This window comes from Monodon monoceros, unplaced genomic scaffold (assembly GCF_005190385.1).
Source record: "Monodon monoceros isolate NGI ecotype Baffin Bay Population unplaced genomic scaffold, NGI_Narwhal_1 Super_Scaffold_19, whole genome shotgun sequence".
Lineage (NCBI taxonomy): Eukaryota > Metazoa > Chordata > Mammalia > Artiodactyla > Monodontidae > Monodon > Monodon monoceros.
Genome location: NW_021703775.1, coordinates 4330862 through 4402786, shown reverse-complemented (window position 1 = coordinate 4402786; position 71925 = coordinate 4330862). Strand labels below are relative to the sequence as shown.

The following is a 71925-nucleotide window of genomic DNA, read 5'->3' as shown; positions in this document are numbered from 1 at the left end:
TCAGGGCACCCTAAGGAGTGGCTGCAGTCTGATGGCTGCTGGACGGTAGGTATTCTTTCCTTCCTGAGTTTCCTCAGGGCTCACCAGCTCCCTTGGAGGGCTGCAATCGCTGATGACTGTGACATCCTTTGTTTACTGATATGGCGGGAAATGTTCCATTTATCACCATTAACTTCTCCCGCCTGGAGGGGGTTTCAGTACCTGCAAAACAGCTCAAAGATATTGTTGTGTGCATCCCTTGAGGGGAACCAGGACCTGCCCCAAGTCTGCACTGTTGTGTCCTGACTGCTCCTCCCTTGTCTCTGCATCCCCTCCCTTCCCTGATTAGCATCTGTTTGAACCTGTCAATGGAACTCCGGGAAGGTCCTGGAGGCTGAATGAAGCCTATGTCCTGTAATCCAGAAACGGAGGACACAGAAAGGCTTTTGTGCCCAGGAGCCCCACAGGGCCCTGCTCAGTATCGAGGTGATAAGCCACATAGAAGCACCGTAGAATATGAAATTGGAGTCATCTGTGAGGTGCTAAGGGTGCAGAGAGTCCAGAGGTAGAATAGATGTCGGAGGCTCTGTTTGAGCTGGTTCTCAGAGGCTGCGTGTGATGGACGGGCAGAAGGACGTGCTGGGGTTGGGCTGGAATAAGAACGTATAAGGAGCACAGGCGTGGCTGTAGAAAAGGGCTGTATATTTTGGGATGATGGCTACTAGTCTGGTTTATCATGAACCCAGACCATATATAATGGAAAAACTGAAGCCTGGAATTTTAGGGTGACAGAGACCCTGGAAGTAAATTAATTAAACCCTATCCAGTGAAGATATCCTTCATATGACTCAGCCAATAATAGATCATTCAGGAACTACCGTGGAAATTACCAAATCACACAGCAGATGGGTCCAGACTTTTAAAAATTAATTAATTAATTCACTTTTGGCCGCGTTGGGTCTTCGTTGCTATGCGTGGGCTTTCTCTAGTTGCGGCGAGCAAGGGCTACTCTTCATCACGGTGCACGGGCTTCTCATTGTGGTGGCTTCTCTTGTTGCGGAGCACGGGCTCTAGGCACGCGGACTTCAGTAGTTGCAGCACGCAGGCTCAGTAGTTGTGGCTCGCGGGCTCTAGAGCACAGGCTCAGTAGTTGTGGTGCACGGGTTTAATTGCTCCGCAGCATGTGGGATCTTCCCGGACCGGGGCTTGAACCCGTGTCCCCTGCATTGGCAGGCGGATTCTTAACCACTGCGCCACCAGGGAAGCCCTGGGTCCAGATTTTAATGATTGATTGTAGAGAAGTCTTTTTGTCTTATTGAGTCCAATTACTCCTTCTTGTAGCTTCCACTCACTGTTTGTGTTTGCCTTGAGTAACCCCACAGATTGTCTGGTCCCTTCTGAAAATGACAGCTCCTTTGAGTGTCTGAAGACAGGTGGCTTACCCACCCTTCACGTTCTATCCCATCATCTAGGAAGCTGTAAACTCCTGGGATGACTCATTCAACAACGTTGTGGGTTCACAGTTACCAGAGCTCGTCGACTTTAGCAGCGTTTTCCCTCTTCTCTCCAGCCATCCACTTATATAGCTGTACTCCAGGCATTGCGAATGGACAGAGTACCACAAACTTCCTGTCTTCAAACTGCACAAATGTGTTAGCTTACAGAAATCTGAACCGGGTTCACTGGGCTGAAATCAAGGTTTTGGTAGGATTGCATTCCTCCTGGAGGTTCTGGAGGAGAATCGATTCCTTGCCTTCTGCAGCTTCTAGAGGCGCCTCGCATCCTTGGTGCACGCCACGTCCTTCATCCTCAGAGCCCGCAGCGCAGCGTCTTCAGATCTCTTTCACCTCTTCCTTCATCTCATCGTCTCCTTTTCTGACTCTGACTCTCTGCCTCCTGCTTATGAGCATGCTTGTGATTGCACCTGGCTAACCCGGAACAGCCTCTTCGGGAACAGCCCGAAAATCCTACATTAACTCATATTGCAAAGCCCCTTTTGCCGCGTAAGGGCCGCGTAAGGTATAATATTCAGGATCTGGGGGTTAGGATGTGAACATCCTTGGTGGGGGGACATTATCCTGCTTGTCACGCCCCATAACCTGGGTATCCCATAACTAAATTCTTAAACTCAATAAGTTCTATTTGTCTACCTTAAATTCTTCAGTTCGACTTTCTTTAATATCGTATAAATCCTACATCTCTGGTCCCTTGACACTTCCACCGCCAATTCCCTCCCTTCATCCATCTCTGCTTTCTGCCCATCAGCTCCTCTTTCCTTCCTTCTTGGAAGGAGCAGTAAGAACATCCATTATTGGGCTTCCCTGGTGGCGCAGTGGTTGAGAGTCCGCCTGCCGATGCAGCGGACATGGGTTCGTGCCCCGGTCCGGGAAGATCCCACATGCTGCGGAGCAGCTGGGCCCGTGAGCCATGGCCGCTGAGCCTGTGCGTCCGGAGCCTGTGCTCTGCAATGGGAGAGGCCACAGCAGTGAGAGGCCCGCGTACCGCAAAAAAACAAACAAACAAAAAAGAATATCCATTATCCAAAGAGCATGTGCACAAGACCAGGAATTGTGCCAGATCCTTTCATTGAACACTGTGAGCTTGTGACCTTGGCTGAGTTAAATGACTGAGTTTTTCTCTGCCTCTCATTCCTCACTAGTGACATGGGACAGTAATGAGTTGAGTCATCCCTCAGAGGGTTGCCTTGAGGACCGAGTGAGTGAGGTTGTAGAGCCTTGATAGTGGTGCCAGGGACATGGAAAGCTCTGTTATTACCATCTTAGTATTACCGTCTCCCATCTCCTCACTCCCATATCCCCACACTGCCCCACGTGCTATTCTTCTGTCTTAACCACCCATCTTGTTTTCCTCGTCTTCTTGGAGAACGCCACCTGTGTCTTTCAGGACTCAGCTAAGTGTCCGTCCTCCTCCGTGCTCCCACGGCCTCTTGTTCTTATTTCTGGTTGCTGTCAGAATCAGATGACATGTCTGTTTCTGTCACTAGAATGAGAGCTCCTGGAAAGAAGGGATTAACCTGTGTTCTATTCCTCATGTTGGTCTCTCCTGTACTTACGGCTGGACCTTTGTACATGTGCTCATTACATGTCTGTTGAGTGAATTACAGGCATACCTCATTTTATTGCGTTTTGCAGATACTGCATTTTTTTTTTTTTTTTTTTTTGCAAATTGAAGGTTTGCGGAAACCCAGCATTGAGCCAGTGTATCAGCGCCATTTTTCCAACAGCATTATTTTTAAATTAAAATATGTACATTGTTTTTTAGACATAATGCTATTGCACACTTAATAGACTGTAATACAGTGTAAACATAACTTTTATATGTGCTGGGAAACCAAAAGAGTTGTATGACTCGCTTTGTTGTCACATTCATTTTATTGTGGTGGTCTGGACAGAACCCGCAATACCTCCAAGGTCGCTCTGTACTGAGATAGGAACCGTTTCTTCAGTCGTGCCTCATTCAACAGGAAGTCAGGACTCTTCACCATCCTGGCCCTTTTCCTTTGGATTTGGTGAAGTTTGCCACCATTCTTCTAACATGTGGAGCTTAGAGTTAAAGCTGATGATCAGGAGGTATCATGGCCTCTGCTGAGGGCAGCGGGACTGAGCGCCTACCTTGTCTGTGCTCACCTGTGGTCACGGATGTAGATCTCTGCACTGTCACGTGGGGAGCATCACTGCTGTGGATCACAGGCCACTCAGCCCACCTGGCCTCTGCCTTTTGTCTTCATCTCACTCTCTGGCTGATCTGCTGATGTCTCTCCTCCTGCAGCTGACCGTCTCTGTGCCATTTTGTTCCAGGGATAGTAACTTCAGAGGTAGACTAGCCATGCCAGGGGCACACACTGAAGTGTTCCCTTCCTTCTGTTACCTTCAGTAGGATTGTACCCTTCACTTTACACCAGTTTTACAAACCCAGTACTGCTCTGGGTTCTCCATGATCTGCTTCGAGTTCTAGTAGATGGCATCCTTTCTCAAAGATGTCCTTCCATAAAGATGTCCTTTACACCTCCTCTTCCCGGGACTCCCACCAAATTCCTGAGAAAAGGAGATCGATGAAGAGAAAAATAATCAGTAGCAATTTTCTCCAATACTCAAAACCACCTCCTGCCCCTGCGTGCTTGAAGCAACCTCTGTTCCTCTGTGCTCAGACCTGAGGGTCAGCTCCTTGTCTGGCAGCGGCTCCTCCAGCTCTTCCTGCCGACGTGAATTCTAGTCTTGCCCGGAGTCTGAATTCCAGAAGAGATTCTTACCCTGGGTTTTTTGTTTTTTGTTTTTAATTATCTATGATCTACCTCTCAGCTCATTACAAAGATAGTTGAAGATCACCATATTTTAACTATTTTATTTTAAATTTTTATTTATCTATTTATTTTTGGCTGCACTGCACAGCTTGCGGGATCTTACTTCCCCGACCAGGGATTGAACCCGTGCCCCCTGCAGTGGAAGCACGGAGTCTTATTAACCACTGGACCTCCAGGGAAGTCCTTTACCCTGGGGTTTTGCTACGCTAGTTTCTTTCTGTATCCTTGCCCACATTACTTCTCCTTTCCCTTCTTTGCTCTTCACTCTGTAGCACGTGCTTCCTGGGAGAGCCTAGGAGGGCGTGGGTGCTGCAGGAGAGTACCTGAGCCCCCTTTAGTCCTCGTGAGCAAGCACATCTGCTGGGCGCCTGGGAGCCCCCATGAGGGAGGCACTGGACATTACTTGTAAATGCCCCAGAAGCACCGGAAGCACTTAGAAGGGGGAGTCCAGGTCATGAAGAAAGCTGCCGATGCTGATAATGGGAGCAGCAGGGACTGGACTACATAGCCATGTGAATGCGGGACCACGGGGCTGTCCGTGTTCTGCAGTTATTAGCATCCTAGGTTGTGGGGTAGTCCTCAGTGGGAGGTTGCTGGGGGATTGCTTCCTTCCTAAGTGTTACTCAATGGGGCTGAGGTAGAGCATATCTGTGTACCTCCAGTCTGGGTCAGAGGTCACTAAGGAACAGAAGTAGAACTGAGTTTACAGGGGTGGACACCCCAGCAGGACTGGGACTGAGGTGAGGCAAGTGAGGCATCCAGGGGCACTCCTCTCACTGTCCTGCCAGGGGAGGGTCTCAGGAGGCTTCTGAGAGTAAGTGCTTTGCCTACCCTACCTGAGTCTTGACCTTGCACCCAGTAAATCTATCTTGAGGAGTTGAGAGCAGATGGAAGGAGGAAAGGCAGAGCAGAAAGACATATCCCAGTGACTTTGCATCTTCTAAGTCCTAAAAGTTTCATTGTCTCCCTGGATGAGCATCTTCTTCTGGCTTTTATCTGAAGTGGCAGAAGGCAGAGGCTGGAATTGAGGGGAGACCAAATTCAGTGTGCTTTCTCCAGTGAGGTGAGCTTTGAGTTGATGGAAAGTGAAACAACAACCAGTATTCCCTGCAACCCTTATTTGATGAAAATACATTAAATAATAAATGTATAATGATGACTGTTAGAATCTTGGTTACCCGGAATAATAAGTGTATTACAACAAACGTCTGTCTTAGCAAAACTCCTTGTAACACTAATGCATTTTTCTTTTCTTTTTTCACTTTCAGACAACAGTAATATAATTCCAGCTCTTCTTGGACCAAAGCTTACGCATGTTAAAGTGGAATTAGGTATATTTTGACATACGTATATTTTGGATTTGTGAATGGGGGTCATAATAGTCTTCCAAGGCTAAATCTGGTTCCTTATTGATCAACATTTGTGTTCATAACACATACCATGTTTACTGAAGAATATTGAAAAAGCAGGAAAACCTTGTCATTGTTTGAATGTTGCCCTTTTTAGTAATAATGACAGTTAACAGTCTGTTCAAAAGATTATGGAAGTGCCTGTGGTTTGCAGACCTGTGGTTTTAGTCACTTTGTATGTGGCTTTTCTCTAATAGTATCTATGATCATTTTTAAATATGCAAACTCAGTGAGAATACTCTAGAGAAATGATTCAAACTTATTGTGTGGTTTGAATATTTGATTAATGGGTTCACTTTGAATCAATGGACTCGACTCTACATTTAGGGTTTGTTTAGACAGGTCTTGACGAATCGATATGTCCAGTTGAGTAATTTCTTTCAAAGGAGAAAGGAAGGAAGGAGAAGAATAAATTCACATATGCTAAACTGAGTATTGGATTAGGTAACTGAAATATGTTATTGTATTAAATCCTCAAAGCAACTCTGAGGGGTATTGTTCCCATTTAAGTTTCGGATTAAATGACCAAAGCTCAGAAAGGTTAAGTAATTTGTCTGAAGTTAAACCCCAGGAAAGGGGCAGAGCTGGGATTCATGTTTCTTACATTGTTTGTTTGTTGTTGATTGTCATTTGATCCTGTTGATTGTTTCCAAAGCACACACCCTTTGACTACAGATGGCCACAGTCATGTATAAATGACCACATATGCCCAGTGGAGCTCAGATACTTTGCCATTTGTGTTTGTGGCTTGCCTGGTTTCTAGTTTTATTGATTTCTGAACTTTATTATTTTTTCTTCTCATTTTAGGCTTAATTTGCGCCTCATTTTTCCTTTGTACACATGGAGAGTTAGAGAATTAATTTAAATTCTCCTCTCCTGTAGTATGTGTATTTTAAGTTCTACATTTCCCTCTAATCACTGGTTAGCTGTTTCCAACAATGTTGATATGCCATATTTTCATAACTATTCAGTTCAAAGTTTTAACTATTTAAAAAATTTTTCCTTGTGATATTTCTTTCATCTATGGATTACTTAATGTTTCTTAATTTCCAAATATGTGGAGGATTTTCCAGTTATTTTTCTGTTATTGATGTCCAGTTTAGTTCCATTATGGTCCAAGAGTATACATTGTATCATTTAAATCTTAAAATTTGTAGTAACTTACTTGGACCAAAATGTTCTAAGTGCATTTGAAACAAATGTGTATTCTGCAGATTTTTGTTTAGTCCTTCTATAAATATCAATTAGGTGAAGTTGGTTAATGGTACTCTTCAAATCATCAATATCCTTACTAATTGCCAAGAGAGATGTTAATATCTCCAGCTATGATGGTCAAGTTGTCTACATATCCTTTAGTTCCGTCTATTTTTGCTTTATGTATGTTGAGGTTATCTTATGGGCACATTCAAATTGATGCCTCTTGAATTATGACATTATGAAATTTCTCTTGACATTATGAAATTTCTCTCTTTATCTATCATACTATCTTTTTCCAATCCCTACTCTCTCTCATGTTAGATAGACACACCAGTTTTCCTTTGTTTGGGACTGGCATGTTTTTTTTTCACATCCTTTCACTTTTAGCATTTCATTGTCTTTATACACAAAATATGTCTCCCATAAACTGCATATATTTGGATCTTTGTTGAAATCCAGTCTGTATGCTGTTTAGTACATTTACGTTTAATGACTTACTAATACAGTCAGTTTGAGACCTCTCATGTTGCTGTTTACCAGTTGTCCTATGTCTTATTTCTTCCTTTTATTCTCCTTTCCTTTCAGATTAATATTTTTTTTTATTTAATCTGTTTTGTTTTCCTCTTAGTTATGCCATTTTGTATTCTTCATTACTAGTTCTCCTAGAGATTACAATATATATCCTCTTACTACAATAAGGCAAATGCACATCTTAGTATGCTGACAATTTCACAGACACGTGAGAACCTCACAACAGTTAATTTCATTCATCCTCTTATCTCACTTTAAGCTACTATTTATGTATTTCTCTCCTGCATATGTTATAAAACTCACAATAATTTGGCATTATTATTCCTTGAAACACAAAAATTATTTTGTATTTACCCAAATGTCTGTCCTTTATTGCACTGTTCATTTCTTAATGTATGTCCTTGCTTTCATCTGGGATAATTTTTCTTTGAGAGTGAAAAATTTCCTTTGGTATTTCTTATAGTGTGGTTATGCTGGCAATAAATCCTTTTGGCTATTATTTACTTGAAAATATCTCTATTTACCTCCAATTTTGGAGATTTTTTTCAATAATTTCAATAATTCTAGGTTGGCAGTTTTTTCCTGCATTTTAAAGATGCCCTTCTGTTGTTCACTGGTTTCCATAGTTTCTGCTGAAAGACTGGCCTTTAGTGTCATTGTTGGTACTTTGATGTGTCTTCTTCTGGCTGCTTTCAGAATTTTCTCTTTCTCTTTGATTTTGATGCATCCGGGTGTGGTGTTCTTTGCATTTATCCTGCTTTGGGTTCCTCTGAGCTTCTTGAGTCTGCAAAGGTTGTATTTAATTAATTTGGGAGAAATCCTCTGCCATTATGTCTGAATATTTCTTCTGCCCCTTTCTTCTCTCCCCTCCTTCTGGGCCTCCAATTACATGTATTATGCTCTTGTTCTGTTATTTTTATTTTTTTCCCTTCTGTACTTTAGTTTTGATCTTGGCCTGTATTCAGCCTTAGCAATCCTGATTTCTTTTATGCTCAGACTCTGTTAAAACCATTGAGTTCTTAAATTCATGTTTTTTTCAGTTATCAGTTGCTCATTTGATTCTTTTAAAATAGGTTGCTCTTCTTTGTTGAAAACATCCATCTTTTCATCTACCTGTCCATCTTTTCCTCTGTTTTCTTTAACCTATTTATATTAGTTATTTCATACACTTTATCTGCCAAGTCAGGCATTTGGATCATCTTTGGGTCGACTTCTATTACCTATTTTTTCTATTGATTATTGTCCCCTTTTTTTGCCCTTTGTATGTCTCTCTTTGTTGTTGTTGTTTGTTGTTGTTGATATTTCTGTATGTAAAACAACTAAGGTGAATGAAGTTTGTATTACTTTTCCCTAAGAGTGTTTGCCTTTTCTTTGTTAGGCAGATAATGTGAGGGTTTGATCATCTCAGTCCAGTCAGGAATTGAGCTGCGCAGTAGCTAGGATGCAGGTTTGTTGGATTTAACCTGCTTTTCATCTCTTATGGCTGGGGGGAGACTCCAGTCACGTGTGTGTTGTCCTCCAGTGGGACTTACTCTGCTAAGTACCATGAGACTGCAGGAGAAATCATTAGGCCTTTCCAGCCTCCTATGCTGCCCAAGCCCTTAGCAATAATCCTGTGAGCCCATGTGGCTGTCAGCATCTCCACTGGACTCTCTTTTCTCCATGAGATTCCCTCTATTTTGTACAAACCAAAGCAAATTCCTTCAAGGAATAAAATGGTGGCTATCTCAGCTCACCCTGGAAGGACTTTATTCCTGACTGTAGTTTCAGTTCATCTGTTTCTCTTTGTTTTCCCTGCACTTTGATGTCTTTAATTTTTAGCTAATTTAATTTTTTTTGTTGTTTTGTATCCATTTTGTTTTTCCAGAAGTTGCAGTGGGTATGTAGGCCTGACACTACCTATTAGACTATAGGTTGAAAAGAAAGTCCACTGGCCATCCTAAGTTTTAATAATTGATTTAGACATAAACATTTGAAGAGAAGCCAGTTCATAGTTTGGTGATGACTTGTAGTTGCAACCTAATTTCTCTGATCTATAATTTTTTTTAACTGCAAAACAAGGCATTTTTTCCTTAGATGCTGCTCTATATTATCGTTGTATATTAGGTTAATATACATTGGCTGTATTAACTTCAACCTTTGAGAAACCTGAGTTTCTAAAATCTGAACATCGGTTGTCAACTTTTACCTAGGAAAAGATGTACAGCTCAACTGCTCTGCCTTGCTGAATGAAAAGGATGTGATTTACTGGAACATCTGGAAAAAAAGTGGAAAGGATCCTAATGTACACGAAGAGGAAGGGACAAGAATTAGGTATGAATATGTGATATATATAATACATATCATGATATACAAAAATCATATAGTATCATATATATATGAGATAAAAACACCAGACTCCTGAATGGCTGACAGGATGCTTGAGATGAGTTTAACTTATAACTTACATATTTTATAATTTGCATACTCTAGGCTGACGCATTATGCAGAAATTTATTGCTGAGACCTAAATTAGAAAAAGAAGGTCAGGGCTTCCCTGGTGGCGCAGTGGTTGGGAGTCCGCCTGCCGATGCAGGGGACACGGGTTCGTGCCCCGGTCCGGGAAGATCCCACATGCCGCGGAGCGGCTGGGCCCGTGAGCCATGGCCGCTGAGACTGCGCGTCTGGAGCCTGTGCTCCGCAACGGGAGAGGCCACAACGGTGAGAGGCCCACGTACCGCCAAAAAAAAAAAAAAAAAAAGAAAGAAAAAGAAGGTCAATGAGGCTTTTTAGCATCGCCTTACAGAAGTAGCTTTTGGTCAGTCAGGATCTGATGGGGGTGGGGACTTTACCTAAGCATCTTATAAAAGAGCGATTACCTAGGCCACTGTCATTTGAATTTTGAAAATTGTGTTAAATGCTTTGTTTTTACTAGTGTACCAGAGAAAAGACCAGGTCAGGAGCCTGGGACATGTACAAGTTATGCCAGGCCCCTTGTGTGCAGTAGGCGTGCCTAGTTGTGTTGCCCACGTGTCACCGTGGGGCCTGATGGGTATCCATAGGTGACAAAGCACGTCATCAGTGCCTTTCCCTGAGGACCCTGGGGGCAGCCCTGGACACAGGCAGGCCATCCATCTGTGGCTACCTGTCCAGATCTATGCCCTGTACTTGGCTTACACACACAGCTTTCTTTGTTCTGATTGTTGAAAATAATTCATTATAAGATACTTGAGAATTACCAGAAATCACAAAGAGAGAAATAGCCCTCTGAAGACATCTTTGTGTGTGTGGCAGGAGGAGTGGGGTGGGTGGATTTCTTTGCTGGGCGTGAGATATGCTGGCACAGACACTGCTTCCTGCTCTTTAGAGATAGTTCAGAGCTTCTTTTTAGAACATTCCTTACAGGGATTATCTTTCTTAAAGGTGAGAAGTGAGGAATTTTCTCGAGTCCAGAAGGGTCCCCAAAGATTGTCAGATGCAAGTGATGACCCAAGAAAATACTAATTTAAATGACTGGTCTCCTGCCCTGTGACATCGTTGTTGGTCCATTGCCACTGATCATAATTATGGCAGCACTCTCCTGTCAGAGTCCATTAATGGAAACTAGAAACACACTAGGAACAGCTAGAAAACGCACACAGGGCAATGGTTAGATATAAATATCTAGGAGGCAGAGTTGGTGCAAAAATTTCCAAATGCCGTCTAGTTTAAATAGCCTATATTAAGGAACGATTATACTTATTAAAACAAAACATGCTAAGCCTATGGCCATTACAATGTTTCTGAATGGCTTTGGGTCATTACTGTCATTATTAAGGTAACTATACACTCAGGTTCTAGTGAGTAGTGGTCCTAAGGTGTCTGTCACCTTAGCTGCACTTGTGAGGTTTTTTTTATACCCTCGCCCAGAACCGGGTGCGTGATTAGTGCTCATTGAGTGTTGGCTCAGCTGGATTGCGTGGCTATCCTGCCACTTCATCTTGTCCTCAGTGTCTGTTCCCCACCAGATTCCTGCATTTCCTCCTTCTCATGATCCATTGTTAATCTCTGGAGGCATAGAAGACCAATTGACCAAGCTTATTAGAAACAGAGCTTCAGCTAAACTGAGGGCTTAAGCGAGGCTAAATCTTTCTTTATACTGGGTGCATGAACTTATGTCATCTATTTTGGCTTCTCAGTGGGTTTTTTTGGTGCTTTCTTTGTGGATTTTACATTGATGTTAGATGGTTGATATTTCTGGGTGGGTGACTTCTGTACAGATTTATGACTTCTCTTCTAAAATGCATTTGAGACAGTTAGAGGCTACAGTGGGTACCACATCCCAGCTGCGGGGGCGGCCTGGCGGGTGAGCGACTACACCTGGGAGTGCTGGCTGACCGCGCACCTTCAGAGCCTGCCACTAGCGGGAGGCAGATGCCAAGAGCATGTGCCCTGCATCGGGGACAGGGTGGCTTGAGTCCTTTTAGTAGAGAAAGAGAGCTGGCCGCTCCTGGTGGCCTCCGGTCATTTTCTGACACTCACTGAGCAGCTTAATTGGCATTTCTCATGTGCTTGGGGGTGTCTGAGAATAGTGGTTTTAATTTATTTTAAATGCTGAACAAAAGAAGAGTGGTCGTTAGGACTGCTAGGACAAACTTGATATGAATCTGCGTCTGTATTAACGATCCACGGCATTGTCACAGCTGGTGGAGACTTCACAGTGGGAGGAATGCTGAGTAGTCAGGGCAGGAGGAACGGGGGAAAACGCAGACACACCTGGGAGATATTGAGGGCTCAGTTCCAGACCACCACAGTAAAGCAAATATCACAATAAAGCAAGTCACGTGAATGTTCTGATTTCCCAATGCATATAAAAGTTATGTTTACAATAGCATTGCATCTTAAAAGATGATGTACATACCTTAATTAAAAATACTTTATTGCTAAAATAAATGTCCAACCATTATGATAGTCACATCAAAGATCACTGATCACAGATCCCCTTAACAAATATAATATTAATGAAAAAATGTGAAAGTTTGAGAATTACCAAAATGTGACACAGAAACATAAAGTGAGCAAATGCTGTTGGGAAAATGGCACCAAAAGACTTGCGTGATACCCTGTTGCCACACACATTCAGTTTGTAAAAAGTGCAGTATCTGCGAAGCATAATAAAGCAAAACTCAGTAAAATGAAGTGTGCCTGTAATTGAGAGAGAGAATATTTTCTTGTGTTTTCAACTGAGCATCGTTACCTCCCAGGCATTTTAATTTTAGGCAGTTTACAGCGCCGTCCCCAGATGGTCTCAGGAGGGCTGAGACCCCCGGGGAGCAGGAGGCTCACACTTGAAGAGAACTCACCAGGAGGGGACTATTCCCTGGAGTCCACAGAGCCGTGTCTTTGTGCAGATGTATTTGCACATACAAATTCCTCTTTCATGGGTAACGTGTTGGCAATGACACAAAGCCTATTGCTAAACCATTTTCCTCTCTTACAGGACTTCAGAAGGCAAACGGCTTGCTTCAAAAATACTGAGAATTGAGACTGTTAATGAAAACAATCTAAACTTTTCATATAATTGCACTGCAGCCAGCGAGGGAGGCATAGACACCAAAAGCTTCATCTTATTGAAAAAAGGTGTGAGAAATTTTATCTTTGGCAGTTTGTGGAAACCTAGAATGTAGCAGCTGAGAGACCTGTCGTCGCTCATCACTTCCTCATCTTACACACCAGGAACCAAGCTCCTGAGAGGTGAAGGGTTTGCCCTGTGTCACAGGCGTTCAGTGGCAGAGCTGGTGCTCAGCCCTTGCTGCAATCCCCTGTGCCCTGATTCCAAGCAGAGAATGAAAACCTCAAGCATATTCTTTTGCTCTCAAACATATTCCAATCCTGTGTAGCAACCAGGGGCCCAGAGCAGGGAGGTAGGTAGAGCTCAGGGTTGGAGATGCTGGTGGGTGAGTCACAGGGGGGGTGGCCTGGGCAGCTCTAGCACACTCTGAACAACAGGAGGAAAGTTTGCTGCTCGGTGTAGGATGAGGCCAGTGGTCCAGGAGTAATTGCCGCCTCCACCCTACCTTAGCTGGGCCCTGGGCACAGGGGCCCTTGGGTGTGGTCTTTTCGTTCAACAAAGACTAACTTAGGCTTCCCTCTCTTGGGATAGTCCCTGGACTTGGCAAGTGGACAGTTAGTTGATGGCTCTGATCACTGGACTCAGAGTTTTTCAGTGCCCGCCTGATGGAGGGCATCATCCACCAAAACAGTCCAACCGAGGGCCACAGACTCAGGAGCTGCTCAGAAGTAGTTCTGTAAACTGTCCTAGATCGATGCGTGGCTGTGCTATCTCTGCCATAGGTGTTTCTACCCTGATCATTTTTTCCTTCTGCTGGGCTCACAAATGTTGTGTGGGGAATAGGGTCTTTGACTCCACCATTATCCCTGGAGGAGTGTGTGGGCCAACGTGAGAGTGTGTGTATTTGTGCGGCACAGTCATAGATACGTAAGCCTTTCAGAGATGCAGGAACCCCAGGGGCTGGCTTTATTCAGAGTTCACTTACTAAGCAACGATGATTGCTTACTTACATCCTAATAATTAATTTTACTGGAAAGATAATCCCTAAAATTGTGTCACGATGGCAAGCGTTTTATGTATGCTTACTCTTTTTGACCTAGAAACCCCACCTCCATTAGAATCTACTCTAGGAAAATAATCAGAAACATAGATAAGGGTTTATGCCTGTGTTCATTGCAGCATTCTGTATATTTATGAAAAATTGCAGTCAATCTAAATACTGAGATAGTATGAATTATAATTTTAAAGACCTAGAGAAATGCTCCTAATATAATGTTAAGAAATAAAGAGTGATCACCAGATGGTTCCAACTAAGTAAATGTTTTCAGGGAAAAAACAAAACCTGGAAGGAAATGTACTAGCCTGTTGGCGGTGGCTGTTGCCACACTGTGGGATGGTTATTAAATAATTATTCTATCCTTTATACTCCTCTGTGTTATCTCATGTTGTCCACAATGAGCATAAACTGAATCAATCTAGGAAACGTAATCTTTTTCTCAAAGGACACTTTCATATAAAAATATACAAAAATTCTCAGAGCTGAGTGCCAGGCACTGTGTCAGCTACTTATGTGTAATGTTTAACCCTCCTCCAAAACAGCAACCCTGTAAGTGAAGGAGAAAATATTACTAGCTTGATAGCTGTATTATGTGTACAGATGAAATTCTAAGAGTTAGGGCATCAGTGACTTTCCCTAGGATACAAAGTAGATGGTGGAGCCAGGCTGGAGCCCACACAGACTCTGCTCAGTGCTTGCTCTCTCAAGGTTTTGCGCCTCCATATATGTTCCCAAGCCGCTAGCTGAGGTTTCGGTGTGGGTCCCTCTGAATCTCATCCTAGTGTCTTATCATCCTAGAGATCCAACTTCCAAAAGTGTGGACAGACTACATCGTAGTGCTTTCAGTTCACGTCTCTGAATACCCTTGTACACATTTTTATGGAGCAGAGAAGTCACCACTGGAGACTAAAGGCAGGACTGCAGAGTAACTCAATGGAATGTGTTGGGTAGACAAGTAGGTTTGTGTTAAAGGTAAAAGCTGACCACCACAGAGTGATGGCGAAAGATGCTGGTGAAATTTCTCTAGTTTTTCCGATTTTCTTTTTCTTTCTAGAAGACCCAGTTGACATCCCCGGCCACATCTTCACTAGAGGAATGATTGTAGCTGTTTTGATCTCAGTGGTCATTGTGTGCCTAGTGACCGTGGGTGCCATTTACAGAGTTGACTTGGTTCTATTTTATAGACATTTCTTGGGAAGAGATGAAACCTTAACAGGTAATGAATGTCATCATGCTGGGATTTCTTATTTTACAGTTTTATTAAGAAGCTATATGAATAAACATTAATCTTCACCTCATTTTGATTATGTTGTAGACATATTGGCGGTAGAAGTTTTCCATAAGAAAAATTGATCTGAACGAAGCGTCCGTTACGAATGTTGTCTGGGCCACTTTTTCTTGTGCTTACTTATCTGTTGCCAAAAGTTGTTCTCTAATTGTTTCATGCATGTGTGTCGTGTCCTTCTAAATGCCCTGTGAGATGGTTAGGCCCAGGGACTGTGTGTCTGAATGTCATTGCTCACACGCCATCTGGTGCCTTTACAAAGTTCACACTCAATAAAGGTCATTTAAATTGAATTGAATTGGGAATGCCCTGGCTGTCCAGTGCTTAAGACTCTTGTGCTTCCAGTGCAGGGGCACGGGTTCAATCCCTGGTCAGGGAACAAAGATCCCATGTGCCACGCGGCAAGGCCAAAAAAAAAAAAAAAAAATTGTATTATGGTTCGTTATTTTAACCTGGCAAAGGAGGCTGCATGATGTACTTGTAAGAACCTTGAAGTGCACACCAAATGACCTGAGTTCCAGTCCCCTAGATCTGCCACTTTTCATCTACTCCAGCTTCTATCTGGTGACTGTCTCAGTTTCTCTATTTTTGCAGGTGACTAGAAGTCCTCAAGATTCAAAATAGCTACCAAATTTTAAAAAATAAATCTAATCCATTGCACTTGCTTTTGTTTCCGTGTGTGTGTGTGTGTGTGTGTGTGTGTGTGTGTGTGTGTGTAGGACATACGTAGTTCAAACACCAAAAGTCTTAGAAATTATACATGTATACTTGTCCCGTGCCTGTTTCCCACCCCATCCCACATTGATAGTATATCCAAATGAATATGAATAGAGAATCTTATTTCACTCCTGTTTAAAAGACAAATCTTGGCATGCTATGTGCCCTATTCTGAACTTTGCTGTACTATACCTTGGATACCCTTCCATATTAGTTTATAAAATCTCTCATTTTTTAGGGTTGCACAGTGTTTTATTTCTGTGGAAGTATTATTGTTTATTTAGTCACCGTGTGATGGACATTTGGGTTGCTTAAGACCTTTTGTTACTGCAGAAATGACGTGGTGGATAACTTTTGTCCAGTTATTGTTTCACATGTGTGCAGTGTAACTGAAGGAAAAATTCCCTAAAGTGGAATTACTAGAAGTGCAGAGGTGGATATAGTTGTTATTTTGATTGATATTACCAATTTGCGCTCCATATTTCTCTACTGCCTACCACCTTCAGAGGACAGGAGTACATTTTGTTCTCATAGCCTTACCCACAACCTTTTGGATATTTTCCAATCTGATAGATAAAATCTGAGGGGTTATCGAAGTGTAGTTTTCACTTGCGTTTTGCTTACTGTGCAAAAGTATGAGCAACTTCTCATGTGTTTAAGACCCATTTGTATTTCCTTTTTCTCAAAGTACCCATTCATATTCTTTGCCCATGCTTCTACTGGGTTGTTGACTTTTTTTTTTTTTTTTGCGTGCTTATTTTTAGTAGCTATTTACATTTTAGGGAGTTAGCCTATTGTCTATAATATAAAATGCAAATGTTATTCCCAGGTTGTTGATAGTGGTGTGCTTTTGACTTTCTTGATAGTGGTGTGCTACATGGAAGACTTTTTAATGTGCAGGCATACCTTGTAGATACTGCGGGTTCAGTTTCAGACCACTGCGTAAAGCTAATATTGCAATAAAGTCAGTAACACGAATTTTTTGGTTTCCCAGCGCATATAAAAAATATGTTTACGCCATAGGGTAGTGTATCAAGTGTAAAATAGGATTATGCCTAAAAAACAATGTGTATACCATAACTTAAAAATACTTTGTTGCTAAAAATGCTAGACATTATTTGAACCTTCAGGAAGTCATAATCTTTTTGTTGGGTCTTTTTTCGAGGGTCTGGCCTCGATGTTGATGGCTGCTGACTGATCAGGGTGGTGGCCTCTGAAGGTGGGAGTGGCTGTGGGAATTTTTAAAAGTAAGACAACAGTGAAATTTGCTGCATTGATTGCCTCTTCCTTTCACAAATGATTTCTCTGTAGCATGGTTTGCTGTTTGATAGCATTTTTCCCATGGTAGACCTTCTTCCAAAACTGGAGTCAGTCCTCTCAAACCCTGCTGCTGCTTTATCAACTAACTTTATGTAATATTCTGAGTCCTTTGTTGTCAGGTCAACACTCTTCACTGTATCTTCACCAGGAGTAGATTCCATCTCAGGAAAACATTTTCTTTGCTCATCCGTTGAAAGTTTCATCGTGCAATTAAGTCACATCTTCAGGCTCCACTTCTAATTCTAGTTCTCTTGCTGTTTCCATCATAGCTACAGTTACCTCTCCCATGAAGTCTTGAACCCCTCAAAGTCATAAAATAATTTTCATATTTTTCCTTTGAGTTTTTATAGATTTATTATTCACATTTACAACTTCTAATTTACTAATATAAAAATAATGAAGTTAATTCACTTTGCTTTGAGCTAAATTTGTCATTAAGTTATAGAATTATTTGTTTTCTATGAAAAATATATTACTTTTATTTAAGAGCTTCATTGAGGTACGATCAATATACAAAGAACTGCACATATTTAACGCACACTGTTTGATGCATTTAGAGGTGAGGATGCTATATTTAACTCTTCTTTTTTAATGATTCTGTTCCCATTTTTCAGAACTTTCGCTCAAATTTGTACTTAAATAAACCCTTATTTTCACACTAATTAAAAGAGTCAACCTTATCTCCTAGATGGGAAAACGTACGATGCTTTTGTGTCTTACCTAAAAGAATGTCGGCCCGAGAACGGAGAGGAGCACACCTTTGCTGTGGAGATTTTGCCCAGGGTGTTGGAGAAGCATTTTGGGTATAAGTTATGCATATTTGAACGGGATGTGGTGCCTGGAAGAGGTAAGAAAGGAAATATCAGATAGAAAACTAGTGGAGTTTTCATCTTTAACTTCATCTTTGCTTTTAGAATATAAAGAGCTTAGCCTTACAGAAGGCTATTCTGCTTGCTTAAAAACAAACAAATGAAGTAGTCCTCTAAACCAGAAATAACCAGCTAAATCAATACAAGCGGTAGTGAGAAGATGAGAAGATTGCACTGTTTCCAAAAATGGCCTCTTGGGGACCTGGTCTCTTCACTTGGCTTCACAGTTCTCTGAGTCTTTGGAGAAAGGAAGTGGGCATTCCATTCTCAGAAGCAGGTCCAGAATCATTGTCATGAGGCATTTATCTAGAAATACCCCACAGTAAGAACACCTCTTTTCATGATATTTTGTACAGCAGAACCAGTTCTTAATTTAATATGTGATCCTTTGGACTATAAAACAGGTTAACTCTTACCAGAAAATGTTTCTTCTTTATCGCGTTAACATTGGTGAGAAAATTGAAGTAGAAATTAGGACTGATGGCAAAGGATGAATAAAAGGAGATTGGTGGTTCCTAGAATAATTCAGTTGTGAAATTTTATTTTTTAATTAATATGTGAATACAAATGGCTATAACACATATATTGAAGTATATTACAGTCAAAATCAAAGAAATTTAGTAACATTTCCATGTTTTCTCTGAAAGTCCTCCAGAGCTTTGAAATCTTCCAGAGATTTGGAATCTGGTGTCAAATTATGTTGGATGCTGACGCATCACAGATGATGCAATACAGACGTCTTCATAGTTACCATCACTCATTCATTCATCCAACATTTACTGAGCACTATCCTTGTGCCAAATTCTAAGCTGGGCATTTAGGACAGAGTAGGAAATAAGAAGCAGTTGTGTTTGTTTGTTTTTTTTTCCCTCCTGGGTTACAAATTAAGAAGGGAAAATATTACAAATCAGAAATAGAGAATACTTTTTAGTAATAGATAACTTCTCAAAAGGAATAATATGCCAAATTGTCAGATGCATTCAACACTGTGATATTTTTGTGCGTCACTCTTTGTATCTAAGAAGACATTCTGTCACGTACAAAGTATTTCTGCTTGACTTTACATCGATTACATCAATTTTATTATATTGGGGTTGGCCCAAAAGTTCATTTGGGTTTCTCCATAAGATGTTACAGAAAAAGCCAAAAGAACTTTTGGGCCAACCCAACATTTCCATTATTTTTCTAGGAGCCATTTTAAAAACAGATTTCTTCTTAGTTTTTAAATAAAAATAAAGAATGTTTGTATATTCGATATGATTAGTTTTGGCTAAGAACTCTATCTGAGGAGGGCTAGAGGTCTAGAACAGAGGTTGGCAGTCTTCCACCCACAGGTCAGGTCCTGCCTGCCACTCTTATTGAAACATCTCTACACATATGTTCATGTGTGGTCTGTGGCTGCTTTTGAGTTACAACAGCAGAGTTGAGTAGCTGTGACAAAGACTGTATGACCCACAAAGGCTAAAATATTTACCACCTGGCCCCTTTACAGGAAAAAATTTATCAACCTGTGGTCTAGAATAATGGCAGGATTTTGTAAGAAAAAATTTTAATTCAAATTTTACCATGTTCCACCATCCATGTAAAGAGGCAAGATAGTGGAATGTTTAGGAACATATACTCCAGAACCAGACCACTTGGGTTCAGATTCTGGTTCTGCCATTTACTAGCCACGTGACTCTGGGCAAGTTACTGAACCACTCTGCTTTGGCTTCTTCATCTGTAAAATGGGGGTGATCACAATACTTTCTTCATAGGGTCATTATGATGATTAAATGAGTTAATATACATAAAATATTTAGAAGAAGGTATGGCACAGAGAAAGTGCCAAGTAGGTATTCATTATATCATTGTGTAGATGATTGCTTTTTTAATAGGCATACAAAGTTGAGAATTAATGGTTTATCTCAAAGAAAAACTTACTAGTGAATTTGAGTTAATACAAAATAGGACTGTGCAAAATGATTTTTTTGTTTTGTTTTTTTTGCGGTACGCGGGCCTCTCACTGCTGTGGCCTGTCCCGTTGCGGAGCACAGGCTCCGGACGCGCAGGCTCAGCGGCCATGGCTCACGGGACCAGCCGCTCCGTGGCACGTGGGATCTTCCCGGACCGGGACATGAACCCGCATCCCCTGCATCGGCAGGCGGACTCTCAACCACTGCGCCACCAGGGAAGCCCTGTGCAAAATGATTTTAATCTCATGCCCACCCTTTCAGTTTTCTTAATCTGCCACTTCTCGTATTTTCAGCTGTTGTTGATGAAATCCATTCATTGATAGAGAAAAGCCGAAGACTGATAATTGTCCTGAGTAAAAGTTATATGTCTAATGAAGTCAGGTATGAACTTGAAAGTGGACTCCATGAAGCACTAGTGGAAAGGAAAATTAAAATCATCTTAATTGAATTTACACCAGTCGGTGACTTCACATTCTTGCCTCAATCACTGAAGCTTTTGAAATCCCACAGAGTTCTGAAGTGGCAGGCCGATAAATCTCTGTCTTATAACTCAAGGTTCTGGAAGAATCTTCTTTATCTGATGCCCGCAAAAGCAGTCAAACCATATAGAGACGAAGCAGAAGTCTTGCCTGTTTTCTCGCAGCCCTGATCTTCAGAAAAGCTGAGCAGAAGAAAGAACTCTTGACACTCTGGGGACTGAGTGTATGAGCCTGTTGATAATGAAGGGCATTATTCAAATACTTTACTCTGTGAATGTCCTAGTCACAGTCTGAAGATGAAACTTGTCATTAGGTTGCCGGGGATAAGACTAAACATTGAGCTATAGTCGTGGGCTCTCAGAAGACCCTGGAATTCAACAGAAATGGGTCTCCTGTTTCTCCCTCTTCCATAACTGGATGCAGGCACTCTGCTCAATCCCATTCAGCAACTGTGAGACTGCACACGATGCAGAATAACTAATGCCTTAAAATAAGGGCACGTCTTTAAGAGATTTTTAATGCTAACAATTGAACTGAAGGATTTTAAGTTCACAAAGTGGCATTTCTCTATGAGCCAGTAGGTGACACAGGAACTGGAATGGTGCCTTCACGAACCCACAATAGCTCCCTACCTCTGAACACCTCTGACGGTGCCTGGGATGCGGGGTGCAGGGCAGGGGTCTGGGAGAACTTACAGGGCTGCAAGCAGAGCAGGGAGCGAGGTGTGAGCTGCTGTAACAGGGCCTCAGCCTCAGAGCACGTGCATTAATGTATCCTGGCTACAGCTGCAGGCCTACAGTTCTTGAAACCCTACTAAGATGCTGCAGAGGGCTTGCTTAATTGGACCTATTTGTGGGAACTTCTTAAAAGGAACTCAAAACAACTTTTTAATCTTTCATGCCAGACACAAATTTTAATTCAAATAATTTTCTGGGTCTTTCCAAAAAATGGTCTAAAACATTTGTTGATTCTGCATAAAGGTTTAGACACAGGATGGGTGCCAGATCAGATGAGTTATTCAACAGCCAAAAAAGGATGGTTACTTGCTTGATTTTTAAAAGACGACAGATTTTAAATGCCCTTTGGGTGGAGGCAGCATGGCAGCCAAGACACTTGAGCTCAAATCCCGGGTTTACCGCTTCCTGTGTGATCTCTGGAAAATCTTCTCACTCATCTGTGATGCGGTCTCCTCATCTGTAACATTAGAATTTATAAGAACTGTACAGGGAGACTAAGTGAATAAATACAAATGAAGCTCTTACAACAGTTCTTGACACAAACTTAACACTCAATAAGTGTTGGTATTGCTACGTTTGTTATTGTTATTAGTTATCACCTAGGTCAGTTGTTTAGCGGTGGAAAGAGAGCAAGATCTGGAAAGGAAGGCAGTTTTGACTTGAGGCGATTCATTCTTACAGAGAAGCATAGAGGAGCAGCACATCAGCTTATCTGCATTGGACGTCTGCAACTTTTCACATTGGAAGACATATATCTGTCTCCTTAGTACTGGGCCTTGATGGCCTCAGAGGTCTGTTCATGAAAATCACTGAGTGAGTGGTAAATAGCAGCCTTACAGAGAAAGGAAAGAGCTGGGTAAGTTTGGAAGGCTGGTTAGAAGATATGGGTGTGGCATGAATGTTCCAGAAAAATTTAAAGCAGAGAGTGTTTAAAACAGCTGTGGTACTACTATATATAAAGTAGATAATCAACAAGGACCTACCGTATAGCACAGGGAACTCTACTGAATGTTCTGTAATAACCTATATGGGAAAAGGGTCGAAAAAAAGCATGGATCAGGTGAATCACTTTGCTGTACACCTGAAACTAACACAACATTGTAAATCAACTACACTCCAATATAAAATAAAAAAAAATAAAATCAGACAACTTAAATAATAAAACAGCTGTGGTAGATACTACTGAAAATCAAAGAAAAATGAGATTTTCATCAGATTTTCAGTATAAGAAAGTGGTCTAATTTTTGTAGCACTTAAAATTTTGCGTGCTAGTTGGATGGCTAAAAAAAGTAAAGGAATTTAATTACTAAGAAGATTTATATGTGAAAATATATGGTAGTGAGAAATTTTATTGCTATCATCGTAGTCTCTAATAGAATGATCTGCTTTTCTTTTTTATTATGTATGATTTAAATACATTAAATGTATTTTGTATTAAATGTGTTAAATGTATACGGTAAATATATGCTTTAAAATACATTAATGAACCGTTGGTCTCGTGCCTTTATTTTTGAAAAATCTCGACATCTTTTTCACTTAGTTTAAAATTTCAGGGGCTTCCCTGGTGGCACAGTGGTTGGGAGTCCGCCTGCCGATGCAGGGGACACGGGTTCGTGCCCCAGTCCGGGAAGATCCCACATGCTGCGGAGTGGCTGGGCCCATGAGCCATGGCCGCTGGGCCTGCGCGTCTGGAGCCTGTGCTCCGCAAAGCGAGAGGCCACAGCGGTGAGAGGCCTGCGTACCGCAAAAAAAAAAAAAAAAAAAAAAATTTCAATCCCTCAGTCTCAACATAGATTCCCACCTTTTAAAATGAGATATGTGTCATTCAAAATGAATGCTTAGATCTATCTTTTCTTATGTCAAATTACTTTGTACCTACCTTCTTTAAAATACATCCAGGAGCAAAAGAAGAATTCCATTCCCTCTCACAAGGCCACGCAATATCCAGCACAAATATTAGGTCTTCACGTGCCGGTTAACTCATGTGCATATTTTAAAATTTAAATGCCAAGCATTTCCAATCAGGACCAGTACCTAACTTTTATTGATAGAATAATGTCGTTCTCTTCTATGACTTCAAATGTCCTTACACTGTGGAGTACATTTCAGAGAATCAGTGAATAACCAGCTGTCTAAGATGTATAAAGAAACAACCCATGTATGTCTATTATATGCTGGAAACATTTATTAAATTCGAGTTATACTCTTGTAAAGCAGAGAGAGACCTTATTACCCACATATTCTAAACCCAGGAACCTGAGACACGGTCAGTCCAGGGACTTGACCTGGGTATGCAATTAGCTAGTGTGACCAGGCTGGGGCAGAGAGGGGTACCGTCTCCTCTCCGGAATTGCCTGTTGCAGGGAGACGAGGTAAGTTGTGGGAGGCTGTAGGCACTTTCCTGGGGAGGTACCTTGTACTAGGAGGGTCTAGAACAGTCTTGCAGAGAGGAAGCAGGGCTGCTTAGGACTGGCTCTCAGGAGGTTAAAAGAGTACGAGGGCTCTTCTAGGCTACTAGGGTAAGGATGGAGGGAGAATAGCACTCAAATCCTCCACAGGATGGAAGTGTACACGTGACTGTGGCATCTGCTGAGGTAGGGGGAGTTAAGAGCCCTGAGAGGTACTAGGAGCTCATCCTGAGTTGATGCTGAGTGGTTGACCAGCTGGCTGCGGAGGAGTGTCAGCAAGGCTCAGAGTGGGTGCGCCTCCTTGCAGCCATCAACATGCTTGTCTGAACCGGGGACACGGGCAAAACCGAGTTGAATCATAGCTTTAAATACCCAGAGGAAATAGCTCATCAACCTGGCACGAGTACACCTCTGAGGGAGGAGAGCCGGGGTTTGGGGGAAGCCATCTTTCTGAGCAGAAGCTACTCTGAGAAACGGGGTCAGGAGCCAAGAAGTTGTGGCCAGGCCACGACTCTAACAGGAAACGGGCTGTGTGCGCTGTGGGCAGGACACTGAGTGCTTCAGCCCCACCTGCGGGCCCCACTGATAGCGATCGCAGAGTCCAGCCTGGGAGCGCTGAGACCAATGCCTACTTTTCTGTGAGAGGCTTGCGAAAACCAGCTTTCATCTCTTTGCAGCCTACCTTGTGGTTGCACATACCATCCGGGGAACGTGATACCCCATTTAAACAATTGCTACAACTCGATGTGCAAGTTTAATCATTCATGGTGGGCATGTTAAAATCGACTTTCAAATTGGGTTTCAGGAGTCCCAGGTCTCTTCAGAGGTGCCTTAGCGACCATCCCGGGCAGTGGGCGCATGTGTGCCTGGTCCCAGCCCTCTCCGCACCTCCCATTCCTTCCAAATATCAGTACTTCAACAGGAGTAGCGCTGCTCTTACCCATTTTTATGTTGAGATTCCACATAATTTTATTTGGCAAAATCTAACACCTCTGAATAGGCCATGGTTTAGATGTAATGAACGTAATCCTCCCTGGCTAGTTTAAACAGAAATGGTTATAGAATTGTTTAGAAAGGGGAAGAAATAGACTCTAGTCTATTCTTCCAAGGATATAGTCCAAAGTCACCCAGAAAAACACTGGGCTGCCAAGAGCTACTGATCCTGCTACAGGCAGGAAGAAATCTCTGGAATCATGAAGATTCTGCTGCAGATGTCAGCTCAGACCGTCCTGCAGGCTAGCTGTGGAGCTGCTGAGAGCTAAAAAAACCCAACTGCTTCTGTTCACCCAACTGAGTCCGCCAGCAGCAACTTAGTTATTCATTTGCTTTATCCCACAATGTACACAATAGCCTCAGAAGGATGATCATACTAACGACGCCATCAATATTTTGTTGACTAAAAACAGTTCAAGATTTTGGGGGGACTGTTTTATGCCTTGAGAACCTCCCATTAGAATGTAAAGTCAAGTCGGTGTGTTCTAAAGTCATGTGAAATGATTCCTCTTGATGTAGTTTTGCTGACTCAGTATACAGTTAGATTTTTTTCTTTTATTGTGCTTTTTTAGGAATTGCTGCTTAAATTGTATTTTGTTTTATAATAATGCAAAATATTTACATTCTTCTAAGAGCAAGTCTGCAAAATAAGGTATATGCAGAGAAGTCCATCTTCTACCCTTCTTGTTCTCCCCTTCCCCACAGGTAAACCTTTCTAAAAGTGATGTTGATTTACCCTTCCGTTTTGTAATATAATTAAATAGGCATACATATTTAATCTCCCCACGTCTTACAGATAAATCGTAGTGTATTAACTACAATTTTTCCACCTTGCTTTTCCCACTCAATATATTCCAGAGATCACTCCCTAACTGTATATGGAGCTGTTTCTCATTCTTACAGTTACGTGGTACACCATTGTGTGGCTTGGTTATACTATAGTTTATACAGCCAATCTCAGATGTTTCCAGTCTTTTGCTATTACAAATTATGTTGTAAAGAATTATGTTGTCTTATGCATGCATCTTTTTTTTCTTTCTTTCTTTTTGGCCACGCCGCGGGCATGTGGGATCTTATTTCCCTGACCAGTGATCAAACCTGTGCTCCCTGCAATGGAAGTGTAGAGTCTTAACCACTGGAGCACCAGGGAAGTCCCCTTATGCATGCATCTTTTCAAGATTATTTGGGGGATAGATTCCAAATGTAGAATACATGGGTCAGAGGGCAATGTATATGTAATTTTGCTGGATATTGCCATATTCCTTTTCGTAGGGGTAATATCATTTTCCATTCCCATCAGCAGTGTAAGGAGCGCTAGCCCCTTAGCTTTTTTCAATTTTACTCTAGCGATGTTGATCTTTTTCATCCCTGTTGTTGAAAGGTCTTTACATATTAGAACTAAGACATTGTGATGTAAGTTGCAAATATTTTTCTTTCCCACTTTGTCCCTTGTGTTTTTAACTTTGCTTTTGATATTTACCCATTCCCTGATTATAGAGGAATTCACCCATATTTCCAATACTCATATAGATTAATTTTTAAAATTTAAATCTTCAATCCATTTGGAATTTGTACTGGTGTGCAGTGCAAGGAATGAATCCATTGAATCATTTTTCAGATGACAGCCCATTTACCACAATACTACGTTTTTACTTTTACCCACTGATTTGAGATGCCCCTTCTAACTTATACTCAATTTCCATTTCCTATTAGATCTATTTCTGGACTATCTAGTCTATTCTATTGGTCAACTTGCTATTCATGTGGTAATACCACACTGTTTCAGTTGCAGAGACTTTAAAACATATTTTAATATCTTGTAGGGGCTGTGTCCCTAACCTCACCCCAAAGCTCCTATTTTTCAGTGATTTCCTGACTTTTCGTGCATGTTTTCTTCTTCCAAATGAACTTTGTCATTAGTATGCTTAACTCCAGGAAAAAAAAAAACTGATGACATTTTATTGAGTTCACATTAAATTTTTAAATTAATATAAGGAGGATCAACTTATTTTTGAGATTGCGTCTTCCTAGCCAAGGACATAGGATGTCTCTCCACTTGTTCAAATATGCATTTGGTTCATTCAGGATTGTTTTATAGTTTTACTCATAGAGATTTTGGATATTTCATGTTAAGTTTGGGCTATTTTGCTATTAAAATGGTGTCTTCTCTTTGGTGATCTTCTAATTTGTTTTTACATATATACACTAAGGCAATTGAAATATCTCAAAATTGAAGGACATGAGTTTCTAGATTGAAAGGGCTACCAGTTTCCCAGCAAAACAGAGAATCACTTCCAAACTTGGAAGGAAAAGTGATGTGCTCCCTGCAGTCTTATACTCAAACAATTATTCTCCAATATGAGGACAAAATAGAGATTTTCAGACATGTAAGCCCTCAAGATATTTACTTCCCATGTACCTTGTGTCTGAGGTCTACTGGAAGAGGTGCTTCTCCAAAAAAGAGAACATCCTCTAAGAAGGCTCAGAAATAAGGGATCCAACTTAGGAGAGTGGTAAAAAGTTTCTCCAGGCTGACGGTAAATGGAAATCCCAGGATGGCAATTGAGAGCAAGTTCCAGATAGACCGTTTTCAGGAAGAAGACAGATTTCCCAGTGTGGTTAACGCATTGAGAGGTCATTTACATTTCTAGTGGAAAGTTGAGGAATGAGTTAATGATAAATATAGAGAAATTTAATCAAATGAAGAAAAATAATTTTTAGCTTCTAGTGCAACAAAAGTTGGTATACGAAAAGAGATGTAGTCAAATAGCATTATATGGCTCAGCCATAAATAGTATTTACCTGTAACAATGGCGTAAATATTCAACATTTATTTAACTAAAATTATGGTATAACTATATTTGGAGGCAGGATAGGAGGGAAAATGTGTTTGTGGTAGTGGTGGTGTTGGGGAGTAAATCACACCTTTCATTGTTAGGAAGTCAACAGATTATATCTAAAACTTTGTTCAAAGTCAAGGTTCTTAGAAAGGCAGGCTATGCTTTGCTTTCTCATTAATCCCTGGTCCATTTGCTGCAATATCTCCCATACTCTGCAGTCCAGGACGTCTGCAGGCTCTGGATCCCCAGCTCTAATGGAAACTCTTCAACCTCACTTGACTTCTGTGTTGTAGTCAACACTAGTCACCCCAGTTTTCTTCTGAAACCTCCTTGGATTTGTGAAAAGATTCCCTCCTGGTTTTCATAGCCCCATTTTCATATTCCCTTTTCATACTGTTTGGTGGTTTCTCTTTCTCTGTTCCATGCCACCCCTCCCTTAAAATTTTCCAGGGTCCCTTTCTGGAATCTTCTTTCCTTCTCATGCCGCATATTATCCTTGCCCATTGCTTTAGCAAACCTAAAGAGGAAAAAAATCCCTCTTCCCATCTGTGGTCTGTTTTCTGAGCTCTAGAATCACACATTCAGCTCTACCTTGGGTAACTTTATCTAGAAACATACATAACATCTAAAACTCAACTATTTATACTGAATTGATCCTAGTTTCCCAAAGCCTGTACCTCTGTTTTGGTTTTACGAACCCATTTTCTACCTGATGAAAATGGTAGAACCATTTTCTTCCAAGCAGGAAACTGAGGGTCACCTATATTAATTCTCTTTCTCCCATGTTTCATATTCAGTCAGGAAGTTCTACCCTGGACCTGTGTTCTCTATAGTAGCTCCTTAGCAGCTGCTTTACATATGTCCCTTACTAACGCCTGCAAAAGTAGGTGAGTAGATGCTTTTGACGGAGCTTAAAGAAGTTCTTTTCTGTTTGCTGTTCTGTTTACCGCAAGTTTCTCAGTCATCAGCTGAGAATGAGGATGAGGGGGGAAACTTTAGAAGAAAGGAAGAAATATGAAGTTGTTTTCTAGGAAAATAAGATAGTGAAGTAGAGAAATATAGCATGGCTGCTAACAAGTTTAGTGTCTCCCTCAGGTTATGGAGACCAGTCAGCATGCCTGCGTGTTTCCTCCAGCCATGTTCAGTTGTGTATGTTCAACTAAGGAAGAGAGTTAGTAATTTTTAAGCTAATGCAATAAAATAAGAGAGTGTCAAGTGAACTAAAGGTATAGGTAAGCGACTGATAATAATGCACGACAATAAAACTTAAGTTGGAAAATGCGTGTATAGAGGGTGTCGTTGAAGATTTGGTTAGAGCAATATAAGTTTCTTCTGTGACCACATGATTGTCACAAATGAATTGATATCAGAGTGTTTCAGGGAGTAAGATGATAGGATGCTTGAAACGGAGTTTATTGAGGCATGTCAAATACTAGTAATGGCAGGTGTAGGAATAAATGCCTGAGGTAGGTGTGGAAGTCAAGACATTTGGAAGAGAAGGAAGTTAAAGAATCGAGAGACCAGGGTGTTCCATGGATCATCTATGTGAATACTAAAATTACCAAGAATCAAAACAGGGAGGGTTCTGGTGAGTATAAGAATAAGTGGGGGGGCTAAACTCTTCAGAGAATGTGAAACTGAGAGGAACCCTGCGGGGCTTTACCAGGAACAGACACCTGTGTCCTCCACCTCTTGTTGGTAGAGCTTTATCTTCCTAGGCTTTCCCTGAGTTCCAAAGAGCAAATTTAATCAGAGAAGCAAGAAAATGCAAAAACAAAGGAAAGCAGTCAAGCAAGACAAAATAATAATAGTTTAGCCATAAAATTAGGTCAAGGACTTTTAGTTCTTCCTCAAGGGCTAGTTATTTTGCAGATACTAAAGCCCCCACCAGGTGGAGAAAGTTAACTGCAAGCTGACCACCAGCATGGGGACCTCAGACACTTTGGAACCAGAAGGTTGACGATTGAGATTTCCAAAGCATGACCCTGTTACCTCACCGTCAGCTAATCAGAGAATTGTACACGAGCTGATCTCATACCCTGAGACTCTCTCCCTTCACTTTGTCCTTAAAAACACTTCCCTAATAGCCACCAGGGAATTCAGGTCTTTGGAGCACAAGCTGCCTGTTCTCCTTGCTTGGTACCCTGCAATGAATGCTGTTCTTTCCTTCACCACAACCTGGTATAAGCAGACTGGCTTTGCTGCATGTAGACCCAAGTTCTGTTTAGTAACAAATGCAGCAGTGTGACCAGGGGTTTGGGGACAACCTCAACAAGGTGAGTAATGGGTGGTTTTACAGGGTGAGGACATGCTATTCAAAGCTGGGGATTTTTAGGGAGGAGGGAGTATAATGGCTGGAAATCAGTGGCTCAAGGGGTCTGGGAGAGAAAACAACTGCAATTTAAGTGGGCTGTTAGGGAAACAATGTCCTTGGGAGAGAGTCAAATAGCAATGGTGAGAAAGGGGTAAGAAAGTCCAGGGAAGAGTTTGAAGATATGACAAATGATCAATTTAACCATCTACAAATGAGGTTAGAAAAAAATTAACTAAAATTCAGAGAAATCCCTCTGGGAGACATCCCCAAGTCTGTAGTTTGGCTAAGAGCCTGTCTCCTATGGTCCACTGTGCATACCTCTATTTAGCATTTACCATCCAAGAAATGACCTTCAGAGGTCCAGTCCCTCTTTGACCAGCCTAACTGTTCACAGTTACCAGAAAGAGATCTTGCCTATAGTAGATGGTTAGCAAATGTTTGTTAGATTAAACTTATTACTGTGCACTGTAATTATTTACCTTTTCCCCCAAATACGAACTCTTTGAGTGTAGAGCGTGTGTATTTTATTTATCCTTGTATCATGTTTCTGATACAATAATAGACACATATAAAATGCTTGGAACCATGAATGCACAGAATAGATTCATTTTTATTTCTCCCAGCAATTTACTCCAAGTGAAATAGAATTCATTTATCCAACGGTAATATTATATGTTTCAGTTATTTATTGCTATCTAACAAATCACCCCAAAACTTAGTTGCTTAAACATTGACAGTTTGTTATTTCTCACAATTCTGCAATCTAGATTGGACTCCATTGGACCATTTTTCTGCTCCATGTGGTGTCTGCTGGGGCTGGAACATATAATATATTCTTCACTCACATGTGTAGACTAAGATGGTTGGAGCAACTGGAGTATGACCAGACAGCTCACTGTCTCTCTCTCCTCATGTTTTTACAACTAGCTTTTACAGCTACTTGAGCTTCCTTACAGCAAGGTGATCTCAGAACATTTGGACAAGAAATATTGTATCTGGCCTCCAAGAGAAAGCTGAAGACCTTTAAAAAACTAGATCCAGATGGGCACTTCCACTGCATTTTGTTGGTCAAAGCAAGTCACAAATTCAACCTAGATTCAAGAACAGGAACAATAGACTCCACCTCTCGACATGCACAACAATGCACGTGAAGGACCAGAGGAACTGATGGCAGCCGTTTTTGGAGACTATCCCCACAATGCCTGTAGGAGGGTATTCTGTCTCCTGCAAACTCGATTAAAGTGATCAAACTGGCTTTAGGAATCACCTCTCTAAACAACTTTAGACTCAACTTCAAGGTCTGCATCAGGATCTCTGAAGCTTCAGAAGGATAGCTCCCACACCCCAACTCACTTGAATCCAGTTCAAATCAATAGGTATTGAATACCGGTCATAGACAACCCCTTACGTTTAGCCTTTTCCTTCCATCTTAGCCACATCTCTTCCCAGCTCTCTTGCCTTTATTCTTTTTTTTTTTATCATTCATCTTCCATGGATTTTATTTATTTTTTTAAACATCTTTATGGAGTATAGTTGCTTTACAATGTTGTGTTAGTTTCTGCTATATAACAAAATGAATCAGCTATATGCATATGTATATCCCCATATGCCCCCCACTTGCATCTCCCTCCCACCCTCCATATCCCACCCCTCTAGGTGCTCACAAAGGCACTGAACTGATTTCCCTGTGCTATGCAGCTGCTTCCCACTAGCTATCTATTTTACATTTGGTAGTGTATATAAGTCAGTGCTATTCTCTCACTTCGTGCAGGCTTACCCTTCCCCCTCCCTGTGTCCTCAAGTGCATTCTCTACGTCTACGTCTTTATTCCTGTCCTGCCCCTAGGTTCATCAGGACCATTTTCTTTTTAGATTCCATATGTACACTTTAGCATACAATTTCATTTCATTTCATTTTATGGCTGAGTAATATTCCATTGTATATATGTGCCACATCTTCTTTATCCATTCATCTGTTGATGGACACTTAGGTTGATTCCATGTCCTGGCTATTGTAAATAGAGCTTCAGTGAACATTGTGGTACATGACTCTTTTTGAAGTATGGTTTTCTCAGGGTATGTGCCCAGTAGTGGGATTGCTGGGTCGTATGGTAGTTCTATCTTTAGTTTTTTAAGGAACCTCCATACTGTTCTCCATGGTGGCTGTATCAATTTACATTCCCACCAACAGTGCAAGAGGGTTCCCTTTTCTCCACACCCTCCCCAGCATTTATTGTTTGTAGATTTTTTGATGATGGCCATTCTGACCGGTTTGAGGTGATATCTCATTGTAGGTTTGATTTTCATTTCTCTAATGATTCGTGATGTTGAGCATCCTTTCATGTGTTTGTTGGCAATCTGTATATCTTCCTTGGAGAAATGTCTTTTTAGGTCTTCTGCCCAGTTTTGGATTGGGTTGTTTGTTTTTTGAATATTGAGCTGCATGTGCTGCTTGTAAATTTTGGAGATTAATCCTTTGTCAGTTGCTTCATTTGCAAATATTTTCTCCCATTCTGAGGGTTGTCTTTTTGTTTTGTTTATGTTTTCCTTTGCTGTGCAAAAGCTTTTAAGTTTCATTAGGTCCCATTTGTTTACTTTTGTTTTTATTTCCATTTCTCTAGGAGGTGGGTCAAAAAGGATCTTGTTGTAATTTATGTCATAGAGTGTTCTGCCTATGTTTTCCTCTAAGAGTTTGATAGTGTCTGGTCTTACATTTCAGTCTTTAATCCATTTTGAGTTTATTTTTGTGTATGGTGTTAGGGAGTCTTCTAATTTCATTCTTTTACATGTAGCTGTGCAGTTTTCCCAGCACCACTTATTGAAGAGGCTATCTTTTCTCCATTGTATATTCTTGCCTCCTTTATCAAAGATAAGGTGACCATATGTGCATGGCTTTATCTCTGGGCTTTCTATCCTGTTCCATTGATCTATGTTTCTGTTTTTGCACCTGTACCATACTGTCTTGATTACTGTAGTTTTGTACTATAGTCTGAAGTCAGGGAGTCTGATTTCTCCAGCTCTGTTTTTCTTTCCCAAGATTGCTTTGGCTATTTGGGGTCTTTTGTGTTTCCATACAAATTGTGAAATTTTTGGTTCTAGTTCTGTGAAAAATGCCATTGGTAGTTTGATAGGGATTGCATTGAATCTGTAGATTGCTTTGGGTAGTAGAGTCATTTTCACAATGTTGATTCTTCCAATCAAGAACATGGTATATCTCTCCATCTGTTTGTATCGTCTTTTCTTTCATCAGTGTCTTACGGTTTTCTTCATATAGATCTTTTGCCTCCTTAGGTAGGTTTATTCCTAGGTATTTTATTCTTTTTGTTGCAGTGGTAAATGGGAGTGTTTCCTTAATTTCTCTTTCAGATTTTTCATTGTGTATAGGAATGCTAGAGATTTCTGTGCATTAATTTTGTATCCTGCTACTTTACCAAATTCATTGATTAGCTCTACTAGTTTTCTGGTAGCATCTTTAGGATTCTCTATGTATAGTATCATGTCATCTGCAAACAGTGACAGTTTTACTTCTTCTTTTCTGATTTGGATTCCTTTTATTTCTTTTTCTTCTCTGATTGCCATGGCCAAAACTATGTTGAATAATAGTGGTGAGAGTGGGCACCCTTGTCTTGTTCCTGATCATACAGGAAATGTTTTCAGTTTTTCACCATTGAGAATGATGTTGGCTATGGGTTTCTCATATATGGCCTTTAACATCTTGAGATAGGTTCCCTCTTTGCCCACTTAATGGCAAGTTTTTATCATAAATAGATGTTGAGTTTTGTTGAAAGCTTTTTCTGCATCTATTGAGATTATCATATGGTTTTTATCCTTCAGTTTGTTAACATGGTGTATCACATTGATTGATTTACATATATTGAAGAATCTTTGCATTACTGAGATAAACCCCACTTGATCATGATGTATGATCCTTTTAATGTGCTGTTGGATTCTGTTTGCTAGTATTTTGTTGAGGATTTTTGCATCTATGTTCATCAGTGATATTGGCCTGTAGTTTTCTTTCTTTGTGACATCTTTGTCTGGTTTTGGTATCGTTGTGATGGTGGCCTCATAGAATGAGTTTGGGAGTGTTCCTCCCTCTGCTATATTTTGGAAGAGTTTGAGAAGTTTAGGTGTTAGCTATTCTCTAAATATTTGATAGAATTCACCTGTGAAGCCATCTGGTCTTGGGGTTTTGTTTGTTGGAAGATTTTTAATCACAGTTTCAATTTCAGTGCTTGTGATTGGTCTGTTTATATTTTCTATTTCTTCCTGGTTCAGTCTCGGTAGGTTGTGCTTTTCTAAGAACTTGTCCATTTCTTCCAGGTTGTCCATTTTATTGGCATATAGTTGCTTGTAGTAATCGCTCATGATCCTTTGTATTTCTGCAGTGTTAGTTGTTACTTCTTTTTCATTTCTAATTCTGTTGATTTGAGTCTTCTCCCTTTTTTTCTTGATGAGTCTGGCTAATGATTTCTCAACTTTGTTTATCTTCTCAAAGAACCAGCTTTTAGTTTTATTGATCTTTGCTATTGTTTCCTTCATTTCTTGTTCATTTATTTCTGACCTGCTCTTTATGATTTCTTTCCTTCTGCTAACCTTGGGTATTTTTTGTTCTTCTTTCTCTAGTTGCTTTAGGTGTAAGGTTAGATTGTTCATTTGAGATTTTTCTTGTTTCTTGAGGTAGGATTGTATTGCTCTAAACTTCCCTCTTAGAACTGCTTTTGCTGCATCCCATAGGTTTTGGGTCGTCGTGTTTTCATTGTCATTTGTTTCTAGGTATTTTTTGATTTCCTCCTTGATTTCTTCAGTGATCTCTTGGTTATTTAGTAGCATATTGTTTAGCCTCCATGTGTTTGTATTTTTTACATTTTTTTCCTGTAATTGATACCTAGTCTCATAGCGTTGTGGTCAGAAAAGATACTTGGTACGATTTCAATTTTCTTAAATTTACCACAGCTTGATTTGTGACCCAAGATATGATCTATCCTGGAGAATGTTCCATGAGCACTTGAGAAGAAACTGTATTCTGTTGTTTTTGGATGAAATATCCTATAAATACCAATTAAGTCCATCTGGTCTAATGTGTCATTTAAAGCTGTGTTTCCTTATTTGTTTTCATTTTGGATGATTTGTCCACTGGTGAAAGTGGGGTGTTAAAGTCCCCGACTATTATTGTGTTACTGTTGATTTCCCCTTTTATGGCTGTTAGCATTTGCCTTATGTATTGAGGTGCTCCTATGTTCAGTGCATAAATATTTACAATTGTTATATCTTCTTCTTGGATTGATCCTTTTATCATTATGTAGTGGCCTTCTTTGTCTCTTGTAATAGTCTTTATTTTGAAGTCTATTTTGTCTGATATGAGTATTGCTACTTCATCTTTCTTTTGATTTCCATGTGCATGGAATATCTTTTTCCATTCCCTCACTTTCAGTCTGGATGTGCCCCTAGGTCTGAAGTGGGTCTCTTGTAGACAGCATATATACAGGTCTTGTTTTTGTATCCATTCAACCAGTCTGTGTCTTTTGGTTGGAGCATTTAACCATTTACATTTAAGGTATGTATCGGTATGTATGTTCCTCTTACCATTTTCTTAATTGTCTTGGGTTTGTTTTTCTAGGTCTTTTCTTTCTCTTGTGTTTCCTGCCTAGAGAAGTTCCTTTAGCATTTGTTGTAAAGCTGGTTTGGTGGTGCTGAATTCTCTTGACTTTTGTTTGTCTTTAAAGCTTTTAATTTCTCTGTTAAATCTGAATGAGATTCTTGCTGGGTAGAGTAATCTTTGTTGTAGGTTTTTCCCTTTCATCATTTTAAATATATCCTGCCAGTCCCTTCTGGCTTGCAGAGTTTCTGCTGAAAGATCAGCTGTTAACTTTATGAAGATTCCCTTGTATGTTATTTGTTGCTTTTCCCTTGCTGCTTTTAGTATTTTTTTCTTTGTATTTAATTTTTGATAGTTTGATTAATATGTGTCTTGTTGTGTTTCTCCTTGGATTTATCCTGTATGGGACTCTCTGCACTTCCTGGACTTGATTGACTATTTCCTTTCCCATGTTAGGGAAATTTTTGACTATAATCTTTTCAAATATTTTCTCAGACCCTTTCTTTTTCTCTTCTTCTGGGACCCCTACAATTTGAATGTTGGTGCATTTCATGTTGTCCCAGAGGTCTCTGGGACTGTCCTCAATTCTTTTCATTCTTTTTTCTTTATTCTGTTCTGCAGCAGTTATTCCCACTGTTTTATTTTCCAGGTCACTCATCTGTTCTTCTGCTTCAATTATTCTGCTATTGATTCCTTCTAGAGAAGTTTTCATTTCATTTATTGTGTTCTTCACCATTGTTTGCTCTTTAGTCCTTCTAGGTCCTTGTTAAATGTTTCTTGTATTTTCTCCATTCTATTTCTGAGATTTTGGATCATCTTTATTTGCATTACTCTGAATTCTTTTCCAGGGAGACTGCCTATTTCCTCTTCATGTGTTTGGTCTGGTGGGTTTTTACCTTGCTTCTTCATCTGCTGCATGTTTCTCTGTCTTGTCATTTTGTTTAATTTACTGTGTTTGGGGTCTCCTTTTCCCAGGCTGCAGGTTTAGAGTTCCCATTATTTTAAGTGTCTGCCCCTGTCACAGACACCCAGTGGGTGAGGTTGGTTCAGTAGCTTTTGTAGGCTTCCTGGTGGAGGGGACTGGTGCCTGTGTTCTGGGGGCTGGGGCTGGATCTTGTCCTTCTGGTGTGCAGCCAGTGGTGTGTTTTGCGGTGTCTGTGAACTTAGTATGACTTTATCCTGCCTTTATTCTTATCACTGTGTTGCTCTCACATGACTCTGTAAGCCTGGAGCTTCATGTGCCCGGAATATCGTTCAGCTGCTCCCTATGACCTGTGTTGAAACAGGGCTGTAAAAAGCCTCATATCCTCTTGGAATCCTAGGCAGATTCGTGACCCAGGGCAGATATATTTTTTTGGTTCATTCCTAGTTATAAATGCTAATTCCCTTTTCTCTCTTCCACCGCAGGGAAACACTCATTTTGCCTTCATCCCAAAGCAAATGTAGTCTTCTTTTGTATTTTATGTTATCCTCTAGTTATGTGTAGAAGCAGCCCTGGAGCATTCATATGCTCAGAAGAGTCAGCCTTCTCTTTGTTAGAATATCAGACTCTTGAGGATGGGTGATATCTAAGCTTAACCAAGTTGCTTTCTAGATAAAGCTCTTTCTGACCAGAGTGGTCTCAGAGTGTCCTAGGGTTCTTATTAAGTGATTTTATTTGTTCTGTCAAAGGAACAATGGGGTTCTCAATTATATGTTATATTTTGAATCTTTGTTTTAATAAAGAGGTACCAGAAAATCTTGGTGATTTCAGAGTTTAAATTTATTTCCCTGTCTGTATCAATAAATTATTGTTTCAAATAAATGGTGTTAGAGAGATGTTTTTTTCTTTTTCAGAATTCAAAAAACGTTAATCACAACAACAGCTTTAGGTTATATCATAAAGGTTACATTTTTGGGAGTTAGTTTTACAAAACGAAAAAAAAACACCAAAAACCCAAAACCCACAGTTGAGAAACTGTTGAGTGCTAATAATCTTTACAGGAAATTCCTGTAAAGGAAGTTGGATTACTCACTCTTTCAACTAAACGTAACCACAAACCTTATCTAGTCAAGGAGGTTGGTCTGGGGAGAATTTTAGATGCTTCATCTTCAGGTCATTTCCTTCTACTTATAGAGGTCATTAATTTGATTTTCCTCTGTATGACCATGAATTTGACAATGTCAGTGGTCATTTACAAAATACTAAAGGTTTTCCTTTTTTTTTTCTCCATATTTAGCTCATTATTTACAAACTTGTGTGAGTTACATGTACTTTCTCCCTTTATCTCTCTGACTAGGAAGAGATATTGTAGACCTCTGAAAATGGATATTCTCACATGCTCATCTTCAGAGAGAAAAGCCGGCAGTCACTGAAAGAAAGACTTGAAGTTCCTTTCTCTTTTTCAATGTCTTAAGAACAGGAAATACAGGTAAGACAATGGTATATATTTTTTTCCACTAGATTTCCTAACCAGCAAATATAAGTTGAGAAAAGAACTTAAATTATTTTCAAAATGGATCGCTAACACAATTCTTTTTCATAAACTGTTTTGTACTAATAAATTTGCTACCTAATTAGCAAATTTTCCATCTCCACATATATGGAGACTTTATAAAAAAAAAACAAAAACTGGTGGTTATGAAATAAACCTATCTACAATGCTTTGAGCATTTTGTGGGAAAGGTGGAGAGCAGAGGGGTTCAAAATGTTTGCCGACTCAGCCATAAAAAGAAACAAAATTGGGTCATTTGTAGAGACATGGATGGACATAGAGGCTGTAATACAGAGTGAAGTAAGTCAAAAAGACAAAAACAAATATATATTAATGCATATATGTGGAATATGAAAAAAAATTGGTATAGACGACCTTATTTACAAAGCAGAAATAGAGACACAGACATAGAGAACAAACATACGGATACCGAGGGAAAAAGGTGGGGTGGTGGGGTGAATTGGGGGATTGGGATTGACATATATACACTATTGATACTATGTATAAAATAAATAACTAATGACAACTTGCTGTATAGCACGGGGAACTCTACTCAGTGCTCTGTGGAGACCTAAATGGGAAGGAAATCCAAAAAAGAGGGGATATATGTATACATATAGCTGATTCATTTTGCTGTACAGTAGACACTAACACAATATTGTAAAGAAACTATACTCCAATAAAAATTAAAAAAACAAAAAAGCAAACAAAAAAAGGGCATAGATAGTCCCTATAATATCTAGCATAGAGTTTGCCACATAACAAGAATTCAGCAAATAGTTGTTGTACAAATGTGTATGACCAAGATTGGCAGTTTAGTTTAGATTGGGTTTTGTTAAGCTATTCGTATCTGTATTCCAGCATCATCATTTTTTAAATGTATGACTTTGGACAATTTACTTCACCAAAAAAAAAAAAAGAGTTTTTGCCGAATTTAAATGCTTGTCTTGACTTGACTGTAAAATCTTTGAGAGCAGGAGCTACACTCTTGATTTTCTGTAATTCCTAGACAATGGGATATATAGCTACCATGGATCATGTGAAAACAATAATAATATTATTTGAATTAAATACTTACTGTTACACCAGACCAAATGTCTACATGTACATGTGTTCCCTGGGTATAGTCATTGCTGATCCCATGGGAAATTGTCTTTAACTGTGGGATTCTCCTACCTGAGCCTCAGATTCCCTGTTGACACCTGCCTTCTCCACCTGCCTTTCCTCTTTTTCTCCTCCCACCAAAAGCTTTGGTCAGAAAAAATTTTAGTTCATCATCAACCAAAGACAGTTGAAGGTGTAGTCTTGACCAACTGATTGGGGGAATCTTCAACCTCTAACAAAAAAATATATGGCTCTCAAAAAGCAGGTATGGGTGCTGTTTTGGATAAGAGACCCTTCAGATACTTGAAGTCTTTTGAGCACTTATCTCTTTTTGCGAGGTGACGGCATATGCTGATAGGAAAATCAGAGTCTCTGAGATCTTCACATGGACATGAATTCCTCTTCTGATACTTATAAGATGTGCAATTATCATTAATAGTGGGGACCACTCTCCAAGCAATGTGAGCCTTGGTGGTCCATCAATGAAACAAGAAGGACAACAACCGTCTTCCCGAGGGTGACAGAAAGTATGTAAGAGAGCAGGATACCATTATGTTCAGTGCCACCTGCCCATTGATTTACTGCCAAGAACAGACCTGCAGTCTGGTTTGGTTAAGTTGCCCAATGCTTGAAAAGTGCTCGATAAATGCACCTTGTGTGATTCGTTATGATTCTTGGAAGTGTGTTGGTGATGGTGGAATGAAAGGCATCACACAGACGTCAAAAGATCTTAAAAAGGTAGATGTTGACAAACAATATCAGTTGTGGTATCCCACATTGATGGGGTTTCCAGAGTGGGCTTGCTCTTGTGTTGCTCAGTTGCCAACAGTGTTGGTAATAACTGCTGTAACTTAGCACAGACCCAGCTCCTTAAGGTCTATTCTTGTCCCTGAGCAGAGCTTCCCAGGGATGATCCCTGAATCACAGTGATTTCCCTGACACTTGTTTATAATATAGAGTCCAGTGTTCTTCTCCTTGAGAATCTGATTTAATATGATTTGGAGAGCCCAGATATCTGAATTTATAAAAAGCATTCCGGGTGATTCTTGTAATGGAGATAATTTGAGAAACACAAGCCCAGAGACAAAGCTGTAGCCTAGAAACAGCCCTAGGCAGCCTGAGGTCCTACGCCAGTAGGTGAGGGTATCATGGACAGAACATCTGACCACTCAAGGTTGGGACAGGAATTCCTGAGGGCTGGAGACTTCTGGGTGTCATGGTAAAAAATTTTCTATAGGCTTGGTAATTCAAACATGGAATCACAGAATGTTAGAGCTGAGATGATCTTAGAAATAATAAAGTCCCATGATTCTCAAGTCAAGGAGATTTAAAATAAAATGCAGATTTTCCAGTTTAATCCCCAGAAGTTAGGACCCCCAGCCCTAAGGTGGAGGAACAACTGATACAGTCCAAATAATTTATTTTGCAAATGAAAAAACTGAAGTGCAGAGAGAGGCTAACTAGAGACACACAGCAAGTTAATGGTTAAACTTAGGTTGATATGCATTTATTTTGATTTCTCCTGAATTCTTTTGCATTTATTTGAACAACAGAATTGATTACAATTTATGCATGAAGCTTTTCCTAGGATTTGGAGATAAGATTTCTGAAACAGGATCCCTGCTCTTAAGGAGCTCCTAACCTAGTGAGAGGACATGGTATATGAAATAGCAATTTCACTATGGTGTGGATAAATTCTGAACAAGGACTTACCAAACTCCTGTGTGAGTCACACCCTATTCCTTGAGAGAGTGTGCAGGCTGCAAGACAGGCTCAGTTCTGCTGGCATGGAGCTTTGGTTCTAGTTGGGGGAGAAGTTTATAAAACAAGATATTTTCCAGACAGTAGTGTGTGCTAAGACAAAGTAATATAACATGAGTAATAAGAGAGATAGTTGCTGGCTGGTGCAGTGGTGAATAGAGAGGAGGAATGTCATTATGCACATGGTCAGTGGTGGTCTCTCTGGGGATGAAACACAAGATAAATCATGAGGGAGCCATATCGAGTCATACAGGGTTTTGCATTTGATGCTTTGGAATGGACTTTTTATTTAGTGGGCAGTGGGGCTGGTGAGGTTATCAGCACAGAAATGACATCCTCAGGCTTGAGTTTTAGGAAGATGCTTCCAGTGGCTGGAGATGGGGAGATTGTCCCTTCAGGGGCTTTGTGGGCAAAGAAAGGGTGAGCAGGGAGGGGGTGGGGGGAGGTAGACCACATCTGAAAGGCAGTTGCTTATCCTAGGCCCTTGTTCCTAGACAACAGTCTTGGAAAGAAGAGCCACCCATTGTCACCAATGGGGATAAGTGATGCAGTGACTCTGGTCCCCGTCCGTGGCACTCTAGGTCCTCCATCATCTCATGAAGCCCTTTCTTGGCTGAGCACACCCTCCTCTCAGTGGGTCAGCATCCAAGTGGAAACATCCTGTACTTCTGGCCCCACCTGGGTACACCGGTCTGGAGAGACCTCGCAGAGTGTACGACTCTGTCCGCCTCCGTCCAAGACAATGTCTCTGTGGTTTTCGGGGTTTGTCTTTTCCCGCCTCCTCAGAGAAGGTGGTCCACACACCCTCTTCTCACTCTCACTTGCATTTGGCCTGCTACCCTGCCAGCTCATTCCCCTTGATTCGCTTATGGAATCAAGGCAGCACAGGAGGAAACGCCTCCCCGTCTTGTCTTCCATGTGCAGTGTAGCCTGGGGAGGGTGTGGCTCTTCCCCACTCTCCACCTTCCTTCCCGAATCGCTCGTCTCCATCACCTTAAACCCTCTGCATGTGCTGGTCTGATCTATCAGTGGCCAGACCTGATGGAAACTAAGTTCTTCTTGTGCCCGACTTCTCTGCTTAGTGTCAGGGTGGTCTCTGTGTTCTGTTTCTTCTCTTCCCTTTGGGTTTATCCTTTTGAATTTTCCCTTGGCCCTGACTCACCCTTCCAGGCTGGTGTTCCTCCGGGAAGTCTATCTGCTGTCTCCTCGCAGCCTCCTGACTTCTCTCGCTGGAACTCTCCCCTGTGGATCCCCAAAGGCACCTCAAGCTCAATGTTTCTGTTAGAGAAACATACTTGTTGATCATTTATAAATATTAAAATTACTCCTTTCTGCGTCTGAAGATGTTGGAGACATGGAGTGCTGTGTGTGTGTGTGTGTGTGTGTGTGTGTGTAAATGTTTGGAAATGAAGAATTTTATAAGTTGAGGACAGTAAAGTATTTATTTATGGTAAAAGATGGAGGTTCCTGAAGAGAATGGTCCTGGGAAAGTCTGGGTGGAAGGAGTGGTTGCAGGAATGGCCAGTGAGCACAGGGGGCAGTGAAGAGAGGAATGTGCATGATGGTTAGATTGTGTGTGTGGGCGTTGAGAGAGAGAGAGACAGGCAGACAGAGACAGAAGCAGAGGTTGAGAGAGAGAGAGGGAGAGATAGAGAGAAAGAGATTGATTTTTGTCAGCTGCCCAAGAGATGTTCTGGGAAGAAGACTTTTAAGGAGAACGTTTAGAGGGACCATATGATAGTAAAATTTCTTTTTCTTTCTTTCTGTCTTTCTTTCTTTCTTTCTTTCGCTTTTTCTTTCTTTCTTTCTTTTTTCTTTCTTTCTTTCTTTCTTTTTTCTTTCTTTCTCTTTCTTCCCCTTCCTTTCCTTCTCCCTCCCTCCCTCCCTCTCTTTCTCTTTTTTCCTTGAACCACCATGAACACAGTCCAGGGTGACCTTCCCTCCCTTTTATACTTCAGAGAATTGGTAGAAACGCCACCCAGTGACAACTTTTCCTGTCTTATTTGGGGCACAAAGAGTAAAGCATCCTCTATTCTCTAACAGTTACTACAAATTAGCAATGTGCAGACATTCTCAAGTTTACACACCAGCTACCGCACTAGTTTCCCTAATTGGGGAGAACCTGACATTTTCATTCAATTTGGATGATCTTTTCAGGAAAACTTTCACTTAACTCTTTCCAAATTACCCATGAAAATATACATACTAGGTCAGAAACTTAGGAAAAGAAAAAGGATTCCATAAAGAAATGGCATCAAAAGACCACACCGTACAGAGTGTAGGTACAAGCAGTACCATGAGTCTGAGATGTCCTTCCTCCTTTAGTTGTGTAAGAAGTGACATATGCAGGACCTGCCACACGCTGTTGAAAATACCACTCTAGTGTGGGCATGTGAAGGCTTGTTGGGTAGGACCTGCCCTTTCAAAGCTTCCTGTGTGACTTGCGTTTTGATCACTGGTTCCGATTTCTTCATTTCCCATTTCTTGATTTACAGAAATGAAGATGATTCTCAGGGTGGAGCCCTGAATTACAATGTCCTCCACTCTGGCAACAGAACAAATGTCCTGAAGCAATGACAAGACCCAGCGAGAACAATGCTTTCCTTGAGCTGGGTATTTCTTTGGCTTATCGCAGGAGGGAAAATTAAAGGATTTAACACTTCAGGTAGGGGTTTTTCACTTTTCATGCTAACCTTATGAGTTTTATGGTCCAAGTTTAAAGTGACAGGTATTCTGGGATACATCGGCAGCAAGGCATAATAATATAGAACATTTCCTTTCTACTTTTAAGATGGGGGTAGGAGGAGAAATTACTGGGGTGAACAGCTTTCAGTTGATATCAAGCATCCATGTGGAACCCAGTTACTATATCTGGGTGTTCAGTGGAAGCAGCCGAAGAGGAATTAAAGGTGGGTTGGCATGTTTAACAGGAAACCTCCGTTGCTACTGGTGACGCTGAAGACCAGTGGGAGGGAATTAGAACATGAACTTCTTTTCCCCACAGAATGGGAACCATGAAGGAGAAAGACACCCAAGGGAGCTTAATCCCTTGTGAAACCAAGTACTCTTTGTAAATATGTTAGAATTCCTCTAATGTGTTTCTGTGCTCCTTTGTTTATTGTGGTTTTCAGATTGCTCCACTGGAAAGCTTCTTAGGACATACTCTGCAAGGTGTGGGGAGGAGTTTGTCTTATTTTGTGATTTTCCAGAGCCACAGAAATCCCATTTCTACCACAGAAGTCAACTCTCACCAACGCAAAGCTCTGAACACCTGCCCTGCAGTGGTAGTAAGAACCTATCTGATGTCCAATGGTACCTACAACCTCCAAACAGAGATCCACTAGTAGAAATTACACAAAACTATCCTCACGTGATCCAGGACAAGAGCACCCTTCATTTCTTGACCACAGAGATGAATAATGCTGGGTCATATATTTGTAGACCTAGGATTAGGTAAGTCCCAAGTACACTTCTATCTGAAAACATTACCAAATCCTTTACTATCTGGATATAACATCTGTGTTCACAGGACCTTGTTAACTTTCCTAGGAGCCCCAAGGATGAGGCCTGTTGTGTCAAGATGATCTTAGAAGTTAAACCCAAGACAAATATGTCCTGTGGGAGCTCCATATCACATGAACAACTCCTTCTTCTTGGTAGCATGGGCTCCATTTATTGCCCCGGTCTCAGCCACCAAAATGATACACAAAGTCCAGAGGTGACCTGGTACCAGGTAAGAATGACTTCACTGAAACTGATACCAGAGTTTAGTTGTTATGGTAGCATCTCCTTATGTAATTTATAGAAATGTGAGTCTGAATCTGAGCTCTAGAGCTTCCCAAAGACTGGCCTCACGCCTACAGAGAAGACCTGACTTTCTAAAGCAGTTTTACCCTAGGTAGCCACAGAGTCCAATGTTCCAATTATTAGAACCATCCTTTTGATCAGTGTCAGAAAATTTTCTAAAATTCAAGTCCGTTACATGTGAGGTTAAGATATAAACTTATGAACACCCACTCATTCAGAAGACCAGATTTGTTCAATTTTACTGCCTTTGGAAAGCAAAGGGCATTGCTAGGGTGAAAGGAACACCCAACAAGCATGTCTTGAAGGGTTTCTGAAAGAAGGAGGAGACTGGAATACTTTCCAAAGAGGACACCTCTGGGAAGACAGTTAAGGCAAGCACCTGGTGGCCTGGGTGACACGTGTATTGCACAGGTGAGTCAGTGGGGAGGGAGGGCAGTGCTAAGAGAAAAAGGGAACAGGAATCAGGAAAAGACAAGTTTCAGAATGATTCTGAGTTATGAACCACATGTGAGTAAACTTCATAACAAAAACATTTCCATTGTATTTTATAGTTTTTCTAAGTCCTAACAGATATATAAATGCTGCGTAAGCATCTTTTCCAAAGTCTGGGAATGTCAGTTGACCCAGGGTGGTGGAATCTGGGAATAGAATTTAAATCACCTCCTACATTTGTAATAATTGGCTTTTTAAATATTTATTTATTTGGTAGTGTTGGGTCTTTGTTGCGGCAGGTGGGCTCCTTGGACAGGCTCACGGGCTCCTCAGTTGTGGCTCACCCCCTCCTTAGTTGTGGCATGTGAACTCTTAGTTGCGACATGCATGTGGGATCTAGTTCCTGGACCAGGGATCGAACCCAGGCCCACTGTATTGGGAGCATGGAGTCTTAACCACTGCGCCACCAGGGAAGTCCCTATGATAATTGTTTGAAGTTCAATACTTTGCTTTAAGAAATCATGCAAAACTTTAAATTTGACTTCCAAAGATATCTGTTTGTTAATATAAAAATATCATTTTAAATTGTCCCTGATCAAAGTCCAGAAAGTAGCCCATGTTTATCTGTCGGCTTTTTGTACCCCCAAACTTAGCAATCAGAGTCTCCTGGAGGTAAAATTACCAATGGGTGAGACAATATTTCCTCACTTGATTCTCTTGAGATTCAGTGACAACTGGTGTTATGTCCCTCGTAGAAAGAACTGTACAGGGAGGGTGAGTGTGTGCTTAAGGTCTCAATTTTATATTTTAAAATGACACAGAAAATGTGCTTCCCTCAATAAAATCCTAATTTAAAAGCACCTTACTAATTATTAGAGAAGTGCAATCAAAACTACAATGAGATACCACCTCACACTGGTCAGAATGGCCATCATCAAAACGTCTACAAATAACAAATGCTGGAGAGAGTGTGGAGAAAAGGGAACCCTCCACCCTGTGGATGGGAATGTAAATTGGTGCAGCCACTATGGAGAACAGTATGGAGGTTCCTTAAAAAACTAAAAATAGAGTTGCCATATGATCCAGCAATCCCACTCTTGGGAAAGTCGGAAAAACCTCTAATTTGAAAAGACACATGCACCCCAATGTTCATTGCAGCACTATTTACAATAGCCAAGATATGGGAGCAACCTAAGTGTCCATGAACAGATGAGTGGATAAAGAAGGTGTGGTATATATATACACAATGGAATATTGCTGAGCCATAAAAAGAATGAAATATTGCCATTTGCAGCAACATGGATGGACCTAGAGATTATCATACTAAGTGAAGTAAGTCAGACAGAGACAAATATGATATCACTTACATGTGGAAGCTAAAATATGACAAAAATGAACTTATTTACAAAACAGAAACAGACTCACAGACATAGAAAACAAACTTATGACTACCAAAGGGGAAAAGAGGGGAGGGATAAATTAGGAGTTTGGGATTAGTAGATACAAACTACTATATATAAAATAGATAACTGGCAAGATCCTACTGTATAGCATAGGGAACTATATTCAATATCCTGTAATAAACTATGACGGAAAAGAATATGAAAAAGGACATATATATATGTAAAGTGAATCATTGTGCCGTAAAGTAGAAACTAACACAACATAGTAAGTCAACATACTTCAATTAAAAAAAAAGAAACACGTTAATTTCATAACCTCTAAAATGAGGTTGGTAAGAATAGCCGATGGTTCTGTTCATTATTTTCAGTTCACTCTTAAGACCAAAACTTCCCATGGTTCGAAAGTATTTGTAATCTGGGATGACAGATGCCTTACTACGTCAAGGTAGGCTGTTCCCAAACCAGGCTTGCCCCGTTATTTAAAATGAAAATGCATTTGAATTTTCAATGATTGTATCCCTGAAATGAAAGCTATTTTCACTTTCTGGTAAAGCACAAGCTACACGGTAGTTGCCAGCTTTCTGCATGTACTGCTCTTATGAACTAAACCCCAATGTTCTATGACATTCACAAAAGGAAGCTTTATTTCTCTTCCCTGGGGCCTCGACTGCAAATGTCAGGATGTGTTTAATGGTGACTAGGCATCTGTCTTAAAAGTAGGCAAATAGCTGTTGTTAAAATTGTATCTTCTGACAGAGATTTGGACAGGTCATTATTTAGGTTATGTTTCATGGATTGCATGAAATTCATGAATTGCACGTGTGTGTACATGTGCTTACACACACACATGCACACACACACAGACAGTATCCTGGAAAGTCACAGACCTCTTGGAAGTATCACTAAAAGTGATGACATTAGGCAGGAAATAATACCCAATGTTCCTTTTCTTCATGCTAAACCACAGATACTCAGGTGAAGGGTGGCTCACGCTTAAGATTATCTCAAAACCGACAACACTAACACTGGCTGAGAGGATGAAAACACGGTGGTACTGAATTCACATGAAACTGCTGACCAGGGATGAACCTGCCAGTTGTATAGAACAACCAAGCGAAATAAATCCATGTGCTGTAGTCTCTGGGGGGGGTTCCAAAATATTTTTAATAGACACCTCAAAAAATTTAGACTTGGAGATTCTTAACTGAAATATTGAACGATGAAGAAGTCAGAATAAAGGGAATTATCTGTTTTTCATTCTAATAATATTTTCCTAATTCATAAAAATATAATGGGAATTCCCTGGCGGTCCGGTGGTTAGGACTCTGCGCTTCCACTGCAGGGGGCACGGGTTCGATCCCTGGTCGGGGAACTAAGATCCCGCAGCGCAGCCAAAAATAAGTAAATTAATTAATTAAAATAAAAATATAATGAAAAATAGCTTTGGCATAAGCAGACTTCATCTTAGATGATATTACATTAATGGGAGGGCGTTTTTGGTTCTTTAGCTAAACGAATCTTTGACACCAGGCAGAATTATAACACAGGGCAGTGGAAGAGGCTCTTCTGCGAGGGTCTGGGGCATTGAGACATGGGTGCCTGTGACATGGCTGTGACGTCCTGGCAGTAAGACTGTACCTGAGTGACTTTTCCTTTGGTGGTCTAAGTCACCCTCATTCACATGCCACAGTGCTGACATGGCTGCTGGGTCATCTCTGAACCCTGAGTTCCATGGAATTTTCGCACATAGACCTGCCACTTCTTCTCACTTCCTTTGGCCTCGTTCTCCTTGTCCCTGGCACCTGGTGGCATCCTGCGAGCCCAGGGACATGGAGAGCTGGTAAGTATGGTGAGACTTGCCAGGCCAAAGGTTGATGCAGTTCCTGGTAGGGAAGAGGTAAAAGTCATTTAGATTCAATTTTTGGAAGCTGTTTCCAAGGTCCACACATTGGCCCATTCGATTGTTCTCACTGTGAAATTGCAGAATCCTGGGCAACTTCCTACGGTGTGTACAATGCTACAATCCACAGGTTGTCACATGTGTCAGTCCTCTCTGGGACTTACTGATGCTCTTTATACAGGATCACACTGATTGATGCTCCTGCTTCTGTATTTTGCTCTTGACTGTTTCACATCTGAGCAAAACAAAGAATTTCCTGTGTGGCCTCATTGGCACTTCTCTCTCCTACTAGGATCATTTGTGATTATGTTATTAGATCAGCTTCCCATCATTCTTGACACAAATTTCTTGCCCCTTATCTCTTTGATGTTTTGTTTGAGTTCCATCCCATAAAGTCTTGATGATACACACTAAGCCATACTTATCTTTTTATTAAAAAAAGTCAGGCCCACTTTGTAATCACTCATCCTCCCTATGGCCCAGCTGCAGCCTGGTTCCAACTCTGCATCCCCTCCTCTGCATTAATTTCTCATGTGATTTACGACACACCTCCACTCCAATCTCTGTTCTTTGTATGTTATTACCATGTTCTCTAGAAATTTCATCTCTGAATTTTACCCCGTGCCCTGAAGCTTCCTTTTAAAATGTTCTTGATAGATGTTTAACCTTGTCAGTCCCACCTCTTGGCCTTGTTTTACTTCCTACCTGCAGCTGCCCAGCTCTGACCAGTTCTGACCCTCTTCTCAGCTCCTTGACAACCTACTGGAAATTCTTTCTTGGGCCACAGGAACCACACCAGAGACTTGGGGGAGGGGAATTTCTGCTTCTACGAGTCATCAAGCAAAGGGGAAGGGAAATTCCTCAATCAGAACATGAAACTCAGAATCAGAAGAATGTAGATACATTCTCAGGCCTCTCACGAGCTATATGGTATAGAACAAAACACAAACTTCAGAACCTCGGTTTTCTCATCTATAAAATGGAAGACATAGAATCTGTGCAAACCAAGCCAGAGAATCCTTTTTTTCTTTTTTAATCTGTTTTAAAGGGCAGTTATTTCCTTCTGCCTCATTTATTTATTTATTTATTTTTATTTTTGCTGTGTTGGGCCTTCGTTTCTGTGTGAGGGCTTTCTCCCGTTGCGGCGAGCCAGGGCCACTCTTCATCGCGGTGCGCGGGCCTCTCACTATCGCGGCCTCTCCTGTTGTGGAGCACAGGCTCCGGACGCTCAGGCTCAGTAGTTGTGGCTCACGGACCCAGTTGCTCCGCGGCATGTGGGATCCTCCCAGACCAGGACTCGAACCCGCGTCCCCTGCATTGGCAGGCAGATTCTCAACCACTGTGCCACCAGGGAAGCCCCCCAGAGAATCCTTTGAATGTTCATATGAGATACACATGAGAAAAAACTTTGTAGTCTACATAGGTAATGAGTTCTTACTATTGATATTTTGTTATTTTTGTTGTTTATCTCTTTTCTTTTGACTGCAGTGGTGAAGGATATATTGCTAGTACTCTTAGTAGGAAATTGGAAAGCCAGGTGCTATACAGAGGTTAGAGGATTAATGATTATAAGATTAATGATACACTGATACCCCATCATTCAATAAATACTACTGTGTCCCTACCACTTCTTAGCCCCTAAAGATACAAGGGTGACTATGATAGTCTTTGCTTAAATTTACAAGAGTTTCCACAGTCACAAAAGAGCTGCCAGTCATTTTTCTAAAAATGTCTGATCATCTGACTCTTATGCTTCCAAACCTTTCTTCCAACTGACTTGCATTTATTCACCCCTTATTTACAAAGACCTTATTCTTGCTGGCCTGCTTGCTGTATCCTGGAGATACAAAGATCAAACACATCTACTTGCATCAGCCCTTTCACCTTGGCCTTGTTTCCTACATACAGGCTTTGCTTCAGGTGTTCCTAAAATGTCAATTACTTCCTTCTTTCTTTTTTCTTTTTCAAATTCTTTTCCCATTTAGGTTGCCACATAATATTCAGCAGAGGTCCCTGTGCTATGCAGTAGGTCCTTGTTGGCATTGAGTGATTCCTGCATATACCCTTCAAGTCTCGGATTAGACTGGGGGGGGAGAGTCCCTACTTTTCCTATGAGGCAGAGCCGCCTGAGTGTGCCATACCCTGGCTTACTGCTCAGACATGCATCCTTAGGCTGAGAGCTCGCTCAGAGAGGGGATCTGTGTTTATTCCTTCCAGTGTGTCCAGGACCAGCTAAATGTCTTGGCACAAAGGCTGCCCTCGACAACTCACAGGAGGAGACATCCAAATGCATCATTACTATAAAAGGGCTATCGTGGGCTTCCCTGGTGGCGCAGTGGTTGAGAGTCCGCCTGCCGATGCAGGGGACACGGGTTCGTGCCCCGGTCCGGGAGGATCCCACGTGCTGTAGAGCGGCTGGGTCCATGAGCCATGGCCGCTGAGCCTGCGCATCCGGAGCCTGTGCTCCGCAACGGGAGAGGCCACAACAGTGAGAGGCTCGCGTACTGCAAAAAAAAAAAATAACTTCTCTCCGTGAGAGCCACCCCTTGAGTTGGATTTGAAAACTGAGCAACAGCCTTCCCAGTGGGGAAAGGTGGTGGGAGACACGTTGATTGAGAAAGAACGTGGTTATGTAGGGAATGACAGGTGGGTAGAGGGGCAGAAGCAGGAAGTGAGTCGGGGAAGGAATGCCAAGATCAGGCTGTGAAGAATTTTAGCCTTTACCCTCAAGACAAAGGAGTGTCAATGAGAGGCTCTAAGTAGGAGAGAGAAATGTTCATAACTGAATTTTAGTTCTCGCTCAACTTTGAGTCCACTAGGAGTTAAATAATTGTTCCGGAATCCCAGTCCTTCTTTGTCAAATTTAGATACATCTGTTTAGTTATTTACTTAATGTTTTCAATTTAACATTTTTTCTTTTATTCGAGTGAAATTATTTAAAGAAGAAACTTTATGTAAGCCCAATACACAGAAAATCTATATCGATTTCCAGAAATATAAATATACGTGTTTTTAAAAAATTCATTTAGGTATCGACCACTTAGACCACTATGAGTTTTCTAGAATCTAGGGGCCTGAATCACACTTTGGGCTTTACCAGGTTAAACAGCTCTTGCTGGGCTGTCTTCATCTCCACATGTAATTGTCTTTGCAAATGCTTCTCGTTTCAAGTAAGAATCTTACAGATATAGTTTTGAGCAGAATCTTTTACAGCTTGGGGGTATTATGTTCTGCAATTCTTTATATCAGACTGACCTTCCCCCTTCCTTGGTTCAAATTTGTGAAGTTTTGCTATAGGTGAGCTTAATATTAATAGTAATTCTCTGGTTAAATTATTTAATTTTCTTGTCTCTTGGATTAGAATGGAAAACTACTCTCTGAAAAAAGGAGCAACCCAATTGAAGTGGATGACGTTTATGACTATCACCAGGGCACATACGTGTGTGATTACATTCAGTCAGATAATTCAAGTTTATGGACAGTCAGAGCTGTTGTTCGAGTAAAAACCATTGGTAAGTGAGGCTTTTGGTTTCAGTATTTGAGACGTCAACCCCAGTTACCCAGTGAAAGTTATCTTCTTTGGCTTAGTGATATTTTTCTGTGGTGAGGAAGGAGACACTCATAGCCTACAGTCATGTAAAGCTTGGAACGTTGGTGAACATCACTTTTCCATTAACCTAGATTCCATCCTCCAAGGAAGGCCAGGTTCTGGGTCATATTCAAGTTGTCACAGGTTGGGTTTTCTACACATTGATTCTGGTTTGTTTTGTGATAAATTAAAAAACAATATCAAAGGTTCATGTAAAGAAATAAACAAGATTAAAGATTTTACACATAAGAGATAATAAATTAAAAAACAATGCTAAATATTTCACACCCAGAAATAAGTAACACTCGTGTACCTATCACGAGCTTTAATAATGGTTTTTCCATCTCACGGTTTCTTTGTCGAAACAAAACAATACAGATACAACTTGAGGCCTTCCCACTTCCTCTCTTTGCAGATGTAGCCCACTCTTAGGTTATAATCCTTTCCATTTATATTTTATGCTTTTTCTACATATGTATGTATCCATTAATAAAACAGAATATTGTTTTATGTTATAAAGTGTGTTTTGTGTTATAAACACATGGTATTGTTCATAGACATTGTTTTGCTAATTTATACCCGCATGAGCAATGAACAGATTCCCATTATTCCCAAGTAATATTTGGTGGTTTCAGACTTTGGTGTCAAGTGGACTCTCTTATTTTCATACCAATTTACGTTTCCCTGACTACGAATGAAGTTGAATATCTTGCCATTTGTTTACTGGCCCATCGAGCTTATTCTTCTGTGACTTGTCTGTTTTTGGCCCAGGCTTTCCCTTGGGTCATTCTTATTAGATTTACAAGTGTAAAGCATGGATAAACTGTATGATGTAATCAATTTAAGCATGGCCTGTATCAAAACATAACCGTACAGAATGGTTGACTTCGCTCTTAGTAAATATAGTAATCAGTTTTACTTCCTCTTCTTTCATTGCAAGATACAAACCACATGGAGCATGCTGAGACCAAGTCAAACTCCCCTGCTTACTTCCGGGCCCTTGCACTCTGCAATACTTTAGACCTCATCGATTTAAATTTATATGAGATTGTTGCTTGGATGAGGGGTTAGAAGGCAAATACCCAACTTGGACCACTTGCCCCTCCAGGCGTGGTTGCTCTTTCCCTCGGGCATGATAACTCACCCATCAAACTTTCAGTGGCGGAATCTGCTTTTCTCTCTCCCAGAGGATGCTTTGCAACCTCTGTCACATCTTTTTAAGTCTTCTCTGTCATCATTCCTGTCTTCCTCATTTACTCATTCGTTCTTTCATTTATTCATTCTTACACCAGTATTTGTGGAACATGTGATATGTGTCAGGCACTGGGCTTGGTGCTAAGGTTGTAAGAATGAGCGCCTGGACACTTTCTCTGGCCTCCCAGAACTTACCGTCTCGTGGGGCAGACAGAGAGGAAACAGGCTACTACAGTTCGGTGTGATGAGTGGAGAGAAAGGGAAGCAGCGGGGCATGTGGGGGACACACAAACCCAGACCTGGGTACCCCGAGGCTGGGTGAGCACTGAGGGGTGAGGACAAACTAGCCCAGTGAAGGTGGAAAAGATGCCGTTCCAGGCAGAGGGAGCAGCATAGTTAACATCCAGGAGATGAGAGACAGCATGGTGCTTTCCAGGGAGAAAGAGAAGGTCAGTTGAGGGTATCTGGAAGCAGAACAGACATCACACTGTTCAAGTCAGTTTGGACTTTATCCAAGGAAAAATGGGGAGCCATTGAGGGTTCTATGTGGGAGAGTGTCATGAATAGATCTGGATTTGAGATAGATCACTCTTATTATGTAGAACATGGGTTTGGGGGTGGGGCGACAAGGGAGACAGAGAGAAGAATTAGGGCTGCTGTGGGTCAAGCAGTCAACTGCTGATGGTGGCCTGAACTAGGAGGGGCAGTAGGGATGGAGAGAAGAGAGCAAACTCCAGAAATACTTAGGAAGTTACACGTGAAAGGCTTTGGGAATTGGGAGGGAAAAGAGGGAAAAGGAGGGGTACAGTATGAGAGCCAGGTTTTACGCTGGGCAACGAGGTGGACTTTCTATAACATATTGAGAGAAGATGGGATGGGATGGGATGGGATGGGATGGGGTTGGATGGGATGGGAAGGGGTGGAATAGGATGGGATGGGATGGAAGTGGAAGGGGTAGGATGGGATACATAAGGGCTGGTGTAAGGCACAGGTGGGGGGAGCAGCAGATCTGAGTCATGTTCTAAAAAGATGTCTCTGGTCACTCTTTGAGTAGACTTAGCAGAGGTGATTAGAAATGGCTTTATGTGTGTGTCAACAGAACATGTTGATGGAGTTTATGTGCAAGAGGAAAGAAGGGAATCAATGATGGATTACTTTTCTGGCATGATGAGTTGGTAAACAGTGGTACCATGTAATGAGACAGAAAAAATACTGAAAGAGAAGCAGGTCTGAGGAAGAAATTCAGTGTTAAGCTTGAAAGGACTTTGAGTCATCAAGTCACCATGACAAGTGGGTATTTGGATAAACCAGTCTGGGATACAGGCTACTACATCGGGAGATGTGAATGTGAGGGTGGCCGCCGACACGATATCTAAAGCCGAGGGAGAAGGGGGTTATGTGGGGATGGAGTATAGGGAGGAGAGAGCCTAGAACATCCAGCACTGGGAGGCACGGGGGCGGAGAAGCATCTCCACAGGAGATGGAGAAGCGGTGTAAGAACAGAGAGTAGCAGCTATCCCAGGGCTCAGTGATAAAGTGTCCCAAGAAAGAGGGAGTGATGCACGGCCTCATATGGTGAAGCCTGTAAACTGCTCCTTGGATTTGGGAAGAGGGAGGTCATTATTTGCATCAGCAAGTGGGTATCAGTGGCAAGGTGGGGAGGGAGCAGTAAAGGAAGTGAAATTGATGACGTAGGCGAGAGAGCATTTTGAGGGCCAAGAACTTTCATAGGGAAGAGAGGCCTGGAGCGACTGCCCCACAAGGAGAGTAGGTGGAATGAAGACCACAAGGAGAGACCGGGGAGACGTGATACTCACAAGAGGCGCAGAGGAGGAGAAGCCCATAACGCTCAGGGGAGTGAGTAGAGACGAGGGAGGCGAGCCTCAGAGCACAGAAACGTGCACCCCGAAGAGGAGAGAAAAGCATGCCCAGCAGCATCCAATGCTACTGAGAGGGAAAGCAGATTAAAAACTCAGCCGTGGGCTTCCCTGGTGGCGCAGTGGTTGGGAGTCCGCCTGCCGATGCAGGGGACTCGGGTTCGTGCCCCGGTCCGGTAAGATCCCACATGCCGCGGAGCGGCTGGGCCCGTGAGCCATGGCCGCTGAGCCTGCGCATCCGGAGCCTGTGCTCTGCAACGGGAGGGGTGAGAGGCCCGCGTACCAAAAAAAAAAAACAAAAAACAAAAAACAAAAAAACACTCAGCCGTGCCCAGTGGATTTAGGTGCAAGGAGGGTCACTGGTGACTTTGGCCAAAGCGGTTTCAGTGGAGTGATGGGGGTAGAAATCAGACTTCACGGGAGGGGAAGGGAGGGAGGAAACGAGCACACAGCGCTCTTTCAACAACTTGGCTGGGAAGGGAGGAGAATGAGTGGGGCAGGGGTATAAGGTGAAGGGTTTTTTCCTCTTTTTTTTAAGATGGAGAGACTGAGGGTGGATAAATGCTGATGGGAAGGAGAGAGAGAGAGTCAAAGATACAGGAGGAAGATAATGTAATTGAGGGAAGGAGGTCCCTGAGAATTAAGAGAGGACAATTCCAGAAGAGAGGTGATGAAGTTTCCTTTCTTAGGAGATGGGACATCTTCAGGAAGGAGTTTGACAGTGGAGGCATAGGTGAAAGTTTGTGGCAGGAAGTTGAGGGATAAAATGATTCATGAAGGGCTGAGCTCACCTTTATTTTCAAACAAACCATGAACTTGAGGATGGAGGGAGGGGTGGGCTCCAATCTGGCTAACCTGTGCATTCTCTCAGGTGCGTCCTCTTTCCTGTGGGATTACTCAGCCGGATGCACCAGAAAACAATCTTGGAGGAGAAGATGGGGTGGGGTTTCACGTCTGCAATGGGCCCGCGGGGCTGGCCTGGAAGGAGGTTCCCCCGGGGCGGGTACGGATTTATCAAGGACTCACGTTTCGCTAGCACCTGCAACCTGATGTCACAGTCATTTCTGGAGGTGTGATTTTCACATGGAGACATGAGTCTCTAGCCTTGTACATTATGGATGAAATTTGTAAAGGAAGTTCCAAAACATTTAGATCAAAGTGTGACTGTGCGTTCAAATCCTCAGGAAGCAGGCCTTCAGATTTCCCAGTGCAAATAATAATTTTTATTTTCATCTTTTAGTGAAAAACACTAATCTCAAACCAGATATTCTGGATCCCATCAAGGACACCCTGGAAGTAGAACTTGGTAAGGTGGGTGGTGTCATCACCCTTGAATGATACTTTGCTTCTGGGAGCAGGTCTAAGTGTGTTACAATGAAGAGCCTCGGGATTTCAAATTAAACAGAATTGGGGGTGAATCTAGACTCGGCCACTGACTAGGTTTGTGATCTTATACAGCTATTTAATCTTTTGAAGTCTCAGGTTATAAATCTGTAACTAGACAAAATAAAACTGACCTCACAAGGTTGCCTTGAGAAATATGGGATGATGTATTGATAATATTAGGTGACTTGTATGTTAGGCATGATCAATAGATTTTTTTTTTTTTTTAAGATTCTTCCCTACTCCACCCAGGAACAGTGGGTTACACAGATTGGTTAGGTTCATTGATTAAATCTATAAATTTAATCAGTTAACCAACTTAGGTAGCATTAACCTTTACGAATACAGCGTTTGGTCTAGCCTTTAAGATAAATTGTAGGAGAATACTACAACCCTTGCTCAAATAAGTTGTATTCCAAATTAGTGTCTTCTTTGGGGTAGAGGGGGAAAGTGACTTCCTGTGGTCCCCTTTGATTTTGTCAGCTTCAATAACATCTACATCTTCCCACATAGCCAAATAAGAACTGTTCTCTTCAAAACCAAGTGCTGGTTGTTTCAATAAAATACGTGTTCTTTTAAGTGCTAATAAGATATTTATCGTTGTAGAAAGAAAGGTAGAAGTAGATATTATGGTAAAAGACCACTGGGTGGCGGTTTCCTTTAAATGCTAATAAGATGTTTATCATTATAGAAAGAAATGTAAAAAGAGATATTATTAAATCACCACTAGGTGGCGGTAGCGGTGTATCCTGATTATGAAATAGAAATAACAGTACGGGCAAAATCACAAGAATGAAAGGAAGGAGGAAAGAAGCAGGGAAAACATTAATTAATTCAAAAATAGCCAAGTTACACAAGGTACCAATGAATTTTAAAGTATTACTGTGGGGAAAGCATTATTAAGGTGCAAAGGTGAGTTTTCAAATGGAGTTCCTAAACATTTCACGTTTAAAATATTGAGTTTGAGGCAGAGCATATCTGGATACCCCTTACAGAGAAAATGGGCAGAAAGAGGGTAGCGTAGGTACATGCATGTCTGTCCACAGTGTAATGTTCAAAATACTCAGCTGAATATCTAAGTACTTTCTTCTTTAAACTACATGCCGCCCAAACCTCAGGATTTTCATTTAATATGCAAATACTAGTTAGTATTTCTTTACTGGCACCCTTGTACTACTTCAACAGCAGCGTCAGAAGACAGAGCTGGTCCCTGAAGCTGCTCATTTTCCTGGTGTTTATCCTTAAACCACATCAGAACCCGTAGTGCTGTGACCATGCCTATCTTCATTTGCAGAAATGTAGTTAACAGGTTTGAGGTCTAAGAGCTGCCCAGTACAGACAAACATCCCTGGTTTTACCTGTTTCCGAACGAGAGACAGGTGGACGTTTGGCTTTGTCTGGTACACCTGTTTTACCTGCGAACCTGACTGCCTCAGGGAACAGTTTCCAGATGGTGTCTTCCTCCTGCACAGGACAAAGTGTTCTCACGGGCTTCCTTCCTGTGTTCTGTGGCCCCTTTTTTCAGGAAAGCCTTTAACTCTTAACTGCACGGCCCGATTTGGCTTCGAAATAAACTTTAAGCCTGTGATAAGATGGTACGTCAAAGATTCTGACCAGGAGTGGGAAGTCCCAACACCCGAGGGGAGAAGGTAAGAAGGAAATTAGCGAACTTATTCTTTGCAACTCACACTAAAAGCTTTCACCTTTAGAACACCCTGAAATGTACACACAGAGCTGAACAAACAGATGGAGTTGGTGTGGCCACTAGCGCCAACTAGTCGTGCAAATAAAAGTATAGAAATGCAAAGCGTGAGTTAATTTTAAACTTGGGGGCCAAATGCAGTTTCACAGAGGGCCATAGAATGAAATATTTCTGTTGTGGTTTTTTTTTATTGCTATTTTTTATTTCATTTTTTATTTTTGGCCACACAGCTTGTGGGATCTTACTTCCCCGAACAGGGATTGAACCCAGGTCCTAGGTAGTGAAAGTACCGAGTCTTAACCACTGGACCACTGGGAAATTCCCCCCACCTTTTTCTGAAATAATCTTTTTATTTTATTTTTTACATTTTTTATCAGTTGTTTTAAAGTTCAATTTGTAGTAACAATTTGATGTGGCTGCTTTGCCCACCAAAGTAACAAGCAGACATAACAACCCATGCTGCTTGAATAGACTTGGCACATGGAACAAACGGGAAAGGATTCTGCACCCTAGCCAGCCATTCTCCATTCCCCCCTGTGCCGTCCATCCAGAGTGGGCCGAGTCAGGGCCCCAGTGTTGGGGTCCTTAACAGTCCGGAGCGTATGCAGAGAAAGTGGCACAATAATAAGCGATCTGACCGAAAATATGAGAAATGAGGAATAGTTGATGCAATCCAACCTGGAAAAGGAGACCCAGAGGTGAGATAGCTGTCTTTTTTTTTTAGGTATATTTACAGCAGCTTTATTTACAATAGTCAAAAATTAGAACACAGTTACATTCATTCATACAATGGATTATTATTCAGCAATAAAAAGAACAAATTAACTAGAGAAGGAAAAACTAATCTAAGGTGAAAAAAATCAGAACTGTTATTCATTCTGGTAGGCTAGGCATTGGCTGGAAAGGGATACAAGAGAACTTTCTGGGAAGTTGGAAATGTTCTATACCCTAATAACCATTTGTCAAAAGTATACAGCTAGGGACTTCCCTGGTGGCCCAGTGGTTAAGACTCCACCTTCCGCTGCAGGGGCACATGTTCTATCCCTGGTCGGGGAACTAAGATCCCTCATGCCATGCATGAGGGGAAAAAAAAAGTATACACCTAGACATTGTGCACTTCAAGGTAGGTAAATATTACCAAAAAGAACCATATAATGACAATGGAGTAGGTGTAGGGAATTAGTGAAGGCTTAAATGATACAAAAATGGCAGGATATTGATAACTGAGGTATCATTTTATTGTTGTCTGCATATGTTAAACTATAACTTTTAAAGAAATTAAAGAAAGAAGAGATAGTCTTATATTTACCCAGACATTTGCCAATTACAGCCACCCTCGTTCTTTCCCGTAGATCTGATTACTGTTGTAATGTGGGATCTCTGTCTTGAAGTACTTGGAAGCTATTAAGTTTTATGAGAAACTAGACTTAGTTTGCAACCCAGATTAGTGGGAAGAATTTACTGGGAAGACAGTTTGGCTCAATGGAAAGTAAAACTCTAGACATTTGGAGCTAGAGTCCCTCATTTTCCCAACATCTGTTCCAAAGTAATCGCCTCTTTATTAAGCACTTCCTCCTGGTTTTCAAAACATTTCAACAGACTAATGTAATATCACTTTGAAGAGTATACATCATTTAAAAAATAAAGGATGGGTTTTGGTAACAGTAATCAAATTTAGAAAGAACTTCTAAGACAAGGGAACTCATTGGGTCCCATATTAAGATGATACTGCATCAAACTTGAAGGTAGTCAAGCATGGTAAAGGGAGAATGCACTGACTTTATATGCTCTCGGGTTTGAATCTCTGTTTTCCACCTATTTAGCAATGTGAACCTTAACCTCTGCGAGCCTCCACCATGCCATCTATCATCTATGGATACCAAACTTCACCCCTGTAAGGAGCAGCTATGGTAGAGGTGATATGCTTATCACAGCCTCTGGCAGGCAGGAAGCGTCCAGTGAATAAGAGTGGGTATTGTAGGCTCCACACAAGACAGCCTAAAACATCATCCACAGAGACTATATTCTTTAATGTGAAGACAGACTGCAGACGGGCAACTTTAGAGAATCCAAACTGCGAATCAGTGCCGAGATTCACACTTCCTGGACAGGGCGGAATGACACAGGCCCAGGAATCACGCTGCCACTTCCCAGCCGTGTGACCTTGGATTGTCACCCACCTTCTTGCCTGTTCTGAGCTGCTCAAGTCAGGATGATCACACCATTACCCGGTGCGGCTCCTGTGAGGATGGAGGAGATTTGATCCTCTCCTCCACATTCAGCGCTCGGGGGACCAGAGGACCGTCTGATACACACAGCCCTCAGTAGAAGCTAGTTATTTCTAACATTCTTCTTAAATTGTTGTATCTATTCTCAAGGGGAATTCTTAGAGTAAGGAAGATCAGATGAGCCTCGCAAGTAATTATAGTCTAGCGTAAATGCTTAGAATGGTGCTTTAGCTGATTCAATCATTTAATAAAAAACGAGCCACCTCTGAGCATCCTCTGTCTTTCTGGCATCTCCTTGTACTATCTGATCCCACAGCTCTTCTGAAAGCCAAACGGTTATCTACTTACACGTGTTCCAAAAACTGCAAATGGGTGTCAATCTGTGTTACTAAAGGGGTGTGGTATTTTCCCTCCTTTCCTAGTGTTAAATCCACCTTAAAGAATGAAGTCATCGAGCGTGTTGTCTTCCTGAAAGAAGTTACTCAGAGCGATCTTCGCAGGAAGTTCATTTGCTTTGCCCAGAACTCCATTGGGAACACTACCCAGTCCATCCAACTGAAAGAAAAGAAAGGTGAGCCTGAAGGTGGCTGCAGAATGCATGCACCTGCTTTCACCTGGGAGGAGAGGAACCTGCCCAAGGAAGTAGCCACAGTGATGGTAGCCACTAACATGCTCTAGGTGCCAGACAACATTCTAAGTCAGCAGTGTGCTTGTGCTGATTCATTCAGTACCTTGACCGAGGCCACACAACTAGTAAGTTTCACATTGGTGATCCAGAGCTGGTCCTCTTACGAATGTTCTGCATACGGGAGCTGTGTTCGTTCATTCATTCATTCACTCCTTAGTTCATTCACTGACTCATTCATTCATCCTACAAAGACCTACAGAGCATGCCCTATGTGGCAGGTATCGTACTAGGACCTAGCTCCCTTTCCTATTTTCCTCCCCTGGCTTCCAAATCCAGAGAATGTGATGGTCTGGTGTCGGAGAGTAAAGGAGAAAAAGAGGGGAGAAAGAGTATTCTTGTTCAGTTTAGGAGTGATATGTGTACATCACAGATCATAGCCTCTTAAAGCTAGAGAGGAAATTCCTGGTAAGGAATAGCTCTTAAATTTCTTTAAGAAGATGCTCAGAGATGAAGGTGATATCATTCATTCACTCAGTTAGTAGAGATGAGAGAACAAGCAGGTTCTGAATGCTTGTGAGGCTTAAATAAGACACATTTGGTGGGTGCTCCATAGAGGTGGGTCAAAGGTGCCACGTGTTAGGTACGGTGGAGGTGAGAAAGCCAGTCAGATGTGGCTCTGGGCTTCAGGGAGTTTAGACTTTAGTAGGGTCGATAACACGTGACAATAGTTTACAGTATGCAATAAGAGAGACAGAAATGGGTTGTGTGGAAGTTTATAGGAGAAAACAATTTAAAAAACGAGTTTTTGTCAGTTTCCCAGCCACCCCAATCAGAAACGACCCATTACCCTGGGTTTTCTTGAGTTCATTTTATGGTAATTCCCTCAAGATGTGATTTAAGATGTGTCCAGATTCAAGAGAAATGTTTCCAGTAGATTTTTATAAAAAATAATAGGGCTGGAAAAGGTGCTGGGCTGGCCTGAATGTGGCCTTATAGGGGAGGCGGGTGTTGGAGGGGACGCGGCCCCTGTACCTGCTCACGGCCGCCGCGTCTCCGCAGTGGTGTTCCTCTACATCCTCCTTGGCACCGTCATGGCCCTGGCAGGTGTGCTGACTGCAGGTGCGCTCTTCTACATGTACTGGATTGAAATAGTGCTGCTGTACCGAACCTACCAAAACAAGGATGAGACCCTCGGGGGTAAGATGACCCAACTCGCCTCGGAACTGACTTAGAGGGAGGGGCTTGAGAAATGGATGTTCCACGATGGAGAAAGTCATGACCCTCAGGCTCTAAGACCCTCCTGCAGGTCTGGCGGCTTCACACCTGGGAAGGGCTGGGAGCCCAGGGGAGAAACAAATTCTCTTCATCCCAGTTACTAGGAATCTTGCCAACGATGTTATTGTAGGGCACATTGGACTTGAAAATAACTCTCCACTCACCAACCTGAAGCAAGATGGCGGATGACTTACCATCTCCATGCCTTACTTTTCTCTTCTGTAAAGTAGGGTTGTAATCACAATCACAATGAATGCAATGTGGGCTCTTTGAGTTAAGACATATTGAGCATTTAGAACAGCATGTAGCACATGGTAAGCACTCAGTGATACCGGCTCCAGCTCTCATTACCTCTTGAGGACTGAGTGCACGCCAGGCTTATGTATCAGCTACTGGAATCGTCACTGAAATCCTACACGCCAGGCAGAGGCGTGAAGTCTGTGCCCCCAGTGGAACTGCTAGGGGATGTTAGAGGTTGGGATGGAACCCAGGCAGTTAGGTTTAGAGCCCCCATTAGCTATTGCCTCAGTTAACGTCTTCTGTAAAGTAAGGGGCTTGGGGATGTGGAAACATCCCTAAAAGAGTGAGGTTCTGGAAAGTACTAGCAGTGGCACTCTCCATGAAGTATCTGTCAGTTTTCCCATGAGACAGGTTAATAGTGTTTATTAACATTTGCTTCTTTAGACTGGAAGAGCTGCTGGTGTGTTTTTCTAGTCCCAGAAGGCTCAAAGGTTAGAACGTTGGCAGTTTTAGTGAATGATTCTATTGCTTGGAAAGAGCAGAATCCCTTCTGCTGGATTCCAGGGACAATTAAATACTTACCTAATTGGGATGCCCCTTTACACACACACCAGTGGTTTCTCCACACTAGGAACTCAGTGAAGAGCTGTCAGATCACTGGGAAAAGGGGCAGCACAGAAATGCATCAATCACGCTTGTCTTTAGAACAATGATTGAGAATACACACTAGAAGTCCTTCAGCCAAGAGTATTTTGAGGTTATATTTTAAATAGCTTTTAAGAATTGAACAAATTATCTAATCACTGTCTTAATTGTTCTCCTAGACAACTTCATACTTCTTTTACTCAAATGCTATTTTTCTTAAGATTCTAGAGCTTGTACAGAAGACTCAATCTACTGTGAAACATCTTATTTTTTGGAGGCATGTTTTTTACCCTAATTTATTTTTTAATTGAAGTATAGTTGATTTACAATGTTGTGTTAGTTTCAGGTGTACAGCAAAGTGATTCAGTTTTATATATATAACTGGATTCTTTTCCGTTATAAGTTATTACAGAATACTAAGTAGAGGTCCCTGTGCTATACAGTAGGCCCTTGTTGGTTGTCTGTTTTATATATAGCAGTGTGTATATGTTAATCCCAAACTGTGAAGTACTTTAAATGTGTCCTCTCTTGATTGCACAGACAACGTTTTAGTAATCTGACAGGGAGGCAGAACCCAGTTTTCAAGCACAGAGATTCATTACACTCTGTGGCCAGTCTAATGTTTTTCAGCAAAAAGACTGTTTCCTGTGACTCTCCCAAAATTTAGAGAGACCTAGGATGTCAGAATTGTGGGGATCGTCTAATTCTCCCACTCTCCAATATTATTACAAAAGAAATTTAACGTTTTCCGGTTATAGAAAAATCCCAGTTTGCTGGAGTGTCACAGGGATGTGGAAGAAATCAGGGCGACTACGGTGTGTCACACAGGAACTGCACAGCATGTACCTGCTGGCCACGCCCCCTGAGCCACCGCCTCCCCACCTGGGCAATGAGAAGTATCTTAGATGCACCTCCAGGACCTCGCTCTTTGGCATCCTCCTCTCTTGACGCCAGACCACCTCTGTTTCCCTCTTGCTTTTCTGTTTCTGACACTTCTGTTGGCTAAAGCCTCTTAGGTCCATGTCGAGCAAACTGCCAAGCTGCATCACTGCTCTTTGCTACTTTCTAATAATACTATTTGTCTGGCATTGTGCAAAGTGCTGGAAGATGAGCCAGCTGTGTGCCACTCCAGAGCTCGTGGGTTAACTTTTGAGATTTTCTTTGGCTTCCAGTTGGTTCTTTAGCACATCCCAGAGTCTATGTGCATTTATAATAGTTGAGTCAACAGAGGCACATGAGACCTTAAAAATACCCTAAAACAAGTTCCAAAATATAGTTTTCCATCTAAAAGGGAAAGGAATGCATATTATCTTGTGCCTGCCATAAGTCAGTCACCAAATCCTTCATATACATTATCCCAGGCAACCCTGACAGAAGCAAGACGGGGAGTTATCATTATCTCATTTTACATATGGGGATTCAAACACAGATACATGTGCTGTCAGCTCGCTCATGCACTGGGTCTCTGCAGTGCTTTGCTCACTGGGTATTATCACGCTTTGATGGAGCAGACTCCACTTTGATGTGTGACTAATGAGACAGCAACGCTGCAGATGCAAAAAAAGCTCAGAGGAACTCCTGAGAACATGTGATTTAATCGGAGAAGGCCCCAGCTGTTTGATCTGACGTCAGTGAAGGTGCAGGAGTGCCTCATCGATTAGAATCTGATTCTGGGTGGATAATCAATACCCCTCAGCAGTGTGATTCTGAAATGAACACAGATGCTGCTTTTTATTTAATAAATCAGTGCAGTAAGGATCCCAAATCTTAATTCTTATCCATTTACCATATGGTTCGAGTGTATGTAGGTATGCCACGAGAGTAAAAAATATGTCAATGGCTTGCATTCTTTTTTTTTTTTTTGCGGTACGCGGGCCTCTCACTGTTGTGGCCTCTCCCGTTGTGGAGCACAGGCTCCGGACGCGCAGGCTCAGCGGCCATGGCTCACGGGCCCAGCCGCTCCGCGGCACGTGGGATCCTCCCGGACCGGGGCACGAACCCGCGTCCCCTGCATCGGCAGGCGGGCTCTCAACCACTGCGCCACCAGGGAAGCCTCGTGTGGCTTGCATTCTTTATTGTGCTTCTTCCTCAGATAAAAAGGAGTTCGATGCTTTCATATCCTGTGGGAAATGGAGCTCTCTTGAGAGTGGGGCCACTTCATCTCTGAGTGAGGAAAACTTGGCTCTGAGTCTGTTCCCTGAAGTTTTGGAAAACAAATATGGATACACCTTGTGTTTGCTTGAAAGAGACGTGGCCCCAGGAGGAGGTAAGTCCTGCACGCCAACAGAAAACATAGCACAAGAAGGAGAGTTACGCGCAAGCACTCTCTACGTTGTCTTGTCATTCTTTCTGCTGGGCTATTTATCTTCTGGAAGGTTTCATGAGCTTAGAACTTCTGGGGCAACAACACAGAAAAATGTGTGTTGCAGAGACATGCTCCATCATCAAAAAAATCCATCTTCAATGGATATACATATATGTCTAACTGAACCACTTTGCTATACACCTGAAACTAACACAACACTGTAAATCAACTATACCCCAATATAAAATTAAAATTTAAAAATCAAAAATATTGCCACAGGAGGAAAATAATCCATCTTCAGGAAAAAACATTATTGGAGCGCAGGGAGCCTTCCAGAATGAAGATCTCTTTTCTGGCTCCTCAACAGAAAGTTATCTCTTGTCCTCCCAAACGGGTGGCCCCCCTGCTTTCTGGGACTGTGCCTGACACAAACTCAGGACTGGGTCCAGCAGACTCCCCAGGCCCGGGCCCAGTCCTGGGCACGATCAGATGTGCAGACCTCATCCTGTCCCGCTGATCTCCTCTGCCTGAGATGCGCCACCCAGGAGCCTGGGACATTCCATGCCCCTCTCTTATCCCAGCCAGCCTTGTTCCAACGAGCTTTGCTCCTAAAGGAATTGGCAATTTGAGGAGACAGAACACAGGGAGGAATGTGAAACTGACAGTCACTAGACACTGGAACATATCTTCAACTGTCCACAGAGTTGATTTAGGAGAAGTGATAAAGAAAACCAGGCTTCCTTTCCTCTTTGCCTCAGAGTGCCCATTGCGAGGAACCCGCTGGGTGGATCTGGGAGATTCAGGGTTATTGTGACTCAGGGTTTAACAATAACAATGTCATGTATACACTGATGTGTATAAAATTGATGACTAATAAGAACGTGCTGTATAAAAAAACAACCAAAAAACAACTAATACTAAACTTTCTTTGGGTTATTTGTATGGAAATATGCTAATATAAATGTTTCAGACATTACATGAAATTTCTAAAAATCTTATATGTTCTGGTATAATGTAATAGGTCATAATTCTAGTTATTACTTTAAAATGTATAACTCAGAAATAACTAAATTTGTCAATTGCATTATTATGAACTTTTATCAAATCTTTAACCGTGGTCATTAAAAAAAAAAAACAATAACAGTGTCGAATAATTAAAGCTTTTATTTCCAGTGTATGCAGAAGACATTGTGAGCATTATTAAGAAAAGTAGAAGAGGGATATTTATCTTGAGCCCCAGCTATGTCAGCGGACCCAGTGTCTTTGAACTACAAGCAGCAGTGAACATTGCCTTGGAGGATCAAACACTGAAACTGATTTTAATTAAGTTCTCTTCCTTCCAAGAGCCGGAGTCTCTACCTCCTCTAGTGAAAAAAGCTCTCAGGGTTTTGCCCACCGTCACTTGGAGGGGCTTCAAATCAGTTCCTCCCAATTCCAGATTCTGGACCCAAATACGCTACCACATGCCTGTGAAAAGCTCTAAAGGATTCACGTGGAATCATCTCAGAGTTATCCCAAGGATTTTTTCTCTAGAAAAGACTCAGTAAAACAGAAACCGCTGGGAGGCGCTCCCAGCCTAAAGGACGGTGAAATGGGCCCTGAGCTGCCTCCTCCTACACCCCTCCCGTCCTGTCCCTGGTGAGTAGAGCGAGACCCTGATGGACAGAGCACACGGCGTGGATCAGGCTGATATAGAATGGGAAGCGTTCTGCCAGCCCTGAGCGAGTGTGGCAGGCACTGGAATGACACGAAAACTATTGTGGGAGCCTCAGATTTCCTGGGCTAGACAGAGGGAGAGCGAATTCAGCCCACACGGCCCCTAAGATTTTCCTAGTGGCCTCAGCGGAATCAGCAGATACAGCCACTTGGCTTTGTGGCTATGGACTTGTCATGTCTTCTGTGTATTGTTCACATCACTTTATCGATCTTTGCAGTCAAATAAATATTATTTTATTAGAAACAAGTGATTTAAACTTTGCCTAAACCGTCTCTGTGAAGAAGACAATTCTTATTCCGTGTTCACCCATTCACTGGAGCACAGAAAGCAAGTCGGAGAGGCAGAGACCAGGGACCAAGGAGCAGACAGGGCCATGGTTCCTCTCTACCGTGTCCTTGTGAGAGCTAGAAGGAAGAGCCCCTTCCTCGGGACCCGTGTAGCCCTGAGCCAGGACACAGGGCTTGGGGAGAAGAGTGGGGCTAAGTTCAGCTCATCCTTGTTGCCTTGGCCTTTGCGCAGGGCATGAAGTACACAACCTTACTCTGGGCCATAGGAAGTAGGAACCAATTAGGCCAAAATGATTTGCAGGAGACAAGGAACAGACCAGCAGTTATGTGCAAAGTAGAAAGGCAGAAGCCAGGGCAAGAGTCTGGAAAATAAATGTCTACACTGGTTAAAAGACAGCAAGACTGGGGCTTGAAGAGCGCTTAGGTCTGAGGCTTTGCCTCTCGAGGCTGGTGGTCCCCATGTGCTTCCTGACTATCTGGTCTCCTTGAGTTCCTCCTAAGTGATGGGCCTTAGGCCAGAGGACCAAGTAGCTGTTCCACGTAGACGAGGCTCCTTTCATTCTCACCAGTGTGTTTTCCTGACGAGAGTTCAATGTGCAGTTAACATGGCGTTCTAGTCTCACATGAAGGTACAACACTCATGCTTCATCTTCCCCGATAGAAGGGCGCGATTTATTTGAGCAATAAAGAAAAGCGATTTCTGGACGCATTCACATTTAATGTGTCCCATCCGCTTGTCCGAACGTGATCCAGGTTTGGAGGGGCTCAGAGTCATTGCCATCTGGCCACTGCTGGGTGCCTGTGTGAAAGGCTTTTGAGGTCTTTTTGCACAGGGACACCCACATCACAAAAACCACTGTGGTTTTGGCACCAAGCAACATCCTTGTTGGGAATTTCAGTGATAAAGTTAAAGATGAGTTAAAGGGTATAAATTATTCCTGGAGGAATTTTCTTGTGGGAAAAGCTCATTGTAGGGTCTCAGAAGGGAAGGACCCACACTGTCATCGTGTCCTTGTGTTCTGGTGATGACTAGAAGCCCTGGTTTTCCTGCCAGCCACTCTCAGAGATCTAAGACTCAGAAACCCCTTTTGGCCAGTGTGTCCAGATATATTTTATTCTAAAATAAGGATGGCTGTAACTGATATATCCAGAGGTCCAGAGTGTTGTTCTTAGCTTAACCAAACTCAAAATGATCCCCAGATTTATGCATACACACACAAAAGAAACTATCTGGGTCTATCTTTTACAGAATACACTCTTCCAGGTGAGTGGGTATGCTAAGAATGACAAATTAACATTTAGGACAAGGGTTTATTTACAGTTCTTACGTGTAAATCAGTCAAAACAAAGTGGACAACCAAAACAAGTTTTCTATACACAGAAGACTGATGGTACTTAAACAATGGATCTCAGTAGAATACAATGAGAAGGGATAATGGATTCCCACCACACCTTCTAAACAAGGTGTCCGTATGTTCTGATTCCGGCTTTACACTTGTTGTCCAGGTATAATTTTCATAGACCAAGTATAATTTCTTACTCTGAAAATGTGTCCTACTTTGGACGGTGGTCATCTCACCTCTAGTGTACATTGTAGAATAGTCCTTACTGACCCTGGATGATGTCTCAGGCGATCTCACCAAGAGCTTTCCTGGTCTCTTTTGGGTTTTAGTACCCACATTTACTATCTATATCATTTCCAGATTGAAGCTCCAGGTAAGATGGAGTAAGCACACAGCCCCCTACCTTTCCCACTCATTGTAGCTATGAAACCTGAATAAAGTGCATATAAAAATCAGTTTGAGGATTTTGAAAAGTACGTCAAAGCAGGAAGATTGGAGAAGACAAGAATTCAAAGTTCCACGATTTTATTTTCCTCCAATATCTCTTGGTTTAGACTCAGCACAGTCCAAAACCCGGGAGTGGACCTTAGTGTTAACACTAGTTCCAGAAGAAGCCCTCTAGTTCTGCCCTGAAGACTGGGAAAGGTGTTTCCTAACACTCCCGTATAGTTTCCTTTCTATATTCTCTTACTTCCTAGCCCCTGTGCAATCCTGTGTTGGCATCAGTGACACCAACAAAAGCAGAGAAAAGAGGGGTCCTCAAGAGCCTATATCTCTCTAGGAGGGAGAATTGTCCATTTTGATACAAGGAGCTGTGGTCTCAAGGTGTGGCAAATCTCTACTGATTTTTTTTTTTTTGTCTCTCTTACTACTTGGCTGGGGAGGTGGAAGCAGTGGGGGGAAGTGCACTGCAGGGTGGAGCATTTAACGCACCAGCACTCTTGCCAGAGAACTACAGAGAGGAAGACAAGAGACCTATAGAACCTGAAAGTACTCTGCAGAGTGCTGACAGAGAGGAGCTCAGGAAAGCAAACCCGTAAAGCTGCTTACAGACTCCAAGGCTCATCCCCAAGCTGCACATGCATGAGTCTGACCCTAAATAGAATACCATAAACTCTGAGAATTAAACTATAGGATAGGCTGCTTCCTGAGTTCCAGGGACAAGTCTAAATAGAACTGAAGGACAGTGAAATAGAACTGACATTGAAACCACAAGGCTGGTTAGAATTTTGGGCTTGAATCCAACTAGGTCAGTTGCCTGCTTAAACAAAAATAGCATTGTACATAGGATTTCAACAAGATCCAGAGTTGCATGACATAATATTTTAAATATTTGGGATACAATCCATTGAAAGCAAAATGTGATAACCTTTTCTGATGGAATTTTCGATGTAGGTGGGTGTGATATATAAGTCAAGTACAACATAAAAGGGACAGAGTAGGGGAACTTGTGTGGTGGTTAGGTAACTACATCCTACTTGAAATGGTAAAATATTGATTCTAAGAAAAAAGTGAAAGCATACTTTAATCCCTTGAGCAACCACTAAAACAAACAAACAAATGAAAAACAAGTATTGTTAAAATATAATAGATGAATTTAAATGGACTAATAAAAGTGTTTAAATAACCCAAAAGAAGAAAGGAAAAGGAAAATAGAGGAACAAATAACTGAGGAAATAAACAGAAATCAAACAATAAAATGGTAGACATAAACCCAAATATATTAATAATTATATCAAATGTTAAATGTATAAACACAGTAAGTAGAAGACCAAGATTATTAGAACACACTTTTTTAAATGACTCTATTTAAACTATATCCCTCTGTAATAAACACATTTCAAATATAATGATATAAGCAGGTTGAAAGTAAAAGGTTAGATATAAACATATTATAAACAATAATTAAAGGAATTTTAGAGTGCTTATATTAACATCAGCTTAAGGAGACTTCAGAGAAAAGGAAATTACCAGGGATAAAGATGATAAAAAGATGAATTTGCCAAGAAGACATAACAGTCTTCAATGTGTATGCACCTAACATCAGAGTTTCAAAATACATGCAACAAAAACTGACAGAACTAAATGAAGAAATAGACAAATCCACAACAGATTCTCAAATAAATTCTCCCCAAATTGATTTAGAAGTTTAACATAATTTCCTTCAGTATCCAAGAAGAATTTTTTGTAGATCCAGGCAAACTGATTCTAAAATTTTAATGGAAAAGTAAATAACCTAAAATAAACAAAGCAGGGACTTCCCTGGTGGCGCAGTGGTTAAGAATCTGCCTGCCAGTGCAGGAGATACGGGTTCGAGCCCTGGTCCGGGAAGATCCCACATGCCGCAGAGCAAGGAAGCCTGTGCGCCACAACTACTGAGCCTGCATTCTAGAGTCCCTGCGAGCCACAAATACTGAGCCCGTGTGTCACAAAAACTGAAGCCCTCATGCCACAACTACTGAAGCCCACGTGCCTAGAGCCCGTGCTCCGCAACAAGAGAAGCCACCGCAGTGAGAAGTCCGTGCACTGCAACAGAGTAGCCCCCGCTCGCCGCAACTAGAGAAAGCCCGCATGCAGCAACAAAGACCCAAATGCAGCCAAAAATAAAAACAAATAAATAAATTTTTTAAAAAAATCAGAGCAATTTGCAAAAGAAAATAAAGTTGGAGGAATTACACTACTCAACTTTATAAATCAATATAAATTTACAGCAATCAAGACAATGCTATATTGGCTAAGTAATAGATCAATAAAACAAAATCAAGAGTGCAAAAATACACCCATACAGATATGGCCTGTTGAGTCTTGATAAAGTGTGAAAGGTAATTCAATGAAGAAAGGACAGAGTTTTAAACAAAGGGTGTTAAATAATTGGCCATCATAAGCAATAAGATGAACTTGAAACCTTACACAAACATTAACTCAAAATGGACCATAGATCTAGATGTAAAACTAAACCTATAAAAATTTTAGAAGAAAATATGACCTGAGATTAGGCAGAGTTCTTAGATATGTCACCAAAAGCATGACCTATAAGAAAAAAGCTTAGTAAATTGGATTTCAAAAAATTAAAAACATTTGTTATGAGAAAA

General features: G+C 41.5%; 2 protein-coding genes across 8 annotated transcripts in view; both read left to right on the top strand.

The window, feature by feature from the left end:
- IL18R1 (interleukin 18 receptor 1) overlaps positions 1–31109 on the top strand; it is a 48510-nt gene extending 17401 nt beyond the window's left edge. For 4 of the 5 annotated variants that reach the window (XM_029232411.1, XM_029232410.1, XM_029232412.1 and 1 more), the window contains 6 exons: positions 5569–5631; positions 9630–9750; positions 12896–13035; positions 15079–15240; positions 18035–18193; positions 20464–22685. In XM_029232411.1, the coding sequence (XP_029088244.1) occupies positions 5569–5631; positions 9630–9750; positions 12896–13035; positions 15079–15240; positions 18035–18193; positions 20464–20819 (1001 nt within the window). In that variant the 3' untranslated portion in view covers positions 20820–22685. Of the gene's footprint in view, positions 1–5568; positions 5632–9629; positions 9751–12895; positions 13036–15078; positions 15241–18034; positions 18194–20463; positions 22686–30868 lie in introns of those variants that run through there. The other variant, XM_029232413.1, reaches the window with a different exon arrangement.
- A 6787-nt stretch (positions 31110–37896) lies between these two features.
- Positions 37897–67444, top strand: IL18RAP (interleukin 18 receptor accessory protein). 3 transcript variants are annotated; one of them, XM_029232860.1, is made up of 11 exons: positions 37897–37950; positions 43374–43543; positions 44010–44331; positions 44428–44611; positions 51782–51932; positions 56321–56386; positions 57989–58112; positions 60816–60964; positions 62081–62218; positions 65274–65447; positions 66660–67444. In XM_029232860.1, exons 2-11 carry the CDS (start codon positions 43474–43476, stop codon positions 67031–67033), a joined length of 1752 nt encoding a protein of 583 aa, XP_029088693.1. In that variant the 5' UTR covers positions 37897–37950; positions 43374–43473; the 3' UTR covers positions 67034–67444. The 3 variants fall into 3 exon arrangements, with proteins under 3 accessions (XP_029088693.1, XP_029088691.1, XP_029088692.1); XM_029232858.1 differs by lacking the exon at positions 56321–56386; XM_029232859.1 differs by lacking the exons at positions 56321–56386; positions 62081–62218.
- Positions 67445–71925: the final 4481 nt, after the last annotated feature.

Coding starts and splice junctions, on each gene's coding strand:
- IL18RAP (XM_029232860.1), top strand. CDS start 43,474: ATGCTTTCCTTGAGCTGGGTATTTCTTTGGCTTATCGCAGGAGGGAAA. Junction 44,332..44,427: donor ATTTGTAGACCTAGGATTAG/GTAAGTCCCAAG, acceptor TAACTTTCCTAG/GAGCCCCAAGGATGAGGCCT. Junction 58,113..60,815: donor CCAACACCCGAGGGGAGAAG/GTAAGAAGGAAA, acceptor CTCCTTTCCTAG/TGTTAAATCCACCTTAAAGA.